Genomic DNA, 55,643 nt, shown 5'->3' with positions numbered 1-55,643 from the left:
CTGCTTCTCCAAGGGCACACTTGGAGAAAATGGCCATGAGAACTGGTGTCTAATTAGGCTATTGTGTCTGCTTATTGGCCATTACATTGCAAGTAATGATGACACATGAGAAATACTTATGCTCCTCAAGGACATTGTTGCCTTTGTTGTTGCACCTAAATTTACTGTTGAATCATTACACATCCTCGATTACAAGGTGGCAGAGCATAGGTATTTCCTCATTTTAAACTGCGACAAAAACACCACTTCATTGAACACTAATCTGAGCTGATATGTGTAAATGGTCCACTTACTGAAGTCTGGACAATGTGGTTTGAAGGAAAACATGTTTTTCAAGAAGGATATATATGTGATGCCCAAAGCTTAAAGAATGCTGCCATGACACTTGCAATGAAACATCAGAAGGCTCTTAGCCATCAGCTAGACTGCAGTCCTTTTTTTAAGCAGGCTGTGGAAATGACTTTTGTCACCTCAGTGTTAGTTACAACATTCGCAGAGAACATTCAAAAAGCACTAGGTCAAAAAATCACAGCATGTTGCATCATTTGTGTGCATTAATGGAATTGATTACAAGACAGATATGATACTTTCTGCTGGATCATGTACAGGGCTGCCTTATTTTAAACAGATCACTCACATTGTTGCTGTAAACACAAAAGTACTATTTGTGTGCAAAGTCAAGACATTGTGGTATTCTGAACAACTTTGGTCAAATGAGCTGTGCTGCCCAGATACACCATCTTTTTGTGTGCTTTAACTTGAAGACCTGAATGATATTCTTCCACTATCAGCATATAGTGTACAAAGTAAAGTGTTGGTGAGATTAAAACGTTGTATTCTTTGCTAAATCGACTCTCTTGTTTTTTCCCCTCAGATGGATTCTCTTATGATTTTTAAGAGTTATACGGAAGCAGATATCGGAAAAATCACATTGACTTCAAAGCCATGCTCAGTTGAAGATTTGCTTAGTTGTCTCAGAAATACTTGATGATGCAACAGAAATGTGTTGAAGATTAAGGTGTCTCTGTTAATGGAGGTGCTGTGAAACATCTATAGCTATCACTTAAAAAAAAAAATCTAAACCAATACTCTGTTTCAAATGAATAACATTATTTATAATGTACAGTATATATCTTTTGCTTTATATTTTTTTTAGTATTATTTACATTTGAGTATTTTCTGCACACAGGATGACCCTTTACTGTATATGTTTTATAGTTTTATTGTGTTGTTTTTTCACTCTTTACCCACTAGACCTGAGGTAAAATGAGTAAAAAAGAATGAGTGAAGGTATCAATTATTAATAATCTAACAAGTAAAATGAATAAAAATATTACAAAATAAAATTGATAAATCTAAAAAAAACTCAAAATTGGACCATTTTATTGATTTAACTTACTAATAAAATCTAATGTAAATACATCAATATTAATATTTAGGTGTGATATACAATGATTATTTGTCTGTCAATTATATTCTAAAATATTACAATTAATATTTACCTTATTGATGAAATACTCATTAATGATACTGCATTGGGCCCAAACAATGAAATCAAATTAAATCAAAGAAATAATCACAACACACCATGAGGGATAAAAATATATATATATTTTCAGTTTAACAGATCGAACACAAAAGGCATTTTTATTGTGGTTCTTTGTTCATAAATGCTGGCTAGTTGCTGTTTCAACGTGAACTGCGCTGTTTGGTCATGGTGCTCATCATCTGACTGATGTAAGACGTCAGCAGGTCATCCATTTTGTAGCCCTGTCAGACAAATGAACACACAGCTGAATATTGTGTAATGTGTAGTGAGGCTTGATTGGATTACATCGCAGTACTCGAATGTTGAGGACGCTAAACATTATTCAAATCTCTCACTCACCAGTGGTGTCTCACACAGCAGTTTACTGCCTCTCATCAAGTTGCCTAATGTTATATGAAAGTAAGTGTTCCCGCTACTCCAGTTAGAGATTTTAGTGAAGGGGTGTGTCATTAAGATGTCCTGTGAAGAGCAGAGAAAGATTGATTTCAGACTAAATGTATGGTTTATTAAAAATAATAATAATAATTATAAACAATTCGAAACAAATTTCCACTTGTTACAAGTATTTTATTCAGCCAGTCAAGACATATTGATTTTATTGTTCATCCGAGATCCATGTCTAATGAAGCGAACACGTAATGGCGGTCTACCATAAACTTTCATGTAAACTACCTTGTGGTGACGCATACTTGGTGTGCTTAAAGACATGGTGTTATCTATAAATAAGTGATGAAAATGTGTCATCTGATGAAAATGTAAAGTCTTTCTGGCTGTCAAATCACTACAGTTTTGGATTATTTCATATCTTGGGCATAGTTTAATAGTGGCCACTTACTGAAAAGCTGTAAATAAGGAAGATTGATCAGTGCTTCAGTGATGATTACAGTACTGAATCAAGTACAATATGTAAAATAACATTATGCAGTTTAATGATGAGCTATAAACCATAATACTTGTGACTGGTTTAGATGGTCTCTATTGTCAAGGGCTTTTCTTTTACCTTTGTTGTTGGGTCAATCAGACTAACGCCATTTTTGTTGATTGCTATCAGAAGCAACTCTGGTAGATTTGGATCTGTGGTTTGCTGTGAAACAAGAATAAAAGCTGTAAAAATATCACTGGCAGATTAATTTTCTATTCAGTAATTGACTCGTATGGTATAAAGTCATGACCAGTGTGAAAGACGAAAATATATATATAATAAATCTGCACAAGAGTATTTATTGTATGCTGAAAAAAATTACTTTAACTTCGAAAAAGGCTGAACCAAAAGTGGGCCACTTGAAGATGATCCTTAGGAACATGAATTTAGCTTCATCCTGACTTTTCCCAGCATGTTGGTTGAAGCACATCACAATAGACTGTAGAGAAAAAAAGCTTAGTGAAAGAATCATACATGTGTTTTCAAGAAAATAACTTGCTCTGGCACATGTACAAATTGAGACTTAACCAAATAGAATGACTTGGGTAGTAAGTTAATAATGAAACCTAATAAATTACTATAGAAAATTTTGTTTGTTACAGCAACAATAATGCTCAATTCTACTTTCAGTGTTGCTGTAGCACCAAGCTAAACTAAACTAACATATATAGCTATAATATAAGTATATACAGTATATTTTTTATTGTATAACCATAATCATAAAGTCATATAAAGAGTGGACAGTGAGCAGCATTTCTTTATGTACAGTAACTCACCCGTTTCCAGTCATCAGGTGACAGCTGTTTGATCAGATCCTGTGGGACGAGATCTTTCAGTATCTTGGGGATGTTAATAAACTGTGACTTGTCCTCTTCATATGTTACCCGGTAAATCAGAGCTGCGAGCTGGAAAGCCTCTTCATGAGAACACTTGTGGTAACCACGCAGGTATTTAGGCAGCTCCTACACCCGGCATTAAAATGAACATGTACAAAAAAGCAATTTTAACCAATTAAACAGAACAAATTAAACAAATTATTATAAATTACTTTAATTTTTTTATGTTTAATGCTTGTTTATGAAGCTATTTGTGATATTTTTTGGACTATTATAACAGCTAAACTTGACATATGGTGAAGTTTAGGCCAATAATTAAAGAACAATTTATTGTGTGCAAGTGTAAGCAGTCACATCTTAAATGACATCTTTAGAAGACAGTTGAAAATCTTACTGGAGGATCAAGGTTCGTAGTAAACATCAGCATGTCATTATTATTATTAGTATTAATTATTATTAATTAATTTTTAATTATTATTATTTAATTTTTAATTATTATTATTTATATATATATATATATATATATATATATATATATATATATATAAATAAAATACAAATTCAAACAAAAAAAATTAAAGAAAAACAACATTGTATTTTCTAAAAATAAAATGTATAAGGTATTGATATCAGCAAATGATATCCTACCTATTACTTAAGGATTTCTATACTCTCAGTTTTTAAATTTTTCAGAAATTCTATTTGAGCTTTCCTAATGTATGTAAGACATAAGCATGTCATTTCAAAACATATCATAGCATTATTTACATAGAGATATAAAGGTTCTACATTAAACCATTTTTTGAGAACCGGTTCTATTGGCCGCAGACACACACAGAGTGTATATAGGTTTAATATGTGAACATGCACTATGCAACAACAGTGGGGAACAGGAGTATATCTGGGGGCATTTCTTAATTTCGGACTCAATACATCTGGATTTCTTATTTTAGGGATGTTGCTTTGCCTTTCCTGCGGTCTGACGGATAGAATATTGGAAGCGATTCAGTATAGAAAATATGTTTTGTCTTCTGGGATGCAAAAAAGTCTATAAAAAAAATTTGGCCACCTTTCAGTTTTGGAAAACTCGCCCAGCCTAAATTTGGCTGCACATCACGCCTGAAAGACTGCATTATTAAAATTATTAAAGCTTTGTGGATTCCAGTAACCAAATTCAGATGCAGCTTCAATATAGTAGCTCACTTCAGTTTTAAATTAACGTTTCAATTAATTAGAGGGTCTGCAGTACAAGTACCAGTGTATGAGTTGTTACTACTGAGAAGATTAGAACAGACTAGAGCACATTAATTCAAACCTGTATTATGTAGCTGCATTACTATCAGAGCTGCTGTTATAGAAAATAAATCAGAACAATCAGGTTTGAGAAATTATCATCTCTATAGAGTAATATACGGCATATAATAGGAGTTTACCTGGTAGTAGTGGAAGATGGAGTCAGCCATTGAGTCTTTGCCTGGCACAGTGTTCGACCACAGTTTCTTCATAAAATAGACCTGATATGTCAGGGAAGGCACTATACCTTAAACACAAACAGTAGATCACATGCAGTCAACAATGGCTTTGATATCGTATCATCAATTAATAAGTAATATAATTACCCTCTTTAACAGGTCTGGCTTTTTTGATCCAGTCAGTGAGATGTCTGACAAAGTCAAAAAAGAAATCTCCATCTGGTACACTGATGACCTGAGAGAATCCAAAAGATGGAGATCGGTTAAAGATCTTTTCCTTTGTGATACATCACAAAATCTTGGTTGACGGGTTGGTTTTACCTTGTCAGAAATCTTGACAAACAGACTGAAGCCTTCAGACGACTTGAGCAACATCCTGCTGGAAATGTTCAGACAGAATTCCTTGGCCTTTGTGCTTGATTCCACTTCAAAAACCTGTAATTAAGATGTAGCTTAGACAACTGTGACAAAAATGGGAAGGTCATTTGTGCATGTGGAAATTAGCTACTTTAGTCTGAAATGTTTAGTTATTTTTAATAAAATAGATCATTAAAAACTTTTTTTTTTTGCAGTTTAATTTATTTAGTAAAATGACAGCGTAATGTACTGCCAGAAGAATAACCACTAAAAGAACACTGACCTCATCTGTATCATCAGGGAAGTACACCTTGTGAAAGATCTGTGTGGTTTTGTGCTGAATGGCTTCCACTTCCACCAGGTGAGGAGGGTACTTCCTGGGGCCATTCCTATTATTACATATGGGAACATGCTTATTAGCAAATGGCACACTATGGGTTTGCTGCAGTGTTTTGTAATTCGTTTGAGCGTGTCTTACCTCAAGGCTTTCTGCAATCTCTGCATGCAGTCTGGGGCCAGCGGGTGATGCTTCCTGGACTGCAGAAACTTCTGAACATGAGGCAGGAGCATGTTGCTGGGAGGAAAAAGTCCAGTGCAAAGCCACAGTAGCTCCCAGCCCTTTTCCTCACTGTACCTGCATATATAAAACACATGGGGTCAGTCTTGTTTTATTCTCAATCAGGTCTTGGTACATAGTTCTTAAAGCAGTAGTTAGATAAGATTCAAGCATGAGTGTATTTTAAAATACTTTTCACAATCAACCGAGGCATGTGTGGTTTCTGACATTTGCTTCTTTTGTTTTCTTAAGGCTAATGTAGCTACAAGTACTAGATACCTTACTTGATATCTTACCTGAATTCTTTCCCATAAATGCATGCCCAAATTTTCAAGCCCAATCTAAAAAACTATATATACAGACTACATTTGCAAGTGTGTGTTACATCACTTAAGTGATAGTTACCGGAAAACTAATTTGACCTAGCTGTTTCAAACTGAGGAAATAACTTACATTACATTGTTCTCAGTGAGCTGTTTCATGATCTGGCAGAAGATTTCATCCTTTAGTGGTTCAGCCTTCATAGATCCCTCAAAGATCTGATCAGTGAGTTCATTAACTGTGCGTGTTCTTTTAGCTGGGTAGTCACCCATGTACTTCATAATAGGTAGAGAAAAATGAGTCAAGGAACAATAACAGATCAAACTCTAAGTATATTTGCTTGGATCCTAAGCATTGAGAGGGCAAAACATTCCCCCAGCAAGAAACGGAGAACAGTAATAGAAGAAAACAAACAAAAAAAGGGTGTGTGAAGGATATCGATGAAGGCTAGGCAAGCATCCTGTGAGAGCTCATCATGGTTAAGGACCTTCTTCAGCAGAGGCTGTTTGAGAGGTTCTCGGGTACAGCACCACAGCTTTTCTTTCATCCTGCCTTTTGTAATCACCCGGCTTAGAGTGCTCTTAGGAGGAGGCCTGCCAGGCACCAGAAAAGATCAAACCACAGATAATCAACAGAAAGATGTTATTCTGACTTTATAATGTGTGAAGGAGTGTGCTGAAATGAGCAGGCATAATTTATAGACCGTATGATTGAGTACAATCAACAGGGAAGTGATTATAGATAGAAAAGTGGAAGGTTCCAAAAAGTGTGGGGATTAATGTACCTGAAATAATCATAGGAAAACTCCTCCAAAGTGTAGGCCTTTACTTTCTCCTCACAATCCATAAGATTCAACTGTGACAGACTTATTGATTCCTTACACTGTTCTGGAGACATGCTTACCAATGTCTGAATTGTAGTGAAAAGAAAAAAATGTCAATTTGTTTATGCATACATTTCACTTCAGTAAGTGCTTTATCTAGGAAAAGACAGAATATGTGTGTTTGAACGAGAGGGAGGGAAGTAATACATTGAGGTTACAGGGGGCTAAGGTCGAGAAGGTGCAGGAGTTTTAGTATTTGGGGTCAACCATCCAGTGCGATGGGGAGTGTGGAAAAGAGATGAAGAGACGAGTGCAGGTGGGTTGGAGTGGGTGGAGAAAAGTGTCAGGAGTGTTGTGTGACAGAAGAGTGTGAGCAAGAATCAAAGGAAAGTTGTAGAAGACTGTAGTGAGTCTACCTATGCTGTATGGGTTAGAGACTGTAGAAGTGAAGAAAAGACATGTGGCAGAGATGGAGGTAGCAGAAATGAGGACGTTGAGGTTATCTTTAGGAGTGAGGTGGTGGAATGAACTTCCCTTAGTCACTGGCTATCTTCAAATAAAAAACCTAATTCTTCATGAAATACTTGAAAAACAGTGCTTTAGTGCTTTGAACAGTGTTTTAGGCTTGTGGTATCTTACGTCTGTAACTCAGTAAACCAGACTTAATGTATTCAATGAGACATAAAAGCACTTTTGTACATCGCTCTGGATAAGGGTGTTTGCAAATGCTGTAAATGTAAATGACAAGGATAGACAGACTTAAAAACAACCATTTCAGAGGGACAGCTCAGGTTGGCTGTTTTGGGGACAAGGTCAGAGAGACTAGATTGAGATGGTTTAGACATGTACAGAGGAGGGAGATGGTTATATTGGTAGAAGGATGTTGGAGATGGGGCTGCCAGGTAAGAGGTCAAGAGGAAGGCCAAGGGGGAGATATATGGATGTATTAAATGAGGATATGAAGGTAACTGGTGCGAGAGTAGAGAATGCCGAGGATAGAGCTGAAACAGATGATTTGCTGTGGTGACCCCTAACATGAAAAGCTGAAAGAAGAAAAAGGAGAAAAAGTAGTAGTAGTAGAAGAAGAAGACGTGCTTTATCTAGGATAAGGGGAATTTAGAGCCTATACAGTACTAGGAACACTGGGTGTGAAGAGAGAATACAAGTTGGACATGGCATCCATTTGTTGCAGGGACCCATGAAAAGATACAATACATTCATACGTTTAAAGTAGACAATCCACCAATCGGTATGTCTCTTGGAGGTGGGAGACTAAAAGAAAACCCGAGGAAACCCACATGGATACAGTGAGAAAATGTGAAACTTCACCGAGAGAGAATGTGAAGCTAGGATCCAACCAGGAAGCTTGGATTAGTAAGGTGGCAAAGACTAAGAATAAAAACTGGACATTACAATAAGTGGAGATTTGAGTGAATTAATAACTACGCTTCAACCACATGGAAAGGAGCAACCACAGAGCAGCACCTTATATACAGATCAAATTACCACCATTTGTACAAAATTCATATGTGCTGAGATTGTCATTTATCATGTAATATAATTACCAGTTGAAAAAAATGCAGACTCACCACAATATCATAATGTGGTCTAGTAACGGTGGGAAGCACATAGACACTGTCTGCATGGAAGTCTCCTCTCTTCTTGGTCCTGTCATTGACTCCATGGGCCCAGCCCCAAGTCAATACGTGCTCTCCAGTGTGTTCATCCAGCAGGATAAGATCTCCCTTTGAGAATGCCAGGAATGAGTTGTGCCCATCTAATGGAAGCAATAAACATTAAAATTCATGGATTAAGGAATACCATTCTTCTCTAAATAACCTCTTAGATGTGGTCCATACCATGGTAATGGCTATCCCCACGAGCCACCACAAACTTTGATCTTTTGCGCAGACCATCTAAAAAGGTGTCAACCAGGTTGCAAATGTCCTCAGCATTGTTGGAGGTGAAGGTGTATTCATCTCCTTTAATGGATGCCAGGGTGAAACTCTGGCCCTGGAGCTTTCCTCCTCTGTGGGGAGAACAGAGGGAAAATCTGAATACAACAATACAATCTGTCATATTCCTGTCTGGACTGTTTTCAGGACACTGTGGTCAAGTCTCACGTGGTGATTGTAGTTTGTCTCTTTTGGGTGTGGTAATGCTATTGGGTGCCCACACTGTCCACAGACTTAGCAGATAAGCAAACTATATGTACAATCACCATGCACATCAACAATCAATTACTTTTTCCAAGGTCTGAGGTATCATTTACCATTTACAATGATTTTTACCATCTAATATGAAATTTACATAGAATTTAGGAAGCATCAGTTCATCAATTAATGCTTGTTACACTGTCTAATTTTCACATAGCTGATTCTAGCTGAAACTGTGACTCAATATACAGTAACTGCATGTCCATAAATACATATGTAATAGTTCCTCATAAAAGCTCTTAAACCCCAGAGGATGTGGACGTATAGTATAACAAGGAAGCCACAATTACTAGAAAATGTAAAAGAAATAAAACTTGTGAGTGTATCAGATGTATAATTACAGATGGTTTATCAACGGAACGTATGGTGTTTTATGAACAGTTTTGCCAGTAAACAGTGGTCCAGTTATTTTAACTTTAATATCTTGTTCAGTGTTTCATTTAAATATTACTGGACCTGCTGCTGGATACTCCAGTGATCTCTGGGAAGGAAAGTTCCAGAAGGACTTGCTCCTGTTCATCCACAAAGTAAACTCCAGTCCAGTTTACTGCCACTATTACATCGTTCTTCGGTAGACTTGGTCCTAGAGATTTCCAACATTAACATGAACATATAATCTTAAAAAAATGTTTAAAGAGCAGTGTCAGTTACCATGGGTGTTAGTTTCAGGCATCTTAACTATGGGGCAGGGCTTAAGTTAAACTTGAATTTTGTCATATCATCTCTACCCTTTCTTCAGCCACATGTACTGCTTAGTATAAATGCCAATGTTAGCTAGCTATCTTAGATAACATTATATCTGTAGTAGTAGCCATCTCATTTTAAGTAGCCTATAGGTCGGTTAGTAAGCTAACTAATGGTAAGTATTTCATTGTGCATTTAAAAACCAACCTTCAGTATCAAGCTAGCTAAATGTAGAATTATTATTTCTATTGTATAATTCAGAAAAGCATTTTAGCAAGCTATTAATGTTAAGAAATATATTGTGGATGATCAAATTTAATGTAAACTCCTTTAATATAAAACCATGACTCAACAATGACAACACCTGAGAACTTGAAGGCCTCATAGAAGCGTGAGAAAAGCAAAGGCCACTTGAACCGAGCGAAATCCACAACGTCCTCCTTTACTCTCTGTGGGTCAAAGCTCTTCTGTGTGTAGATTCCCTGCAGGCATAAAATAGTCAATAACACCAAACTCTCTCTCCGCTGTCACCATCAGTCCTCACGGGACCTTTTAATGTGCATCTAATGAGCATATGCAATAATAAGCTCCCCAGATGATCCATAGTATAGATTTCCTTCACTATTAAAGATTCACGTCCATCACTTTGGCCTATGGGAGGCTGAAGGCTAATTAAACCGGCCACCCTTGAAAGACGGAAAAGGCAATTAATGTTCCAAAGTTATAATCAGTCGATCCTCAACCTGCTCCTTAAAGTTAGAGAAAATTAGCATTGTTTGTGTTATGATACAGTGTTAAAGGAGTAAAAGTAGAATGTTATCTGTGATAGCATTGTTACAGCAGTGGAGTCATTCAGATTCCTGGGAACCACAATCTCCCAGGATCTGAAGTGGGACATTCACATTGACTCCATTGTGAAAAAGGCTCAGCAGAGGTTGTACTTCCTTCGCAGCTGAGGAAGTTCAACCTGCCACAGGATCTGCTGAAACAGTTCTACACTGCAATCATTGAATCCATCCTCTGCACCTCAGTGACTGTTTGGTTCAGCTCAGCTACCAAATCCAACCTTAGGAGACTACAGAGGGTCCGGACAGCTGAGCGAATAATTGGCACAACTCTCCCCACTCTCCAAGATCTGTACCTCTCCAGAGTGAGCAAAAGGGCAAAGAAAATCACTCTGGACCCCTCATCTGATGAACACTTAACATACATCTGATGAACACTTAACATACACAGAACAAACTCTAATCTTACATTATTTACACACACTTATTTATATTTCAATTTGCACATTTGTATTTCAATTTGCACATTTGTATTTCAATTTGCACATTTATCCACTGTACATACAATTGCCTTTTCTATCCACTGTACGTACAACTGCATTTATTATATATGTGTTCATGCCTTATCAATGCCATTCTGTTTTTACACTGTGGAGCTTCTGTACTAGAACAAATTCCTTGTATGTGAAAACATACTTGGTAATAAAGACCTGATTCTGATTATTCTCAGTATTTATGTAATTGTATTTTTATACTATTTATTTAGAAATCTATTTAAAAAAATTGGAATTCTTTTTCTTTGCTCATGTGATATGTTGTGTCTAATCAGCATCAGTATGTGATGTTCATTTAGGATCTTCTTCTTCAAGTTCATGTGCTTCTAAATTTCCTGTTGTGCTTTTAGTGGTACATTTGGCAAGACTACAGGATAATAAATTTTCATTTTTGTCCCTAAGATACTCCTGTACTGGAAAATGAAAAAAAAATCATGGTCTTAATCCGATGTTTGGTCATTTTAGAGCTAGCTACAGTACTTTACAAATAAATGTCTAATTGTTTAATGGTTTGCTGTGTCCAGCAAACGCCCCACTACAAATTAGAGGACTTTATTCTACCTGGTGTGCCCTGGACCACAAACCGACTGAACCATTTTATTCAGTTTAAATTCTGATTACAGCCAATGACATCAGGTATAGAGAGAAGGAGCAGATAATAATGAGAATACAAGCCTCTGGCACACACATAGATTAGAGAATGAGTCATGGACAAATGTTAATGACAGTGGGCAACAGTACAGTTACAGACATAATGGCACCGATGTCTCCGAGATCACGGTGATACATTTAACTGCAAACATTATTTAACTCCACTGACACCTAGGGTGGAAAAACAGTCTTCCAGTAACATTAAATGACTTCTGCCTCTGAAGAAACCTAATGCGAGTTAGTGGACTAAATCCATAGAATTGAACAACTGAAAGTATTTCTTTCATTTCTAACCATTTAAAATGATTCATGTTAAATAATAATAAATAAATTGTTAATAGGGGGCACGGTGGCTTAGTGGTTAGCACGTTCGCCTCACACCTCCAGGGTTGGGGGTTCGATTCCCGCCTCCACCTTGTGTGTGTGGAGTTTGCATGTTCTCCCCGTGCCTCGGGGGTTTCCTCCGGGTACTCCGGTTTCCTCCCCCGGTCCAAAGACATGCATGGTAGGTTGATTGGCATCTCTGGAAAATTGTCCCTAGTGTGTGATTGCGTGAGTGAATGAGTGTGTGTGTGCCCTGTGATGGGTTGGCACTCCGCCAGGGTGTATCCTGCCTTGATGCCCAATGACGCCTGAGATAGGCACAGGCTCCCCGTGACCCGAGGTAGTTCGGATAAGCGGTAGAAGATGAATGAATGAATGAATGAAATTGTTAATAAATTGGCTTTAAAGGCGAGAAAAATTATTGAAAATGCAGGGATCTGTAAATATGATTAAATATGCAAAATGATAAGACCTTCATGTCCTCCTTCCTGAGGTGCTGTTACAAAACAACTAAATGACATTTGGATCTTGTTGTCATTTTGCTTATTATCGTTATGAGTGAAAACAGGTTTATTGAATAGTGAAGTTTGCTTTGATTTCAGTAACAAATCACACCTTAATTCTGCCCAAGATAATGAGTAACTAATTAACAGCTCAGAAGTGGAAACTGGTCTGCTGTACCATCTGTACCATAGTAATCATGCCCATATCTTCAAACCAGAAGATAAAGCAATCTATAAATCTAATAAATGCTTACCTTTTTGTGAACTGACATTATGACCTGGACCCACTTTTCCACAGTTCTGGATGCGTTAATCTCTCTGTCTGGTATGTATGAGGGGATGAGGCTCAGCAATCGTTCCTGAATAATCGCCAACCCATATTCTATATAGTACTGCTGAGAAGCCAGCTCAGCCAAGTCCTCCTCCTACAATCATCACAAAAACTACATATATATTAAAAGTCACAATGATTTACCTGCTGTGAGATACTCCAACTACAGCACAAACCCGATCACAGCGGTACTCCCCGAACTTCACTCCACGGATGATCTGCTGGTAGATAAGGTTGGTGGCTATGCTGTCCTCGGGAGGATTATGCCATGGCGTGAAGATCTCTTTCCTAAAGAACAGCCTCCAGGGGGCATTGCGCTCCTGAGCCCCTTGCTCTTTAGCATACTGCTCACACTGTGACACTGCATCCATCACATGGTCCTTCCCGCTGCCAAGAGATGACACCTGAGAAAATAACACTCTGTCTGTAAGAGAACAACTTGTGATTGCAAGATAATGTCAGTTATAACAAAAAGAAAACCCTGTGTATGTTTATACATACTGTTAGATTCTGACATTTAAAACATGAATCTACACTGGTCATTAGTAACTGTTTGACATTCCACTTCTCTGAAGCACTCATCTCTGTACTAATTAAAGTCTCACTTGTATAGAACTCTTTAGTATTTTAAGTCCTTATTACTATAAGCTTACTTTAAGTATGTAGCATCTTGTCTCTGTAGAATTTTAAATCGTTAACGTTTGGATTTTAAACTCAAGTTTATAAGTTTTCACAGTGTAGTATCTTAATTCTCTGTACTAGTTTAAGTCACTGAAGTATCTTATGTAAGTCTATAAAGTATTAAGTACTTTAAGCCTTGTAATATTTTAAATCCTTGTAGTATTTTAAGACTGCCATGCTTCATTGAACTCTTCAAATTAATTTGGTATAGTAACACAGATGTATTGAAGTGCATCAGTTTGTACATAGACACTAACACCACGTATGGTGTACGTATTGTTGTATTAGCATTGTTATTATTAAACGAGACCTAGAAGTTGTGAAGAACATGCCTTATCAAATAGAGCAATGTACAGAGAGAAGCCGAAACGGTCCTGCAGGCCGATCTTGTCTGCAAGGGCATTACAGAGCTCTGCGGCAGTAGTGGCTGAGTCTGTCAGCAGTGTCTTAGTGGTGCCATCCATGAACGTCACTGGCAGCATGATGGGCTTTTTTGATTTGGTCGCCTGAAGTAGGAAAAAAAAAAGACGGAATTAAATCCTAACTCCAATGACGACTTCTTAAGTAACAGCAGTGTTTGCTCAATGGTTATAATTCTGTAGACACCACTGCACCTTTGAGCAAGACTCCTAACCTTAAAAAGCTCAGCGAGATGCTTGGATTGAATTCTGCCTTGTCAGTATCTGCCAAATGAAGAAAAATGAGTGAGCATAATGGCTGCAGGGGAAAACAGTGACAGCACCTGCAGCTCGAGCCACGAGGGAGGCTGGGTCCGTGTCTTATTCACAGAAGTGCGCTTCAATCTTTCTTCACAGTATGGGGCGTAGCCTGGAGGTCCGGAGATAATGAATGTCCTCAGATACTGTGATAAAGAATGTTAGGGAAGAACAATATTAAATTTGTGACTCAAAAAGTGATTTCATTTCTCTCTTTTAGATGAATTGATCTAAAAATAAAAGGTGTAGTTTTTTTACTTTGAAAAATTTCTCCGATGGTGCGAAGCATCCAACACAGAGAGAGAGCAGGATCCAGCCGCGAGCATGGCTGTTTTTGGATGGGTTCTGGGTCAGTTGCTTACAGATCTGACAGTAGATCTCATCTCTGTTAAAGACATACAATGAAATAATGTAATGTGTTGTTAATAGCTAATATATTTATTTAAGTTGATTGATTTTTAGTGTATATGCAAAGCACAAAGCAACTTGCGATCCCTATAAAGCAGCCAGAAAGGCAGCAGCAAAGCAAAAGTCCTTTAGATAACTTGAGCTAAACCAGATTTTAAAAGAAAACCCATTCTCTTCTGCATGACAGATGAAGAACAGTAAAGAGTTAAGAGTACTAATTGTGCCTGCAAGGACTTTCAATGTCATGTTATATTATTATGAGTCCCATGACAAGCACAGGACAGTCTTTATGATGACAGCAGCAGTACTTCATAAGGAAGTCTGAGTCTACAGTATTCATTTAAGATGATCCTTTAAAGCCAAAAAAGTTGAATCTTATAGAGCATACAGTTTTGGGAAATATCCTTAGTGGATCAATGTAATCACATGTTTTACATTTGAGAGTCAACCAGAAGGATTAACCTGCCATCACTAACCTTAAGGCAGGGCGTAAAATCCCATTTCCGATGATGAAGTGAAGTTTCTCTAGGTTGGAAGTTGGACGATCCTCCAGCATCCACTGCAGACTGCAATCACCATCAGTCAGGTGTTTGGTCACCTAACCAAAAACATAAATAATGCATGATTGTAATTATTTTTTTCATGTGTATTTGTTTGTGTATGTGTATTTGTTTGTGCCTTTTTTAATGACCAAATGACACCTTTTTGAGACACAAAACTAAATCAGTGGCTATAAAATTCTCTTATTTTTGCTGCCTCTGTGATCCAGAGCAAAGTGAAGATAAACGGAGGGCATAGAAGCCTTTATTATCGCCACATATACATTACAGCACAGTGGAATTCTTTTCTTCACATACCCCAACTGAGGAGGTTGGGGTCAGAGTGCAGGGGCAGCTATGATACAGCTCCCCTGGAGTAGGGAGGGTTGAGGGCCTTGCTCAAGGGCCCAGCAGTGGCGGCTTGGCTGTGCTGGGCCTTGAACCCCGATCCTCTGATCAACAACCCAGAGCCTTAACCAGTTGAGCCACTGCCCCATGAGAACTTGAACCTGTATGAACCAGACCTCTATCCTGTATTAACTGATTGACTACATTCAGCGTATAAAGGAACATTGTGTACGACATTAATCTTTGGCTGAATCTCTTCTTCTTGTTATAACAGCAACCTGAAACAGTTCACTGACACCGAGTTATAAATGTGGTAAATAAACTATGGACACTGATCTCACCTCCTCTGTGATTTTTGATTTCCTCCTCAGTGTGAGCGACACTAACTTATGCCTGATGCTGTTCTTCTTCTGACTGTCAATAACAGAAGTCTGAAAGAGAAATAACAGGACACAGTGTGTATTTATTGCACGGCATAAACATTCAAGACAATGTGCCTAGCTACTCTGATGAAACTAACAAATATACACAGTGCACTGTAGGGCCAAACATGTTTCACACCCATATGTGGGCCAAAAAACACAATTGTCTAGTATTGTTTCCCTTCACTGGAAAAAGGGTCTCAAACATCTTCCAGCCAAGACTTGTGTACAAAGCGAGCTCCATGAAGACGTGGTTTGTCAAGTTTGATGTGGAAGCATCAAGTGTACTGCACAGTGCCCTGACCTCAGCCCCACTGAACACCTTCGGGATGAACTGGAATACTGACTGTCCACCAATCCTCCTTATCCAACACCAATGTACAAGTTCACCAATGCTCCTGTGGCTTTGGGGTGTACTTTGCACAACATTCTTTCCAATGAATAATTTGTATCTACTGCTTTGTCCGAACGTGTATTTTTATGTTGAACCAAACAACAACCGATTCATGTCAGCACAGGCAGTGATTTGTTTCTGATTCTGATAGTGTTGGAAATCGTAATACTTTATTAAAACAGCTTTATTAAAAATTGGGTGTTTGGAATATTACATGTAATGTAAAGCAGAAAATTCTGTGAAATGTGCATTTATAGGAAATTATTCAACAATAAGTTTGTTATATATATATATATGAAGCGGAGTTACTATTTTCTTGAAAGAGCATAAACTAAATTGTCTTCCTCCAATTATTCTTGTACTTTGACAGAAAAATAACGTGAGAAATGTGAGTCATACTGTTAATCCATTTACTGTTACATTTCTGAAGTTTCTTTCTGAAGTTAAGACAAAAAGAGAAGCTTCTTGTGTTTCAGAGATAGTCCTCTGTCCTGGCAGTAAACTTAATGGAACAGCTTCAACTCTAACAGACACAAAGAACTGAACGATATTAACATTTTATATTCTGATCATTCAACTGTCCTTCAAATCCCACCACTGTCAACCTGTTATTGTTGGGCCATGGAGCAAGGGCCTTAACCTTCAATTGTTCAGCTGTATAAATGAGATAAATGTCATGTCTGCCAAATGCCATAAATATCCTGTGATATAAATGACTTGCACTAATTGGATGTGCTATTATAATTAAATGGTTCAAATCTATTTAAAAGCAAAATTAACTGAAAAAAAAAAATCAGAACTAGGTGAAAAGGTTCTGATTGCTGCTTCGGTTTCACTGGCCATGTGATCACCTCGTCTGCTCTCTGCAGGGCGTGTTGATCCCTCTTGTAGGTCCTCTTGCCCAGAGTCTCGTAGATCTTGGTCATAACTGGGATCTTCTCACTGCCGTCACCGAGGCTGAGTTGATATTTAGGCTCAGGCATGTCACCCATAAACCTCAATATAGTCACCCACACAGCCAGAGCAGCCTGAACAGGCAGAAATATCACATGATTAGCTGAGAGTGCAGCATATTGTGTTAAAGCTTTCACCCATGAGTCTAAGGCACCTTCTGCATTTAATTTCTTCCACCATATCACAGGACATTCTGTGATTTATCAACCAAAGCTTAAGCTTTCACGGATTAAAAATGTCTTTTAATGTATTTAAATTCCCCATCATGGCCATAAATAATCATGAATATGCGAAACAATCCAGAAGTATAGGGTAAAATCACCGGGGTATGCTAATAATTAACATGGGATTATTCATGCAACCCAGCATTGTGTAAAAAAAAATTATTTTATAAAAAGTATCAGATCATTTATAAGTTCGTTATTCTAAGAAAAAATAAAAGTAGAATTTCTCATTTCCCACCAGTTGATCTCCTTCATCCTCGTGGTACAGCAGAGGTTGTTTCAAGGGCCGGCGAACATACGTGTGGGTCGTGTTGCCCTGGAAGTAGGTAGCAGCAAACTTTGCAAACTTGTACTCTGACAAGTCCTCTTGGTCCTCATCAGCACGAGGAAGGGTCTCAATACTGTCCTCTTCAGAGTGTCTGTGGATGTTCTCCAGATCCTATCACACACAAACAAATATAACTTTGACAATTCTTCCTGCATGGATTATATACAAATTAAGCATCTACAATTTACTGTTCCATGTTTGTGAAATACAGTATAGTCTGATATGGATAGTAAAAACAAATGATCACATTCCTTCCTGTAGTATTATGTCAGCAGTTCCTACAGCATCATATAAAAAGTATTCAGTCCTTATATTACTCTATTCCGTTCACTTTTTTCCTCTAATTTCTTTAATCTCTATTATGTGTAGTTACAGATCAATTTTACGTGCAGCTACAATTGATATATTTAATACGTATACATTATTTCCATAACTTTACGTTTATCGTTTTATAAATTATTCCTGGCCCTAAAAATCAAACAACTTTGATTAGCATTGATAGTTGCTAATTGAAAAAAATACATTTGACATGAGGTTGAAGTAGTCTGTCCTCAAAGCAAACACACAAAACAATTCATCAGTACAATATGCTGGTTTTTTTTCAGCTACTCCCTGTTTGTTCGTATCATCCGATACGCATATTTGATTTGGCACAGGTTTTATATCAGATGCCCTTCCTGATGCAACCCTTCCATTTTATCCGGGCTTGGGACCAGCACTGAGAGTTAGCTCTTCAGTGCCTTGAATAGCTCCCTGCCCGGGAATCGAACCCAGGCTACAGCAATGAGAGCACAAAATCCTGCTGCTGGACCACCAAATTATTCATTTATATGATATATCTGATAATAAAGATGACACTGAATAGGACAAGTGAGTTAATAAACTCCACCTCAAATCCTGCAGGTGCTTCAACCTCCATGTTCAGGAGCGAATTGGAGCTGGTCAAAAAGCCGAACATTTTATCCACCATGTCAGAATCGCTGACAGGTTCCTGCTTTTCTCTTTCCATCTGCTCAAGCAGCTCCTTCTTTCGACGAGTCTCTTCACGCTCAGCCTGCCTCCTTTCCTCCTGCTCACGGTGCAACTCAGCCAAGCGCTCCTGGTGCTTCCTGTCAGCCTCGGCTCGAGCCCTGCGCGCCGTCATCTGCTTCCTCAGCTCTTCCTCTTCGGCCAGACGCTGCCTCTCGGCTTCCAGCCTGTTTAGCATCTGCACAAACATAGGTACACAGGGACAAATATACTGAGTGCTGGATTACAGGAATAAACTAAGCTAGAGACTGTAAGGACTGAAACATGGCAGGATGTGCTGTTAATAAATAAAATGGGTTGATGTGACACAGCTCACAGTATTTTCTTATACCAGTGCATTCTGAAGTACTTAGTCATATACTACAGTAAATATCATTATACCTATTTTATTTATTAAAGACCAGTATGTCATGCTCTTTATATGTTACTAATTATCTATAGTATAAGTATACAACAATTAGCTAAATATTATTTACATACAACTGACATTTTAAGTTTACTTAAGCATTTTTTTAAAAATAGATTATTCTAATGATCTTGCTCCAGTCCACCTCCAAAGAGCAGCCGTGGTGCTTTACCTCTGTTCTGAGTCTCTTGCACAGTCTGCGTGCGATCATACCGCGAGTGTAAGCCTGGATAATCCGGATTGCATTTACACGTCTCCAGAACGTTTGCCTCACTAGGAAGCCTCGACATTGACCCTGGAGCAGAATGATGCATTTCCTGACCTCTCTGTACATCAAAGAATGTTTCCGGGACCTCCAGACGGCTTGCAGCCTCAAGAAACCTGCACACATCTGACGAAGTATGGAGAAAAAGATTCATATTAAGGGAATAAATTTATTGAAGATGAAGGGGTAGAAAACTCAAGTGGCTGAAGGTCAGCACAGTTTGGTGATTTCTCTCCTCACAGATACATGATTGAGCTTAACTACAGGTTTATTTACAATCTTGTTTGATCTGTTTGGATATTTGTTCTGAATTCATATGAACGTTTATAGATGCTAACGCTGTTTCTATGCTTAAGAATGAAGATGTCTCATGCCTCGTCTCATCTTTAGAGTTTATTTGTGTAAGATTTTAGTTCTGGGACTTATTCAGGGGCTTAAAGATTTGCTGTGAATATATTTGAACATTTTCATAGTTATGATTGAATTTAATAAAAAAAAACAAAAAAAAACAAAAAAAAAACCAACCAAAAACAAACAGGTCACAGGTTTAGTACACAGGATCACCAGACTGTGCTGGACTTCCACTGTGCAAGACAAAAATAAAAATATATCATACCACTCGATAGTTTTTTCTACAGATATAGCCTCTCCACATCTTCTGGATCAATATTACTGATCTCCTAACCTTTAGAAAATTGACCCTGTATGTAAAAAAAAAAAAGAAATGAAAAGAAAAGAAAATCACTGGTCACATACATATTTACACATACACACTAATTATATATAATAAATATATAAATTATAAATATATATACACATACACACACACAGTTTTAGTCTCATTACCTCTCTCTCCTTCCACGCACTGATTTCTGAATAAAAATGACCTTGTTTGTGATGGCCTTGTCCCTCTCAATCTCCAGCTGCATGTCATGGTGATCCTACAACATAAACACACAATACAGACAATTCTTCATGGATTTGGCTCACTGTCAGGCTTTTCATTTGTCTAGACTTGTGATGTTATTGCAGTTTTTTAAGAGATATTAAAAAGACAAGTGTAAAATAGTTTGTGAAATCACAGAAACCTTAAGAAAGATCTTTGTTTTTCCTATCTGCCAGTCTTCGTTCTGTCCCAGGACCGCGGTCGCTATTCTCCGACATGTCCCTCGCAGATCCTCCTATAAATTAGTCAGTGGTTGAGTAAAACACTTGGGGGTGTTCTGTTATAAGAAAATAATAAAAGGATGGGATGGTTTGACACGGCCCAACAAAATGTGACGTTACTGCAAGCACCCTGATGAGTTTTTTATTCTTATTACATCACAGCAATTCTAATCAAAGAATGACATCATACGTGTGTTTGATTCATTTCTAGTTCAAGTTAATGCTGAGTTTCCTGAAACAAATGAGTTCCTTTGAGTTCCATCATATTGTATTGATGGTCTTCTCTCCCTGACCTCTCTATCTAATACCACCATTGGTCTTGTATAATACTTGACACTGGAGACTCCTTCCATAAATGCTAAATAGATGTCTTCTTAAAGATTTCACAAAATTAACATTTATAAAAAACATTTTAAATAACAGCTTTTAATCTGTTTATGTGGCACATCCATCATACACAATGGGAATTACTGGGATGTTGCTCATTTGCTCCTGTTTTGTTGTATCTCTCAACCGTGCTTGTTCGTGAACATCTAAAATTTGAAGATGTTATCTTCAAACACAAAAATTCTGTGTAAGGTTTTCCCAACAAAGGAAAAAACATCTCACACTGAAAGCCAACAGTGTCCTGACTCATTTTAGAACAGAATAATGTAAAAATATTTAATTGAATAACTTAATAATTCACAGAAACTGACTTGATGTATAAACAATATTGATTAAAATGTCCAGTATCAATTTCAGTGCACTGGTAAAAGGGTCATATAAAACAATACTCTACACCTTCTGATCGGTCAGATTTGCAGATTCGGCAGTGTTGAGGTAAATTAGCTGTAAGTCATGTCAGTACATTTCAAAGTCTCGGACGTTATGTCTTAACCCTTGTATGGTGTTCGTATTTTTGTTACTCAGCCAGTGTTCGTAGGTCTGGTGGACCCGCTGCATTTTTGGGTTTTTAATTCAACACAATCAAAAATTTAATGTTAAAATACTCTACAGATGTCTTCATCCCAATTACAAGCAATATAAACAGCATATACAGTATGGTTAATATTTGCCCTTTACCTTTATTATATCACATTTTTTTATTTAAAGTGCTACTTGTTTTTTAATAAAATGTAATTAAAAAAAAGAAAATCAAATTTAATCAATTATAAGTGAAAAAAAAAAAATAAACAAATTTACAAGGAAGCAAAGTTTTTCAAAACTACTGATGTTTATGAATATGGGTCCCACAGGCCCGAACAACATACAAGGGTTAAGTATAGTACAAAGTAAGCTTATAAACAAGCCACTGAGTATATCATACAACACATGACCTATGCAGCTCAACCCAGCTGTAAGATGATTCACTATGCTGTCCTGTTGCTATACCCACCTGTAAATAGGCTGGTTTGACCATCACTATGAAGACCCTGTAACGATCCACAAACTCAGAAAAGGTGTAGCGTATGGGATATCCGGCCCTGCGGATCCGAATGGTCTCCATCATTCCTGAATACCTCAGTTGCCGTACACACAAACCCCTATCAAACAACTTCAGAGGAAATTTTTTTATTAGTAGTAGAAGTATTTATCTCAAGTGCAGTCTGATATGCTTGGTGTTTGAAGAAAGATTGCATGCATTTCAATTAAGGAAATACAATGATTAATTTTATTGTGTTCTTAAGGATGTGATTTCTGACACTGTGCCACACTGTAGTTTCTAATCGTGAGAAAAAAGAACGTCCAAGAGTTCGAAAATCACCTTTTTCCTCAACAAACTCCAGTGCAGGAGGTACAGCTTAAAGCTTAAAATCAGTGAATCAGACGATAACATCATTCCAATCCAAATACTGCATGATCCTAAACTGGTGGCTACATTTCCTTACTCTTCCTTGTTAGCTACTTTAGTCTGGAGGCTTTACAAGAAAATAAAGAATGCAAACTTTATAAATGAAACATGGTCAATGGGTTATTAAGGGAGAAATTTCTGGGATTAGACTCACCATTGGTTTTTTGAGCTCATTGGGTTTGATGCAGCGCACGAAGAAGGGCTGGCACGTGCTTAGAGTCCTCATGAGCAGCTCCAGGGAGCGTTTAAACTGACTGCTCAGGGTCGGAGAACGCTTCCGAGTCTCCATACCCTGACCACACACACACACACACACACACACACACTCAGATTATGACTTTGATTAGCACAAGTTTAACAGAAGTGTATGACATTTTTAAAAAGAAACAAACAGAGAGAGAGCTCACTATTGCAATTACATACTACAAAGACATACACACAATGGTGCACAAAACATAAACACAAATACCGCATATGCACACACTTTCTAACTAAAAAGTGTACAGGGTTTGTATTCACCTCAATCATTCCTTTCCTCCAAAGCTTCCGTCTTTGTCTTACATAGAGCAAACTTTCATGCTTTTCTCTTCTCATGATTGACTTCCTGTCTTTTACAGATATTGGACTCATTGAGTTTCTGTCTGTATCTGTCTGTTTTGCAGTAGCATAATAAAGAAAAAGCTCAGATGGGCAGAAATATTTAAAAAAAAAAAAAAAAAAAAAGCCAAAACTCAGTTTGAAAGTTTTAATCCCCTCCTCTAGCTCATTCAGTGCCAGGAAAGTCTTATACCAACTGAGATTCTGCAAAAAAAAAAAAAAAAAGCCACATTGCACTTGAACTCGAACCAGAACCATCTTTGCCTTTCTCACTTCCAGTGGATGACTAACATTTCCCTACTGAATGCCAATGGTGGGTTTATTAAATCATGCCCCTACACTACTGCAAGAACTGCTTTCCACTGAGAAATCAACCACAGGAATGAGTTTTGAGGGGAAAAGACCGCTGAGAGAGCATTGTAGATTAAGGACACAGAGATACACACTGTTAGTGCTGAGGACAGGGAGCATACATGGACACACAACCACCGATTACCTGCTGAGCGGATATGGTGGTCTGCACATAGCCACAGAGAAACTGAAGACAGATAGAATGAGGCATGATATGGAGAGAGAGAGAGAGAGAGAGAGAGAGAGAGAGAGAGAGAGAGAGTTGACTGAGGTTAGAAGAGACAGAGTTTCAGCCAAGAGAGATTAGCGTTAGCCAAAAAGCATTGCATGATAATAAACAATAAACACACAAACAAATGAACCCCGACATCTCTGTGCTGAAGGAGTGTTAGTGTGTGAGACAGGGCAACTGCCAATACTAAAGAACTAAAGGGGAAAAAGTGTATATTCTGTCTGAAAAGCCCAGTAATATTCAATCCTTCAGCTATTCGTCAACAGAAACTCAAGCCTGACTGCTGTGAGTGATGCGTTTGTGAAGTGAAGTTAATGGAGGCACATAAATGCAGGATAAATCAGGATTAAGTGTCAGAAAAGGGCATCACCATGGCGATGTCGGCCTGAAAGATCTGTTTGATGAACTTGTTTTTGGAAGAGTGCACCAGCTGAATGATGTCACTGTGGAGACTGTCTCTGTTCTTCTCCAGAAAACCTGTTGAGATAAGAGCAGACACTTAAGTGCAAGATAAATGGATCACACTGTAATTACCACAAATAAACAGCATTTAACCAAGAGAAATTATTTATTTTTTACATTCATCAATGAATTTTAAGTAGCCTCAGGATTGAATCATTATACTATATGGTGCTGTTGAATTCTCTAATCTGATTGGTCAGAATGTGTTGATTAATATATTGAAAAACAGCTCTGGACATAGCTCCAGAAAATGACATTTAAATTAATGCTCTTACGCAACTTACACAGGAACCTGTATGTCGGACACTCCACATAAAGTGATTAAAAAGGATATTAATGTAGTGATGTTTCTTCATCAGATGTCTCCAGTGTCAGTGCTTTGTAACAATCAGAGGTAAAGCTGCAACTTTAAATTCAGCAGCTAATCAAGCTTATCCTTTTTTTTTCTTATTACCTTATCTTATTAAACTAATAAAGAGACTCGAAGGAAAAATGACAGTTCACAGCTTCTAGGTAAGTAACATAAGTGAACTTGTTTTTTGGACAATCCATGACAAACTGTAACTATAATGGATAAAAAGAACAACGTGTCATTGTCATTGCAAGTTGCTGTGGTAAAACATGAAACAGGAATAAAACCCTTTGGAATTGTTTATTCATTTGATTTTATTCATTGGCTTCTCTTTGAATGTCTGAATCTTCCTGAGGCAGAAATTCATGATGTTATGTATTATCAATATATTTTATATGTTAACACTCATATGCTCCCCTGATCTGGCTTTGCTATGCTATAAGCTATTACAGACATGCAGCGCTCAAGGTGTGGACCTTGAACTAATTTGATGTCCAAATCGGAGTTGTTGAAACATTAAGTTCAGTCATGGATTTCATGAATAAATGTGCTGTAGTTTAGTCTCGATAAAATCATCACCTAGCATGCAAGCTAGTTAGCATCAGAAGATAAATAAAGTAGTGTTTCAGCATTAGAGACTCATTCTTATTTAATAGAAACCAAACCTCTTAAAATATACCACAACGACCGCATTAGCTACATTTATTACAGTTAAAGCTAGCTAGCATAGAAGGTTGAAAAATTGTGGGTACATATTTCTGGTTGCTATGGAGCTGACAAAATGTCAATTTAGCAGTGTTAACTAACTCGAAAAGCAATCAGAATAAAATCAGCTATAGCAGGATAACCAGTTTAAAATGAGTTCATGAGTTATTATAATATTTAGCATTTATTTCACCTCAACAGAAGGATTAGCAAGCCTGTGAGGTACCTTTGGTTTCGTAATGGACCACACCGGCAAAGTGCTGGATGCCGAACTGGCTCTCGTGACAGTGCTTAGGAGGGATGTAGTTTGTGTTGAGTTTGTGCTGGGAGTTGAGTTTGTGCAGCATGGTGGCATCAGTTCCCTAAACAAAACATACAAACAGTAAATCACGCTTTTAAAACACACAGCTATACTAAGAACAGACCTTTGTGAAAATAGTCTCAAATCTCAATCTGGACACAAGTAATAGGTCTAATAAATCTTTATTTCTCACACCTCCACTCATCCTAACTTAATCACAGGAACTCCATCATGGGCCTCGTTAATCCTGACAACACCATTAGTGACACTAAGCAAATCATTCAATTAATTAAAAAAAACTTTCACTGAAAAAAGGGGGATTTATAATATACATGTAAATATTTGCCATATTTTACATGAATTTGCCACATGAAGAAAAGTAAAATGAATTCTGTTTATATAAAAATAAATATCAAACACTTAGATATTTATAGAGATAATGTGTGATATTTTAAGAATATTTTATCTAAGTATTGGCATTAAGGGAAAATTATAAAGTGTTTTTTTATACCACTTGTACCACTTTGATGAGCACATAAACTGTATGTATCGGATAATCAATAATATCGAATTAATAGTATTGTTATCTAATTGAATTTAATCATGTACAATTTATTAAATAATGCTTATAGTAATAGCATTTATTTATATTCATTGAAATTTATAGTAATATATTAGTAACACAATACAGTATTTCAATAGGGATACATTTATTGATTGATCCATAGATAGACAGACAGACAGACATGTTTATACAGAGCAGTGTGTAAGCTGTTGTAATTCTAGTGACAAATGCTTTGATTGTTTTCTTTTTTATATCAGTTGTAAATTGTTACAGAAGTTAACATTTTTATTAAACATTAGATTAGATTCCTTCTCATTAAAATGAAACTGCACTGGATTTGTTTTAAAACTATAAATGAGCGGAAAATCCACTGGAGTTATAACCTTGTCAAAACTCAGACATCAGAACACAAAGCCAGCCCATGACCAATATGAGCTAGCAAATTAAATATTAAGACAGTTAAGAAGTATTATACACTTAAGTATCTCGATTTAATATATATTCTTAAAAATTCAAGATACACATTTATAAATTTATCCAGAATATGCAAGCCAGAGGCAGCGGTGATAAGTCAAAACTTGCTGATTACATGAGGAAGAAAGCTTGAGAGAAACCAGAGGAAACTGTCCTCATCTGGATGACCCCAGTGTGTGTGATTATAAATCATTCCCTTCTGTATGTGCTGTATAATCACAGAAGTGCAATTATGCAGAGGTGGGTAGAGTATCCAAAATCTGTACTCAAGTAAAAGTACTTATGGAAATATTTACTCAAGTAAGAGTAAAAGTAACAATCTTAATAGTTACTTGAGTAAGAGTAAAAAAGTATCCGATGAAAAACTACTCAAGTACTGTAGTTACTGTAGTTACTAGTTACTTCTCATCTGATTGATATGAAGCAAAAACCCTGATTTTCAAACTACTTGGAGAGCTTTCACACACCTCTCCTTAAAAGTTTATTCTTACATTTGTTACATTTTATAAGTAAGTACATGTATTCTTTAGGTAATACAAAATATAATCCCGTTTTTATTTTGTATATGTTCTAGACTTTAGTGGGAAAAAAAAAAATTTGTCAAAAAAAACTTAAGTGAGATGTCAGGATTTGCGTATAAATGCAAAATGTCTTACAGCATGCAATTCAATTTATTTTGTGGAACATGGATATGAAAATGCAGACGCTTATAATGAACGTTTGTTCATGAACGTGTTGTTTGTAGGGTTCACAGGATCGCACGAGAGCGTATATGAGGGAAAACATTCAGACAGTGTGTGAAATGTAGTATTACGTTAAGATCAAAGTGCCCATAGTTACCAAATTACCATCAAATAGGCATAATTTTGACACTTATCGCTACGAGGTTTTTTAGGTTGGAGCTGGAATTCTTGTAAGCTGCGATGTCTGTTTTGGTGCACACAGAATGCATCGCATTATAAAGCTATTATTTTTTACATCTTGGAGTGAAAATATAGAATTAATTTGAGGCCACGGGTGATCTGCCTTTGATAAAGAGCAAACGTCTTCCTCTGCTTCAGCCATCATCTTCCAACTAAAGGCGTGCTAAACTTCATGCACAGTTTAGAGATGCTTCGCAGAATACTCTCGCGAAGCAGCCTCTCCAACATCTCGCGAGACTTGTCATATAAACTTTTTTTTTAGTTTTTCCACTAAAAATCTACTTGAGTAAGAGTAAGAGTACGCATCTTTAATTATACTCAAAAAGTACAAGTTACCCAAAAAATGTACTCAAGTAAATGTAACGAAGTAAATGTAATTCGTTACTACCCACCTCTGCAATTACGTGAGCAGGAAATTCACCTTTTCAGTTTTAAACACAAAGTCTATTTTGTTAAAGTTTTCAGCTGTTCACTTCAATCAGCTGCTATCAAACATGTATCTTTCACTGTACACTCCAATCTAAGCATTATCACATTAAAAGACAAGTTAAATGATTCATCTTGGAATTACTGACAGATGATCATATACTGTATGTCTGTTATGTAGCTGTGGTTATGTCTTGATTATGATTAATTCCAAAATCCCAGCTCTTCCATGTGTCTGTCCCGTTGTTACCTTGGGGAACCTGCTCTCTTCATCAATAAGCGAGATGATGTTCATAGGTTTGTTGGCGATCATATCCAGTGCATCCTGGTTATCCGTGAACTCGATGTGCAGCCAGTTAATGTGCTCCAAGTTGTACTCCTCCTGCTCCAGCTTGAAAACATGCTGCACAAAGAACTGCTGCAGATTCTCGTTGGCAAAGTTGATGCACAGTTGCTCAAAACTGGCCAAATAAACAAAACACAGTAATCAGAGAAAGGTATCAGAGAAAGCTTAAACATCATCAGGGTAGAAAGATTACCACAAACCTGTTGATGGTGAAATTTTCAAACCCGAAGATGTCAAGCAGCCCAATGGACCTGTGGATGACTTTGTCTTTAGTGGGCGGAGCTCTGTAGGTGGCAGCATTGATTTTGCCCACGATCCACACAAATAACCTTCCGTATATTCCCTAAAATTGAAAGTTATCATATCACATTTTTAAATTCATACACACGTGGACAAAATTGTTGGTACCCTTCAGTCAATGAAAGAAAAACTCACAATGGTCACAGAAAAAGCTTTAATCTAACAAAAGTAATAATAAATAAAAATTCTATGAATGTTAACCAATGAAAGTCAGACATTGCTTTTCAACCATGCTTTTCAACAGAATTATTTAAAAAAAATAAACTCATGGAACAGGCCTAGACAAAAATGATGGTACCCCTAACTTAATATTTTGTTGCACAACCTTTTGAGGCAATCACTTCAATCAGACGATTCCTGTAACTGTCAATGAGACTTCTGCACCTCTCAGCAGGTATTTTGGCCCACTCCTCATGAGCAAATTGCTCCAGTTGTTTCCGGTTTGAAGGGTTTCTTTTCCAAACGGCATGTTTCAGCTCCTTCCAAAGATGCTCAATAGGATTGAGGTCAGGGCTCATAGAAGGCCACTTTAGAATAGTCCAATGTTTTCCTCTTAGCAATTCTTGGGTGTTTTAGCTGTGTTTTGGGTCATTGTCCTGTTGCAAGACCCATGACCTGCGACTGAGACCAAGCTTTCTGACACTGGCCAGCACATTTCTCTCTAGAATCCCTTGATAGTCTTCAGATTTCATTGTACCCTGCACAGATTCAAGTCACTCTGTGCCAGATGCAGCAAAGCAGCCCCAGAACATAACAGAGCCTCCTCCATGTTTCACAGTAGGGACAGTGTTCTTTTCTTGATATGCTTCATTTTTCCATCTGTGAACATAAAGCTGATGAAAAGTTCCATTTTTGTCTCATCTGTCCATAGGACATTCTTCTAGATGCTTTGTGGCTTGTCAGCATGTAGTTTGGCATATTTCAGTGTAGCTTTTTTATGATTTGTGTCCTCCTTATCATCTCCCATGTAGTCCATTTTGGCTCAAACAACGACTGATAGTGCGATCTGACACTGATGTTCCTTGAGCATGAAGTTCACCTTGGATCTCTTTAGAAGTCTTTCTGGGCTCTTTTGTTACCATTTGGATTATCCGTCTCTTTGATTTGTCATCAATTTTCCTCCTGCGGCCACGTCCAGGGAGGTTGGCTACAGTCCCATGGATCTTAAATTTCTGAATAATATGTGCAACTGTAGTCACAGGAACATCTAGCTGCTTGGAGATGGTCTTATAGCCTTTAATTTTATCATGCTTGTCTATAATTTTCTCTCTAATCTCCTGAGACAACTCTTTCTTTCGCTTCCTCTGGTTTATGTTGAGTGTGGTACACACCATGTCACCAGACAACACAGTGACTACCTGGAGCCCTATATACTGTATAGGCCCACTGACTGATTACAAGATTGTAGACACCTGTAATTAGTGGACACACCTTGAATGAACGTCCCTTTGGTCACATTATTTTTAGTATTTTCTAGGGGTACCATCATTTTTGTCCAGTCCGGTTCCATGAGTTTATTTTTTTAAATAATTACGTTGAAGCATGGTTGAAAAGCAATGTCTGACTTTCATTGGTTAACATTCATAGAATTTTTATTTATTACTTCTTTTGTCAGATTAAAGTTTTTCCTATGACCATTGTGAGTTTTTCTTTCATTGACCGAAGGGTACCAACAATTTTGTCCACGTGTGTATATATATTTCATATTTGTAATGATGCGTCGTAAGGCTGATGATCCATTTGCAGCCTTATTGAACAATCTCGTAAACAGGCACAGGTCAAAGGCGGCAAACACAATGTAGCGGAGGCAGAAATTGTGGTCAGGATTACAGGCAGAAGGTCAGGGCAGGTGGCAAACAATCAATAAACCAGACAGAAACAGAGTAGCAAAACCAGAACTGGAGACAAACAGGTAAACGCTCAGAATGATAGCAATGGCTGATCGAGACTTCGCACTGGGGTAAAGTTCAAGTTCAGTTTATATAGCGTGGGAAATTGGAAAAAGCTGGAGGTGTAATTAGCCCCGGTGCGGGGATTATGGGAACTGCAGTCCGGAAACGACTAATACTCCGGAGATAATAATACGGCGCTCTGTCTGCTCGTTGGCTTGTGGGTGATAACCTGAGGTGAGACTGATGTTAATGTTCAGTTGTTTGAAGAAGGACGAACAGACTCGTGACGTGAACTGGGGCCCTCGGTCGGAGATGATGTCCTCGGGCAAACCGAAAAAACGGAATACGAAGTTGCAGAGGGTGAGGGTGAGGCACTCGAATGCAGTGGGGAGTTTAGGCAGTGGAATCAGGCGGCATGCCTTTGAAAAGCGATCGACGATGGTGAGAATTACGGTGCAGTTGTTAGACTTGGGCAGGTCGGTAGCAGCGAAAATGGCGTCGTTTACAACTGCTTACAGCTCTCCTCAGGCTGGAGCTCAGGGCTACACTCAGCCTGCGCAGGCCTACGGGACCAGCAGCGACACAGACACCACCACCATCACGGCTGCTGCTTCTCCTGCCACTGAGGAGTCGTACGGCACGAAGATAGGACATAATGCTCAGTCTGCTAACTCAGGATACGGCCAGCAGGCCGCTTTGGCTTCTCAGAGATACAGCAGCAGCACTCAGACCAAATACACCCAGGGGGGATACCAGGCCCAGCAGTCGGGCTACGGCCTAAGTTCCACCCCGACAGCCTCCATCTACCGCAGCTTTGCTGTAGGCCATGGATGAGCTGCATCGCATTTTGGGCGGTACAAACTATTGCTGCATGCAGGAGAGTTTTGTTGACTTCATGCCCCTCTGAAGAGCCACATATTTGACTTCGCACTGGGGTAAAGTTCAAGTTCAGTTTATATAGCGTGGGAAATCGGAAACAGCTGGTGGCGTAATTAGCCCCGGTGTGGGGATTATAGGAACTGCAGTCCAGAAACGACTAATACTCCGGAGATGGTTCTCTGCGTTGGTGCTCGGGAGGCGAGGCAGGTGCTTCAATCGTGACAATATCAGTGCATCATTATTATTGTGGATTATTAAGCATTAGGGGAGACCGGGGCTGGTTGTCTCACGGGTTCGTTGTCACATTGCTTATTCCAGACACACTAGATGATGCTGTGGTAAAATTTTGATATCAATCTGTCAGCCTTTGATAGCTTACTCATTTGCACTTGTAATTTTGCTGAGTAGACACAAAACACTGAGGTGAGGAGACAATTTTTTATTTTCATGGGTCAGAGTAAATTTTCACGTTGGTGTTGTTTTTGTGTTGAGAGCTTGTAGGACATTAGTCATTCAAAAACAAAACACTCATTAAAAAGCCAAAAGTAGTAGCCAAAAGCTTTATTTTGAGTCATATTTTAGCTATCACGTAAAAGCCATGTGGCAGCTAGCTTAGCATGTTTGTCAAGAAGTCAGTTGGGGATGGTTGTCTCATAGCTTGCAGGGTTGGTTGTCACATGTGACAACCAACCCCTCAAGTATTAGAATTTGTTTTTTTTCAACTGAGAATGTGCAGACAGTGATATATTGTGTCTTTGTTGGTAGAATGGTCAGGAGCTTCAAGAGAAAGACAGACAGGGGCAGAACACCAGCAGACATTATGCTTTTGGCTGTGAGGCAGGTGAAGCTAGAAGGCAAAAGCATACGTAGCACAACTAAAGAATTTGATATTAACTACAGGACATTGACCCGTTACTGCCAGAAAATGTCAAATGATGACATCCAGGGTGGAGCTACCACTTCCTCAGTGCCAGTTGGCTATAGAAAAAAATCGGTCACCAAGAACAGCAGCTGAGAGATTACATAATAAAGGCCTCTGAGATCTATTATGGTCTCTCTCCCAAAGAAGTGCGCAGTCTGGCTTACCAGTTTTCAGTGTCACAGCAAATTAAAATTCCACAGTCCTGGAGTGACACTAGTCAAGCCAGTGCTGACTGGTTCAGTGTCTTTATCAAGCGCCATCCTTCTCTCTCCATCCGATCACCTGAGGCCACAAGCTTGGCACGGGCCTCAAGCTTCAACAGGGAGAATGTTGCCATGTTCTTCGACAACTTGGAGAGGGTCATGCAGAAGTACAAATTTGGGCCTAATGATATTTGGAACATGGATGAGACCGGTGTTACCACTGTACATAGGCCAAATAAAGTTGTGGCTCGGAAGGGCCACAAACAAGTGGGCAGCCTCACATCCGCTGAAAGGGGAACACTTGTCACAATCGCCGCTGCTGTTTCTGCCACTGGAAACAGCATCCCCCCCTTACTTTGTTTTCCCCAGAGTCTATTACAGAGATTACTTTCTTAAAAATGGGCTGTTGGAAGTAGAGGTGGAGCAAGCGTATCTGGATGGATGAAGGAGGAGCATTTTGTGGATTTTCTGAAGCATTTTGTTAGCCACACGAAATGTTCTACAGAGAAGCCCTGTCTGCTGCTTTTGGACAACCATGGATCACATCTCTCTGTGGATGGCCTTGACTATGCCAAAGAAAATGGTGTGGTCATCCTGTCCTTTCATCCACACTGCTCACACAAGCTTCAGCCCCTTGACAGGTCAGTGTATGACATTCCAGGCATTGTTGCCATTGCCTACCCACTGGCTGCAACCCCTACCAACAGCCAGTTGGGCTTTAGGGTTGCGGGCATTTACCCATTTAACAGGGATGTGTTTGCCCCATCTTTTGTTACAGATCGGCCCCTAGCCCCTCCCACAACTGTGCAACAGCAGCCCCTGGTCCCTCCCACAACCAGTCAGCAGCAAGCACTGACCCCTCCCACCATCAGTCAGCAGCAGACACTGGCCCCTCCCACAACTGTGCAACAGCAAGCCCTGGTCCCTCCCACCACCAGTCAGCAGCAGGCACTGGCCCCTCCCACAACTGTGCAACAGTAGGCCCTGGTCCCTCCCACCACGAGTCAGCAGCAAGCAATGGCCCCTCCCACCACCAGTCAGCAGCAGGTACTGGCCCCTCCCACAACTGTGCAACAGCAGGCCCTGGTCCCTCCCACCACCAGTCAGCTGCAGGCACTGGCCCCTCCCACCAGCAGTCAGCAGCAGTCACTGGTCCCTCCCACAACAGTGCAAAAACAGGCCCTGGCCCCTCCTACCACCAGTCAAAAGCATGCACTGGCCCCTCCCACCATTGTGCAACAGCAGGCCTTGGCCCCTCCCACCACCAGTCAACAACTATTCAACTGCTTTGCCAAGCCCAGAGGATATCCGTCCGTTTCCAAAAGCGGGTCCAAGGAAAGTGGTCCAGCGAAGGAGAAAACGCACAAGTGCTGTACTAACTGATACTCCTGTGAAAGCCGAAATTGAAAATGAAAAAAGGTCTGTTGATGCTAGGAAGAAAATTTTTCGTGTGACCAAAGATGCTCCTCAGCTCTTAAAAAGAAAAGCCCCTCTTAAAAAGAAAGTAGCCAAAAAGCCAAGGCTAGAACAAGAGTCTGATGAGGAGGAATGTTTCTGCCTGGTCTGCATTGAGCCATACACCAATAGCAAGTCCAGGGAAGACACACAAAGATTGTACCCCTGGCAATCCAGGGGCATACATTTGTCAAAACTGTGATTCTTCTTTGCAGTGTTTCCTACTTTAGTTTAGTAGATTGTTAAAAATATTGTACATGTAGACCTTTTAAAGGGATAGTTCACCCAAAAATGAAAATTCTGTCATTATTTACTCACCCTCATGTTGTTATGAACCTGTATAAATTTCTTTGTTCTAATGAACACAAAGGAAGATATTTTGAGAAATGTTTGTAACCAAACCGATCGTGGACCCCATTCACTTCTATAGTAGGAAAAAAGAATACCATCGAAGTAAATGGGGTCCACGAACAGTTTGGTTACAAACATTTCTTAAAATATATTCCTTTGTGTTCATTAGAACAAATAAATGTATACAGGTTTGTAACAACATGAGAGTGAGTGAGTGATGACAGAATTTTCATTTTTCTGTGAACTATCCCTTTAAGACTTGTTCTGTTTGTTTTTGTTTGCTGTTGTTTGCAGGGGCATACATTTGTCACAACTGTGATTCTTGTGACTCTGAATGAAGCACAGCCAGTGCTGCGCAGGGTTTCCTACTTTAGTTCAAATTGTTAAGAGTATTGGACATGTGGACCTTTTAAGACTGTTGGTCTGTTTGTTTTTGTTTGCTGTTAGGCAACGTACATAATGAATTGATTATAAAGAGGTTTTAGCCCTAAAATTATTTCATTTTATTTCTCAACACAGTAGACAATTCAAGTAACTGATCACCCACTTTAATCCCATTGTTTAAACATAAGGGGCATTGATGACAACTATCATAGGGGTGGTATTCATATTAAAACATATTTGCAGTTTCTAGCTTAAAAAAAGAAAAAGTTACACATTATCTTTTTAGATCCCAATTTATCACTGAAATCCTATTGAACATCTATAGGGACAACCAACCCCATACCTCGTGACAACCAACCCCATTACTCTGTCACATTGTGTCAGAGTGTCTTTGATGGTTAATTACTTCATGTTACAATACATTCTAAAAGTAAAAAGTAAACACATTTAAAGCCAAGACCCCAAGTTTTCATTTCATGTAGGAATTACTGCTGAAAGATTTTTTGAAGATGAGCAATTCATGCATGAGTAAAAATTGTGACAACCAACCCCGGTCTCCCCTACACCATAAAACTGATAGAACTCACCTTTACAATACTACAGCTACAAATCACAAGTTTATATAAATGAGTATGATCTAATATCTTAACCTTTCTATAGCTAAAACTTTCACAGGTTGTCGTATGGTGTATACTGTATGTCACGGTCAGTGCACCGCCCGCGCCTCCCGAACACCAACACAGAGAAGCGTCTCCAGAATACTAAGCTCTTCCGGACTACACGTCCCAGAATCCATCACTGACGCTGATTGCACCGCCACCTGTTCCTCATCAGCCACCCCTATAAAGGCTGAACTTGAACTTGAAGCCGGTGCGAAGTCTCCATCTGTTTCGGCGATCATTCTGAGCGTTTCCTGTGTATGTCCATGTTCCGGTTTTGATTCTGTTTCTATTAGTTTTCTGATTGTTTGCTGCCTGCCCTGACCTTCTGCCTGTCTTACCGTTCCCGATTTCTGCCTGCTCTTCGTCATTGTGTTTGCCTGCCCTGATCCTCCCTGTTTGATTACGAGTTTGCTATTAAAAAAGCTGCAAATGGATCATCAGCCTTACGATTCCTCATTACAGTTTAACTGAAGTCTAACCATAAATAAATGGCTGCAATCGTGGGCATGCTACTACATTAAATGTAACTCTAAATGGATAAACTGTATGCTGGCACACAAAAAAAACTTAAATAAACTAGAACTGAAATGAAATCAGAAATTAAAAAGATTATATAAGTGGAAGTGGATCACAGAGACTTCACATTGTTGATCATATTCCTATAACAAAAAGGTCAGAGTTGTGCTAAAGAAAAGCAGCAGCAGGATGAAGGTCTCCAACCTTGACGAAAGCATCGCGTACGTCAAACCCCTGGTCCACACTGAGTGCCATGGATACACTCTCTCCTCGAGTGATGAGCGTGCGAGTGGTCAAACACGTCATTACATCCTCAGGGTCCACCTATACAAGCAAACATGTTTGAATAAACTTAAATATTGGCCAATATTTTAGTGCATACATCATTTCTCTCAGATTTTATTTCGCATAAAAAATTGTTGCATTTTCGTTGCAGTTGCGATCAGTTTAAATAAACTAGCTAGTTTAGTAGTTTTTAATGATATCCCTGTGAATGTCTGGTTATGAGACAAAAGTTATTATCTTTAGATTATCTTAAGATTGCTCTATCTATTATTTTCATTTAATAGGTTCATTATGTCTGAAAAAGAACATATACACAAGAACATGGGGAGAAAAGGGAAAAATAAAGCTAGGGACTTTGACTTTTAGTTGGAAAATGAAGGAAAACGTCCATTTAGAAAGGAAGTTTATAGAATTTCAACCATCTGTAATACATATTCAAAATAGGCTGCCAGGAAATTTACAGAAAACAAATTTAAATCTTCATCAAGACAAATATTTGACATATTGTACTATTATATTTGCCGTATTGTTAAACCTTTAGGTTTTTACATTTAGTTGCAGTATTTTCCTGTTATCAAGTCACACACACACACACACACACACACACACACACACACACACACAGACACACACACACACACACACACACACACACAATTATTAATACAGTTATGCCTTTTGCCACAAGGGGGCAGATGCAACTACTACATTCTGTGAGCATGTTGACTCTGGATTCAGACTTTCACACAGCTGACTGTGAGAAGATGAAGAGCTGCAGGCCGGCAGAGTGAAGGCTTTACCCACGCTGTGCTCATGCTTTAATAACACCATCTGAGTCTTACTAATGACTACATTTATCTCCAACTTCCCTCTGCTCCTTTCCTGTATAAGCGTTGAGAACTCCCTCCCACCAGGATAATCAGGGAGGGAAATCAGAGCAAGAATTAAGAGGGAGAGGTGGAAAAAATCACCCCTGCAGTAGAAATATTCTTTGTTTGGGTAATTCACAGATGTAGCTGCACACACGCACACACACACACACACACACACACACACACACACACACACACACACACACACACACACACACACACACACACAGACACACTCTCTCTCTCTCTCTCTCTCTCTCTCTCTCTCTAACAGTAGTTCTGACTGCAAATCAAATCACAGATTATAAATGCACTGCTGCTGTTATTATTTCTATAGTACAGGGAATTGTATAGAAGATAATTCACATATGCTAATAATGTTTTCTGTGAGGAGGATATTTCCTTAGCATTTTTTGGTGCACTCTTTTGAACGAAGTCTTGTTTTGTTAGAACATCAGGTTGAGAATTTCTGAGGAACAATGTCACACGAACGGGAGATTTTTCTGATCATGCAGCTATGAGGTCAGTTATGCAGAGGTTAGATATGAAGGTTGTGGCACCTGACCCTGGAGAGGGGAGAGAAAGAGAGAGAGAGAGAGAGAGAGAGAGAGAGAGAGAGAGAGAGAGAGAGAGAGAGAGAGAGAGAGAGAGAGAGAGAGAGAGAGAGAGAGAGAGAAAGAGAGAGACACACACACACACACACACACACATTCACACACAAATCCTCGTCCACTTCATTCACCCCTCACCTCCAGCAGAGCTGCTGCCCTGGCCAGGGCAGGCGAGCAGACAATTACACAAGCGTCCAGGTTTTTAAACATCCGAGCTGTGAATAAATGAATAACACATCAATCAACAGTGCATAGCTGAGATGATTTAATCCTAGCTTTTCGTGCACTCTGACTTACCCTCAAAGTGCAGGTTGCCCATGTGCAGAATGGCAGCCAGCAGCTTGGAGATCTCCCAGTTTTCAGTGTCTGTGAACATCAGGACCTTCATCGCTGACTGGATGCTCAAGTACTCCTTCATATCAAATGCACCAAATGCAGATTCATTTTATTCATTTCGAGTTTTAGCAAAAGTGGTTATTGTGTATATTAACAATGTTTTAATACAGCATGGTTTCTTCAAGATCTACTTAATTCATAGTTGTATTAGTTTAATTCATTCTGATTGGAAAGTTAGAGCACATCCATACATACAGTAAATCCAGAAAGTATGGAATACTGAATCAGTGAAAACAAGCTGCTGGAATTCAGTTTAATTTCTATGGATGAAAGATGTCCTCACCATCTTTCATCCAGCACATCACTTACATTCATATCGTCCCGGCCGTCACACACCGTACAGTTGCCCTACAGGACAGCCAAAGATGAGAGGACACAGTGGAGAACACAGTGGACACAAGCAACATGCTCTTTGTTATTTATAAAGAACATCACACCACCTCCAATCATGCAGTTAATCGCAAGTTAGTGGTTTGTTCTGATAAGACAGCAGTCTCTCACCATGGTCAGATAGGTGTAGTCTGAAGCCTGACCCAATCCTAGCTTAGTCTTTTGCTCTGCGTTCATACCCTGCAGCATACAGTAGAAGATGTGGTAGTTTCTCTCATCTGGAGCCTGTATGGAAAACTCTCTTGAGTTTATAATATCCCAGAACATATTGGTTTACATGTAAACATTAAAATAAACTACATTACAAAATTGCTAAAATATAACAGCCTAGCAACATTGCTATAAAAATACATAGATCTGTAAATAGGACAATATGCAAGTTGGAAACATTTGCATCCATATCCAAAGTAAAGGCATCTGTCTTTTTCTATAGTGTTTATTGACATTCATCACGGAGATTATACTGACACAAGTATCTAAGTCTTCATTTATTCTTAGTAGATTTGTTATCCTGACAAGGTGTAAAATAATAATCATTACACCAAAGCAGTGCTCAATTCTGATTGGTCAGAAGGCATTTGTTTATTTTTAATAACAGCAGCTTGTTAGTAACGGCTCCAAAGTGAATTGTTATTACAGATTATTTTAATTGTTTTTTCACATAGAAAATCATGTGATTGTTGACATGCTGAATGTTTCTGTAAGGAGATGTTTATTTAATATTTATGGAAGGAGTCTCCAGTGTTAGCACATCGTACAGAATGTTTCTTATAGTAACTGAAAATATTGCTTAAAAAAAGATAATTATCAGATTGTCTCAGTTTCCTTTGAATGTTTCATATGTATTAGATATATGTTTTAGGCAATGACAAAATTACATCATTATAATGCAGTAATGGAAGTGACAGAGGCAGGTTTGAATGTGTTTTTAGGAAAAGCGTATCCACCTTTTGTAAAAAAAAAAAAAATACACAACATGGTATGAAGAAGTGAAGCTGGAGCTGATGTCTTTTTAGCTCAGACTGTAGATTCATGAATCTTATCATTCCCAGTTGTGTCAGGTGATTACACACAGTCAAACTCCCCTAGATTTGATCTCCATTAGAACTGATATCTTCAGCCAGCTTCTTTGATACATCCATAACACACCATCACTGGAGTGAGAAGGTGCATGCCAATGACACACTAAGGCTTGTATGTGCGTTGCAACCTACAAACAGGGCCACTGAATACTGCAACTCCCAAATAATGCGGGTAAATATGATTAATTCCAAAGACATTGATTTATTAACTGATTCGTTGTTTGAATAATTTTATCATTCGTTCACCGACCCTGTATCCGTAAGTTACAGTACGTCATTGCACCAGTAAGTGGCACCAGCGAGTATGTTTTCAAATATAATAAGTCATTGTTTCATTCACTCAATAACTTCATTTACAAACACCGAATGTGAATGTAGAATGTATAATGTGACGAACAATTTACCAACAAAACATAAGGCTTGTCTTAGTGCTACACTCATTCCACCATCTTTCTCTTCTTGTTGAAAGGGTGTTGAACTGAACCAACAACATGCATACAGTATATTAGCCAAGTCGACATCAGTGAGTCAGCAGATCCTTATTTCTTCACCTTGTTCATTCATTTCCTTACACAAACTGCAAGTATTCAGCAGGTCACAAGTAAGGAGCGTGTTCATTGAATACATTCAAACAATGACACTAAAGAAGTCTTTAATTAAAAAGTCAAACAGGAAAAAGCTGCCATGTTTCACACATGGGACTTAAGTGAAAGAATATGAGTCAGTACATGGAAGTGAACCAGAACGATTCATTCAATTAAAAGAGTCATTAAAAAACACAGATTTGTTCATGAGCAAAACATCATTAGTCCTAACCTTCATTGAGACCTACAAACATGGCTGCCCAAGGCTACAACATCCACAATACACTCACACAATCAGTGTTCACCATCATACTGATTGCCTCCTTTATATTACAGTGTAGCAGTACATTCACATTCATAGCCTTTGTTTAATAGCGAAGTATACACTCAGTCTACTCTACCTGTCTTTTACTAAACCTTTATTTTAAATAATAAAGTGCTTGTGCTTTTTTGGATTTTAAAGTCTGATAAAATAAAGGAAACCACCTGCAATTACCACCATTTCTGCCAACTGACAGTCCAATACAGTCACATGTATGATGAACACAAACTAGGTGAATTATTGACTTTGTTTCTTGATTCTAAAAATTAATTCGGGGAAAACTACAAGAAGATTAGTCAGACTCATTGTCCGATTAAAGTACTTTAAAAAGAGAGAAATCATGAATGCAGGAGCCCTTTGTCTTTAGATATAGGTGTTTGTGTGTGTGTGTGTGTGTGTGTGTGTGTGTAATAGTCAGGCCAACGGACTGATCCCACATACATCACAAGTATTTCATTGTCAAGCTGTAGGTAGAATTTATACCTTTTACTCTATTACTGTAAACAGTAAGTGTACCTTGCAGTAAGTATGCAGTAAATTGTGTTTGACTTCGTCTTACCTGTCTGCACACTCTTGACTTCTCCAGCAGGTACTGCTCGATCTTTGCCCCCTCAATGGCTCCTTTCTTGTTAAAGTAAATATCAATGTATTTCCCAAATCGGCTGGAGTTGTCATTGCGTATAGTCTTTGCATTTCCAAATGCTGTAAAGAATAAAAAAGACGTCTGCTGACTTGACTGCAATACAATAACAACAAATCCATTTTATGGAGGCTTTTGTTATTTAAAAGAAAATACAAAGGCAGAGACCTGCTGCACCACTTATCTCAGAGTATAATTGTGTACAAAGTTTGAAAAATAGACTATAGATAAGTGTGTGTTTTGTGTCAGACATTAGGAGAATGTTACATGGAAGACATATTGGAGAGCAGACGAATGCTAATGAATTCCAATGAAAATCGTCTACCATATGGTGATCTGAACAGCAGTTTCAGACAGATCTCTGAATAACGCTCTATCAGGAGTCTGTCTCACTTCCATGGAAGTCTGCTGTCTACCTTTAATATAAAGGTAGATGGCATTCTGTCTACCTTTATATTAAATCTATATTTAGATTAATATAAGCCAACCAAAGTCCTCTTTCTGACCTTCTAGGATGGGGGTGGCCTCCAGAACCTGCTGCTCGATCCACGAGTGCTGTCCACTGATAGCAGCCAGGAACTGCAGGATCAGTTTGGTGCTCTCTGTTTTTCCTGCTCCAGACTCACCACTTGGGAGGACAACATGTCAACAAACAACACACATTACCTTCAGTGAAAAAAAAAAACAAATAACACACCACAGATCCATGGCCACAACAGAATACAAGCTTTTTGAATGTAGAGATTCAGATATACATATGAAAAATAATTATAATACTAAAATAATATGAAAAACCGTTTCAATATTTTTAATGTGACATTTCTTTAAACCTGAAACAAATATATATATACATATATATATATGTATATATATATATTTGTCATTTAAATTGCTGAAACAAGCTTTTGAAAATTGAATACCTGCCGCTCTGTCATGGTAAATTACACATGCAGAGATATTTAGTGGTGAACACCATATTCACATCGAATGTTTGATTTAAGTCAACAAATAACTTTAAAAAGGGGGGGCACGGTGGCTTCGTGGTTAGCACGTTCGCCTCACACCTCCAGGGTCGGGGTTCGATTCCCGCCTCCGCCTTGTGTATGTGGAGTTTGCCGTGCCTCGGGGGTTTCCTCCGGGTAATCCGGTTTCCTCCCCCGGTCCAAAGACATGCATGGTAGGTTGATTGGCATCTCTGGAAAATTGTCCCTAGTGTGTGAGTGTGTGAGTGAATGAGTGTGTGTGTGTGCCCTGCGATGGGTTGGCACTCCGTCCAGGGTGTATCCTGCCTTGATGCCCGATGACGCCTGAGATAGGCACAGGCTCCCCGTGACCCGAGGTAGTTCGGATAAGCGGTAGAAGATGAATGAATGAATAGCTTTAAAAAGGTGTTTTTTTTTTGGGTTAGCAGACTTATTGAACATGTATGAAAAAGTCTCCAGTGTCCTTATTGGGTAACAGATGAAACCTGTAAGATTATGGGAAAGTGGCAGGGCAGAGGAGTTTGCACTTTGTGGTTTCTCCATAATTTCTTTCATATAAGAGAGAATACATCTATATCTGATATGATGTAACTCATATGAGGAACCAGTTTGTTTCAATGATGTTCAACAACATTAAATGCTAAATGGTTGGAGTGTCATCATATGGAGTTCAAGGACAGCATGGAGATACATGCAATTGCTGTGTATGGTACCACTTACACACCATGAAGATAGCTTTGGATAGACAGCTTTACACTCAGGTCAACTTTAAACTTCAACTTTTAGGATGGAGTGTAACTATTAATTAATAAATGTCAACATGCCACTTTTGGATATTTTCCTATAACAGCATGTCCTCAACTTTTTTAGATGTCTACAGTTTTCACGTCTTTTTAAATCAGATTTTATCCAAATTTCTAAAATTCAAAAATTTATTCTGAGTGAAATAAAACAATAAAGTTGTTAATATGAAAATGACAGAAATTAACACCAAGAATTTTATCAACAGCTGCCAGTAAACTACAGATTATTCTCAGTATGTAAAATACAGTAACTTATGTAAAGGTAGATGACTATTAATTCAGTTTTATGTAAACGTTGCTTTTAAACACGGTGCAGTGATTTTTTATTGTCGTGAGTACCTAATGATGCAGCACTGGTCCCTGTTATTCCTCTGCATGTTGAAGTAGCAGTTGTCAGCAATGCTGAAGATGTGCGGAGGCAATTCACCAATCTTTTTATTGGTGTACAAGCGGATGTGGTCTGCTGTGTAGATGGGCAGCAGCTGGTAGGGGTTCACTGCCACCAGTATCGACCCTGTGTACGTCTGAAATGTCAAACAGTATCATGTATAGTATCAAATGAAGTCTATATTGGTTTTCTGTATGTAATAAATAAGTAATAATTCCAGATAATAATAAATAATAATTCATTCTGTGAAATGCATTGCTTTACATGTAGTGAAAATTTGTGAGTTAAGAATATTATTATTTATTAGTGAATCATAAATAAGCAAGATCTTTATTTTGTATATGAATGCTTAAATGCATTGTAAAATGAAAAAATTTAATATTGTATTTCACAATTGTTACATATTTTTATGTGCCCAGCAAATAGTGTAGCAGCAGCAGCACAATGCATAATAACATGAAGATACAGGACAAATGCTTCGGGTAATGTTGATATCAAACAATATTGAAAAAATAATGAGAAAATGTGATTTGGATTGTGCCATGTATATTTGGCATGCATGGACAAGTAGATATTATATTCATATTTCCTTTTGTTGTATTTCTGTGGATAAAATACATGAAGGTGTTACATGGATTATTCATGATTCAAATGCCCACGGACTTGAAAATGAATCAGGAGAATCTGAATGAATTGGCTCTGTGGGATAAACTATCCACCAACAGCATGTAAGTCCTTTTTTGTCATATTATTTGAGCTCCATCGACGTTTTTCTATGAAAATCACCTCTTGCCTCTGTGTTCATAATACACCGTATACTGTAGTCTGCAAGAGGATAGAAATTGAGCTTACAGAGCAGAATGTGAGTTGTCTACTTGTCTGTTTACACTGATGTCTATTAGATACTTAATAAACAAATAAAGATTAAATTTCCTTAACAGACTGATGCAGTCTTCGATGTAATACAAGCATTGGTAGTCACGTTAAATTTGATTAACTCACAGCTCAAAGCCATTCAGGGACATGTTGTCCTTCATCAAGTATTTTCAGTGGTCAAAAATGGCTGATGGTGATGTGAGAGTGAACCTAGATGAAAAGGTCATATTCTAGCAAATCTGGCTGATCTGAGGACATACTACTGAGCACAAAGACAACTAATGTCTGATACAAAAAACGCTCACTATTTACAGCATGCGTCACTTTTATGAACATTCTGTTCTTCTTTGCATTAATAAGAAAGAAAATAGCACATCAAGTGGCTTGTAGGCTAAAGATTGATATCACTGACATGACAATAAAATTAAATCATTTTAATAAATAGATTCAATTCAAATACATCCCCTTTTACTAGAAATACAGATCTCTGGCTGGGTTTTACTGTAGATAACAGGTTCATATTAATGCCCTCGTTCTAGTTTTAGATTCAGTAGAAACACCTCGTTCACACAAATAGATTGTAGATATTTAACTTATATCTATTGCTACAGTGAAGATTACTGTATGGAGACTTTTATTTTGAAGTTATGTAAGGAGTCAGTAGTGTAACGGTCAGTAGCTTTTCCATCAGGGGAAAGTCTTAAGGACAGAGGAGTTCTTCCAATTTCGTTCTTCGGAATTCGATTAAAAGAGGCTGGTGTGGAAGCGACTGTTTATAGCTGCTAAGTGATTACTAGAACAGTTTGATGATTGCTGTGGTTTAGGAGGAATTAACTACATCAGGGCGTGTTGTGGAAGGAAAATAGTCAACTTTAGGGGTGATAACATTAATGTCACTTCATAACAAAATCCTGTTGTTGATTATTTTCCTTCAGTAGTGTTTTATACCATACTCAGAAACTGTACACTCACATATATGACCCTTTCGTTGTAGCGAATGAGGACGTTTCGGAGAATGCCGGCTTCGTTCAGGTCTCCCAGGCGAATCATATCCTCCACACCGTGGATGGAGGTGGGATGCATGGGCTTGATGTTGGTGGCATTCTGAGGAGAAATCCAGTGCTCCTGCACACACACACACCCACACCCACACACACACACACACACACACACACACAAACACACACACACACATACACACACATACAACACACAATACACTCATTGCATTGCAGCATCATTCACACTGAAGGTCAAGTGACAAGAAAGCAGAGCTATCTGTTGGCCCGCTGTTTGTCCTTGTCTTACTTAAACACTCACCTGACCCTCATCATCCAAGACTTGGATCAGGCCCGAGTCACAGAGCTTGACCACAGCTCCTACTGGAACGTCAAATGGTTTGCCTGTTTTGAGATCCAACCAGACATAATCCCCCTGTTGGAACGGAAAAATCAATGATTCAATCAATAACTCAGTAAATGAAACAGCTTTGACAAATGTCGAATCTTCCCTACAGAAAATACAGCTATGTTTCCCTAAGATTAAATATAATAATCATAATAATAATAATATTAATAATAATAATAATCATAATAATAATGATAATAAAAAAATAAGTGAAGGCATTTGTACATAGCCCCACTAGTGAGATCACTTATTAATAAAAGTAATGCACAGCGACGATTATGTTAGGCGAGGGAAAGAAATTATTTATTCATGAGAAGGAGATTAGATTGTCGCAATACCTCGAGTAGAACTGAAACAAAACATCATAATAAAAAACAAATAATATATTACCATCCAAACATACACATAATAATAATAATCCATTAATAACCAGTATTGCAGGATAATATTTAAATGTGCTGTGTGTCAAAACGATATCTAAAACTTTTCTTTAAAATCTTTTTTAAAAAAATTAAAAAATATTTTTAAAAGCACATTTATTAAAATGTAATTATTTAATTACATATTTATCTTCCTATTTATCTCTTTGTTTATTTGTCTAATTGTTTGCTTTCTCATACAAAAAGTTTTTTTTAATGTACAGTATTAATATTTATTATAAGGTTAAATCAGTTCCTTTTTTTATGTGTAATTCATTAAACAGTCATATGTCATACTTTTTAGCCATTTGCTTCCAAAACAAAACAAAAACATATATATATATGATGTATATGTATAAGACCTGTTCATTAGCACCCTGTTCTTGTGTGTTATGTTTTGGCCAGATATTTTTTTATTGAGAAAGGATATCAGTAAATCTCCATATATGTGGAATAGTAAAAACAATCTCTGACTAAAATACAAGGAAATAAACAGAAAATATATGATTTTAAAAACAGTCATTAATAAAATAATAAATAAAACGAATATGGTTAATTCAAAGATTTAACATTTATATCAGTAGCTTGGGGAAGTAAATGCACTTGTATAGTGTATTTTCCGACAGACAGGGAGAGACTCTTACCTGCTGCAGAATGACCATGTTTCTGTTTTATTACTTCTTGGCATTAGTCACCATGTGAGTGTCCTGAAGGAAATAAAGAGTAACATTCATACTTAGGAGAAAGTTATACACAGAGAACTTCTAAAACAATTTTTTCTGATTTTACCATGTTGAAAAAAGTGCAGCTGAGATCATGTGACTTGTGAAAAGTGAATGCATCATTTCAGAAATTTTGAACATGAAAACTTCATTAATCGTGTAAGAAATCACGTAAAAAAATCAATAAAGGTGCATTGCATGTGGAAAATGGTAACACGGAATTTAAACTAGTGGTGTGAAAAAATGCATTACTTGTGAAAAAAAATGACATGAATTAATTGTAAGTAACATCACATCTACTCCAGGTCTGAAAATTCTTTCCTGAATTCCTTTCTGGATCTGAATGACTGATGGCTTTATGAATAAAACATGAAAGGCTCTATAGAGCACCTGTAGCACCTTAGCATAATGCTAACTATACCTGAAGTGTGCATGTATAAACAGCAGGAGAGTGACAGTGTTGTCCTGTTCTTTGATACACAGGTAATAAAGGCCTATCCATCACATACAGCACATTCCACTGAGCTCACAAGTCCAACAACATGACAGGGTCAAATTGCTTCTCAGTGTAGATTCTAATCACATAATTGGATAACAGCATGTTTTGTGCTATCAGAAAGTAGCGAATGAAAACAAAATGCCACAAAATAAGCTAACGTAAAAAGTGTTGAGGGCAGCACTAACACTGACATAATATTTCATGGTTGTAACTAAATAAAGGTAATGAGAAGTTTGTCATGGACGTCTTAGATGATCCTGTACTCTATGCTATTTAGCTTGCAGTTTAGCTGTATCAAAAATAGCACTGCAGTACTGTACATCACTGAGGCAAACCATATCTTACCTGTTAATTTAGACTTTTAAAACATTACACTGTTAGAAATATTCTCTCAGGATTGTAGCAATGCAATAAACATTCAAATTAGCAGAATAAAGCACTTTCTGTCCCATCCAGAAATGACAAACCTGTGAAAGGAACTTTAGACATGACAGGGATAAGAACAGGAGCGAGTCTTATGACCAAGTCTGTCAGGAGCTTGTGGCACTAATCTCTTCTTTGTTTACTACTTATATAGTACACTTAGTGGAAGACATAATTAAAGCACAGCACAGAGCAAGTGACTAAAAGCACTTCTACTCCACTGACCTCTACTCCTACATCCAATCAAACAGCTATAAAGGCACTATTAGAAGTAACACCGAGTCCTAATGCTTCTCATATCCACGCCTGGAGAATGCTACTTGCACTTTTTCTTTGTCATTCATGCATTGTTTCAGTTCTAGTCTTTTCTCTGTCGCAGTTCTAACATTGGTTTGTTTCTCTAATGTACTGTATGCCCTGTTCTGTGTTTAGCCCTTAATTCATATGAGGTGCAAGCCAGGTTTTCCTATTTGTGTATAAGTCTCACAAATTTCCCAATCGCGTCAAGCTCTGTGAGACCTGATCAAATTTGTTTTGGTTCATGTTTTGTCTCTGCCACAGTATTGTTATTGGTTATAGCCCCAATATGTCAAGAGTAGTCTCATCTATTTTAGTTTACCCTTTAATTAGTCTGTCTATTTAAACCTTTTGTGCATGTTGAATTCTCTGCTAAGGAAGTTTATGCCATTTGCATGTAGATACCGAGCATTTTGTCTGTGTTTTTGATCTATGGTTCCTGTTTTGATCTTGCCTGCCCTTGTATACTCTGTATTGTATTTCCGATTTTGTACTGTCTGACATTGTTATTATTGATTTTGAATTGTATTAAATATTGTCTATCTGCATTTGCATCCACCTTTGCTAATCCCCACGTGACAGTCTGTTTTTTGTCTTGTGCCTCTTTTTGCTTTTTTTTTTTTTTTTTGCTACACCATGGACTATGCTCAACTAAAAGAGACACTGATTTTACACACTTGAGCCCTGCTTTCCACTACTCACACACTTAATGACAAGTAGAAAGTACCGTCTATGGGCTGGGGAAGAAAAGGGATTAAAATGTTCATTAGCATAGGAGAGAATGTGAGGCCATGTTTCCAGACAGGTTGACTAAGTGCAAGAAGGTAGATTTTGAAATATAGTGGACTGAGGATGGAGCCCTGAGGAACACCCTGTTCTTTAGCCACAGGATACGACAATGATCCTGTTAAAAACACCCTACTATATCCTGGAGATTTGTAGGATTTAAATGAGTTTGTGATATTGTATACAAAGCTGCTGGATTTTTGTTTTGTAGAAAAGTGTCCACTGTACAGAGTTTAAATTCAGATGGATGCCACAGGGGGCCGGAGTCAAAGAGAGCACAACTAATACATTTTCTTAGTGTTATAAATGTAAATACCAACTTTCCTGTGAGGAAAGAATATTACTGTTGCAAATTATAAATGTAAAAGGGTTTAAACAACTTAAATAAAATGTATATTTTATGTTATTGATGTTAGAAAGATTTAAGCAAAAAGAAACATATTAACATAAAAATATAAAATAGTATTTTGGATTTAAATTTGCATTAATTTTATCTTATGTTTTAGATCTTATTAAACATAATAAAAAATGACTGCATGATAACATCCAGCTGCCTCAGACTTTGAATTTATTAGAATTTGCATGCAGATACTTGTTTGACAATGTTGTATTCAAGGCCATATGAATGTATTACCCATGTATTCATTATTTTACCCTGCTGTTTGTTTATACTCAATTCAAGAATAAGAGGTATAGAAGACATTTTTTCTTTCATTAATTTTTTTTTCTGGGGTCATAGTGGTAGGGTACATATAAAATTAAAAAAAGTCTGGTCTGGTCTATGCCCATATTTAAATCTGGGTGATAATACAGTATTTAGAGCTCGAAACACATACATATACAGATAGTGAGAGTTTAACCCCTACTGTATATCCACTACATCAAACAAAAAATGTTAGTCATTGTGACTTTTTGCTACATGTTGTTTGTGTGTGTTCTGTAATTTGACCAGCAGCATTACATCTCTCACAACACGCATCAGCTGGTTTGAGGTCTTTAAGGCTTAGTCGCATTCCTAGGGATAAAGCTGCTGCTGCTAGTTATACAGACCTTTAATTTACATATTTCTGTTTAGTCATTTCCCTATTCAGCATTGTTCTCACACTCATCTTAATAGTTAAGCCTGCTATCAGAGCAACCTCCTGTGTCACAGGAAAACAATGATACGACATTGTAAACTGATCATAAACAGAGAACGTGATGCAAAAATCCTGAGTACAGTGACTGTAAGACAAAGAGCACTTATGGACATAAGCTGAGACATATGTAATATAATGTGCAGTCTGTGTAGTATGCCTGGTGAGAAGATTAGCTTGAGCCCTTGTGATGCTGAGATTAGACACTGTGCTTTCTATAACTCTAATTTGTACAGAATTGGAGGCGCAGTTGTTGTTAAGGTAAAATAACCAGAGATGATGCTGATATTCAGAATGGTAGAGTGATCATATTGCAGGACTTGATGTAAAAAAATTAAATCAAGGTATTTTTCCAAATTTAATGTGATATAGCAACCAACAAAATTCAAGTGGAATACAAACAGAAATGTTTTTGGGAAAGAAAAAAGCAAAAACAATGATAAAACCCTGGTTTTATCATAAGTGTATGCATAAGTGTGCATACCCCTTAACTGATACATTTACAATTTACAATTTACTGTTACTTACAATTAATTCATGTCATTTTTTTTCACAAGTAATGCATTTTTTCACACCACTAGTTTAAATTCCGTGTTACCATTTTCCACATGCAATGCACCTTTATTGATTTTTTTACGTGATTTCTTACACGATTAATGAAGTTTTCATGTTCAAAATTTCTGAAATGATGCATTCACTTTTCACAAGTCACATGATCTCAGCTGCACTTTTTTCAACATGGTAAAATCAGAAAAAATTGTTTTAGAAGTTCTCTGTGTATAACTCTCTCCTAAGTGTATTTTTCCAAATTTAATGTGATATAGCAACCAACAAAATTCAAGTGGAATACAAACAGAAATGTTTTTGGGAAAGAAAAAAGCAAAAACAATGATAAAACCCTGGTTTTATCATAAGTGTATGCATAAGTGTGCATACCCCTTAACTGATACTTTGTTATAGCACATGTTGCTTATAATACAGTACTCATTTATTTTGACTGAGTCTACCAACTTAGATATGGCAAGTTTATTCCACTCTTGCTGGTCCAGATCTGTGAAACTGCAAGAAGTCTTTTGAAGTCCACAGGTTTTTAACTTGTAGCTCTGACTCAGCCATTTCAAAATGTACTTCATCTTTAGCTTCATCTTTTTAAGCCATTCCTTTGCTGGCTTGGATTTGTGCTTTGCTTTGTTATTATGTTGGAAGTTCGAATTATTCTTCATATTATGCTGCCTAACAAAGAACTGCAAGTTTTGGGCCAAAACAGATTGTACACTATACACTACATGGCCAAAAGAATGTGGTCATATGGCCATCCTTAGATGTGGTTCTTTCTTAACCTGTTCCCACAAAGTTGGAGGAACACCGATATGCATAACTTTGGCCATATAGTATACAGTATGTTTAAACCTTTGCTTTCTGGCTCAAGTAATCTTTCTATGTCCAGCCTGGTTCCTAACCAGCTGAAGTTACAATGCCGCACTTTGTGACACAGGTTGTTGATTCTGACCTGCAAAACTGTATATTTTTCGATTTTAGATAATGACAGAGAGAACAGAAATCTAACACAGTCCTGAATTTTTTAAGCTTAAGCTTAGCATCCCACAGTATGGAAACAAAAAAAATTACTTATAGCAAAAGTTAATATTGACTACATGCTACAGAAGAACTTAAAAGTAGGTTAAAGGTTAGATGATAAAATTCACTGCTTGGCTCGTGTTTTGTAACAGTAATTTTGTAACCAAGGAAATGACACATATAAGAAGATTTTCAAAAGTAAACCTCCAGAGTTCTTGAGCTCTTTCATAAAAATACATTTGAACAAATGCCACCAACATTTTCAGCTTTTCTAGGATTTTCTTATAACAGCGTTCCCACGCATCTTTTAAAACCTGTAAACAACCTAGTGATGACCTAGAAAAGTGTAAACACCTAAGATAACACATGTATTTTAAATATAAAACATCGATCACAATGCAGCTAAATTCTGGATTCTGATTGGTATGAAGATCATTGATCTTTTGATTAAAAAACAGCAGCTCTGACGGTAGCATTTCAAATTCATCAATCCATCCATCTATCAATCCATCAATCCATTCTCTCCCTTTTGTTCCTCACAGGGTCACAAGGTGTACAATCACACTCACACTTATTCAAACACTATGTACAAATTAAAGAGGCAAGTCAGCCACTTTTGGGTATTTTGGAGGAAACCAAAATACCCAGAGGAAACCCCTGAAGCACAAGGTGAACATGCAAACTCAGGAGAATGTTCACACAAGGCAGTGACTCGAATCCCCTATCCTCTAGGTACAAGGCAAACATTTTAACCGGTTTGCTGACATGTAAACAAGTCCTAAGGTTATTGTTTTTATAGTAAGAGCATATTCACATGGTCTTGTCTAATCTAAGACTAATAATAAATAGATTCAATTATTTAACAAAGAAATATGGGGTAATTGTTATACCCCAAATAGTAATTTCTTTTAATACTGTAGTCTCCAGTATTAGCACTCAATAATGGTTAGAGGTTCAGAAGCTCTAAGCTCTGAATTGTAGTTTAGGGCAGGTTTGTATTTTTTATTAGAACAAGTTGTATTTTTCTGTTATGTTAGAGTACAGCTGTGGAATAAGGGAAGTAATTAAATGTTTCTATAAATGGTCAAAATGCATGATGTCATTTTTTACTTGTTTGTAAACAATTGCTGAGATATAAGAGGAATAAAACACTGCTAAAGTTTTTAGTGATCAAGCGGCAGTCGATTCAGTCAGAAGTCATCAGGGATTGCATGTCATCAGATGTGAGGCATAATATAATATACTTTTCTATAATGAACAGCTGTGTGAAAAAAAATGCTAGAAAATGATTTTTCAGAATAATGGGAAACAGTGAATGTGTTTTATTGCCCTTCATCTGTTCCAGGCTGTCCTGCTACAATCTACTGCAGACAGTGTCTCAGTCAGCGCCTCAGCTAAGCTTCAGAAGTAATGGTTGAAAAATTCAAGTCCCAGCACCTCCAAGCTGCCACTGCGGGTTCCTAATCAAGGCCGTTAGCTTCAGGAGCAGTGCATTAAATCTGACTCTGATTCCAACTTCCTTCAAAGCTGGGATTTCATTGAACTGTACACACCTATAAGGTACGTACACAACGTACAAAGATCTGCATTAATGATCCCATCAAAGTCCAAGGACAGATATTATTATTTTTTTCAAAGTGTGGAATTATTTGATTTTTCTTTACGTTCTCTTATATTTAAAATTATATTATTTGTAAGAATATTCTGTATTGGGGGTTCTGCCCTTACATGTCACACCATAAGATATAATTTACATATGAAGACACTTTTATCATATAACAAGCTAATCCTCTCAACATGGTATCGCATAAATCACTTGTTAAAGTATTGTACAATATACTTTTTCTATACTGTACGTATACTTGAAGATACACGAAGATTTCGGATCTTCATTGAGATGAGGCCAACCATGTGAGGATACTGAGGCATCCAGAGATGTACCAGCTCTAGTTGGACTCTGCTTTATGAAGTAATCAGAAATTCTAAGAGGAGATGCCAACTACAAGTGGTCTTTGAGGACAACAACCTCCTAATCAATACACAATTGTCAGACTGTATATTTATAATCACACCCTCCAGTGTCACCCAAATGAGGATGAGGTTCACTTTTGAGTCTGGTTCCTCTCAAGGTTTCTTCCTCTTTCATCTCGGGGAGTTTTTCCCCACCACAGCCACCTCAGTCACCTCAAGCTTGTTCATTGGCGATAAATACAAACAGATTTAAAAGTAAGTCTAATATTAATCTTTAACTTTTGTTTTATATTAATCTTTGTATAATATTAAACTTTTGTATTATGTTTCTTATGTTCTGTAAAGCTGCTTTGAGACAATGTCCATTGTTAAAAGCGCTATACAAATAAATTTGAATTGAATTGAACTTACGAGAATATTTTCCTATGATAGCATGCTCTTTTAAAATGACATGCATCTGCAAACACCCACACACACCCAGCCACACACACACACACACACACACACACACACGATTTTCCTAGCAGCACAAGTGTTTTTTCATAGCACAGCAATTTACCAATGATTTTTTTTTGATGAATGATGATTCTTATCCATTTCTAATTACATTTAATGTTGCAGAACATCAAGTTAGTTCCTACCGTTGCTGCCTCTATAGCAGCTATAACATTCATGTGCTACACAGCTTATTTGTTACCTCGCGATAAAGTCATAATAAGTTCTCGATAATACGAAACAAAAACAAACTTGATGTTGAAGTGATGATGCTTACAGTGGAGACTCCTTAATTAAATTAAATTCATATCTCCCTACAGAAAATATAACAATATATGGTATAAAAAAAGTCATACCTTTTATTTTGTTTGTACTTAGTCTTAGATTATGCTTAGATTCGTTGCTTTCCTTATAGAAAAGGATTCTGCATCTTCTGACTTTTGGTCCAATCAGATTTAAGAATTCACAGCACTTATGTATACCACATAAGATCTCAAGAGTGAACTCTGATCATCTTCTGTAGGTGTGAGCAAACAAATCGACAAACATGTTAAAGCCTCATGTTAAGCTGGTAAAGGGCCTGTGATTGAGGCCTGGTGTGGTGTGGAGAATAGAAAATAGCAGTAAGAGGCTTTGAGTAAAGCCTCAGTAGAGCATGTGGTGCTCTAGGCGGCTTAAATCCTGCTGCTGAAAGTTTACTTACCTTTCAAATGGACAAATTTGCTTCTTTCCTCTTTCTTTCTCTTCACTCCATTTCTTCCTTTTGTCCTATCTCTCTGGAAACAGTTGAGTTAAGTCCACAGGTGCATCCACAGGAAGAACGCCAGCTCAGAAGCGAAGCTCAGGAGCTATAAACTCATCCATAAAACTTCTATCCTATCCTAGCACACGTGTACAAACCTAAAACACACCTAACTCCTCGTCTTTTTTTTTTCTGTGTGTTTGTGAAGAGCTGAACCTGGTACCTGTTGCTGAGAGATGTTGGATCCAGCAGCAGCAGTAGAGCAGTGAATCATTCAGGGTGTCACTCAGCCCCACTCATGATCCTGATTAAAGGAGGGAGGGCTTAAAGTGCATACGGAGCCACGAGATTGAACAGCTGAAACAAAGGTCTAGCGGTCAATACACCACACTGTTGTGGTCACGTCTCTCACCCACTGCTTCCATCTCTCTCTCTCTCTCTCTCTCTCTCTCTCTCTCTCTCTCTCGCTTATCTCTCTTTCCCTGTCTCAGATTGTGTCTGGGAAAAGGTCAGTGCTTTTCTAACTAAAAATGGAAGCTGGGTGTGACTGATCTTATCAATGAATAGCATGTTTAGGGAAATGACAAGAGTGCAGAACAACGTCACATACAACACACCATTACAATACAAACAATTGAAAAGGCATCTGTAGAATACTCAATGCTGATTGGACAAGAGAATAATGTGTTATTTTTTTTCTATAGTAACAACACACACAGGGACTTGAATGGCACTAATATTAAAACCGCTTAAAAAAAGGGTGCTGTATGTAATTGTTTAACGGGTGGGATGGTATCGCATAATGAGAGGTTTTTTTAAAGGTCACCAGTGTCAGTTCTTTGTGTCAGTCAGTAAATTTTTCACCACTAAAATAGAAGAGTTTGTGTTTTATAGTTTCTCAATTACTTGACACTCTTGTCTTGAAGAGCGCTTAGAGAGAATAAGAGATGCTGCTGAGGGAATGACTGCTTATAGATGTTATAATGTACCTGATAACAAGAACATTGTTTAAGGTAACTTGGATTATAAATGGATTATA

The 55,643-nt window shown here is 37.8% G+C and overlaps 1 protein-coding gene across 1 annotated transcript; it reads right to left on the bottom strand.

The window, feature by feature from the left end:
- Positions 1-1,646: 1,646 nt before the first annotated feature.
- Positions 1,647-54,710, bottom strand: myo7ab (myosin VIIAb). Its single transcript, XM_060891703.1, has 49 exons — positions 54,566-54,710; positions 46,600-46,662; positions 45,450-45,563; positions 45,102-45,254; positions 43,205-43,389; positions 41,586-41,707; positions 40,999-41,141; positions 38,563-38,676; positions 38,371-38,409; positions 37,963-38,077; positions 37,804-37,880; positions 36,102-36,221; positions 28,534-28,676; positions 28,238-28,448; positions 25,525-25,660; positions 24,150-24,256; positions 22,754-22,891; positions 22,144-22,302; positions 20,687-20,779; positions 20,445-20,539; positions 20,215-20,299; positions 19,506-19,724; positions 18,788-19,105; positions 17,809-18,009; positions 17,244-17,420; positions 15,918-16,007; positions 15,166-15,287; positions 14,540-14,666; positions 14,308-14,427; positions 13,898-14,071; positions 13,061-13,288; positions 12,808-12,978; positions 10,101-10,218; positions 9,509-9,635; positions 8,696-8,865; positions 8,426-8,613; positions 6,798-6,922; positions 6,452-6,606; positions 6,146-6,299; positions 5,615-5,770; positions 5,420-5,525; positions 5,101-5,214; positions 4,927-5,014; positions 4,741-4,847; positions 3,248-3,433; positions 2,794-2,910; positions 2,550-2,633; positions 1,889-2,008; positions 1,647-1,770 (listed from the first exon to the last, which is right to left on the bottom strand). Exons 2-49 carry the CDS (start codon positions 46,615-46,617, stop codon positions 1,690-1,692), a joined length of 6,510 nt encoding a protein of 2,169 aa, XP_060747686.1. The 5' UTR covers positions 46,618-46,662; positions 54,566-54,710; the 3' UTR covers positions 1,647-1,689.
- Between the last annotated feature and the right edge of the window lie 933 nt (positions 54,711-55,643).

The sequence above is a fragment of the Tachysurus vachellii genome, chromosome 17 (genome assembly GCF_030014155.1).
Source record: "Tachysurus vachellii isolate PV-2020 chromosome 17, HZAU_Pvac_v1, whole genome shotgun sequence".
Lineage (NCBI taxonomy): Eukaryota > Metazoa > Chordata > Actinopteri > Siluriformes > Bagridae > Tachysurus > Tachysurus vachellii.
Note: the sequence above shows the minus strand (reverse complement) of the source record. Positions and strands in the feature narration are given on the sequence as shown.

What these genes read in the sequence shown, in the direction of transcription:
- myo7ab (XM_060891703.1), bottom strand. An exon ending in ACGGCCGGGACGATATGAAT is followed by an intron (nt 38,078 to 38,370) that starts GTAAGTGATGTG and finishes TTTGATATGAAG; the next exon opens with GAGTACTTGAGCATCCAGTC. An exon ending in GAAAATTTCACCATCAACAG is followed by an intron (nt 28,449 to 28,533) that starts GTTTGTGGTAAT and finishes TTATTTGGCCAG; the next exon opens with TTTTGAGCAACTGTGCATCA.